This window comes from Phyllobates terribilis, unplaced genomic scaffold, assembly GCF_046119375.1.
Source record: "Phyllobates terribilis strain yellow unplaced genomic scaffold, ASM4611937v1 Scaffold_6__1_contigs__length_29720123, whole genome shotgun sequence".
Classification (NCBI taxonomy): domain Eukaryota; kingdom Metazoa; phylum Chordata; class Amphibia; order Anura; family Dendrobatidae; genus Phyllobates; species Phyllobates terribilis.
The window spans coordinates 16,817,984-16,890,072 of NW_027362766.1; the positions used below are offsets into that span (position 1 = coordinate 16,817,984).

Here is a 72,089-nt window from a genome sequence, read left to right on the forward strand (position 1 = left end):
TTACCAGTGGTGAAGATTCCCGCTATCCATGGAGGTTTCCCGCCATCCGGCGCCATCTTCTACCTTCTTCCCGCCATCCGCGAAGTTTTCCCGCCATCCGGCGCCATCTTCGACCTTCTTCCCGCCATCCGTGGAGTTTTCCCGCCATTGGACGCCATCTTGAGGACGCCGCGCGGGAAGAAGAGGGGCGTGGACTCCGAAAGCGCGCGAGAACTGAAGCCCCGCCTCACGTCCGGACGTTGCGTAAGGTCCTGGAAGGAGCCCAGCAGACGCCGACGTCACAGGAGCGCGACGGAAGGTCCTCAACCCTGACGATCCACTGCGGAGCCGCGGCCTACGGAAGAGGATCATCGCAAGGTAGGCCACGGTCCACTAGGGGGGAGGAAGATGTCGGATACGGAGGAGAGCTTCACTGCCTCAACCCCCGCCAGCGCTACCGCTGCTGCAGTTATGCCCTTCACCATGCCCTATATCCCGGGAGCAGCTTGGCTACCCCAGTACTCAGGGGAGTCACATACCCTGCATGACTTTAGAGAAAAGCTGGATAGCCTCTTCCAGGTGTACCCCCTCACAGAAGAGCAAAAAGTGAGCATCCTGGTGGCCCAACTAACCGGGGCAGCCAAAAGAGAAGTAAAATCTTGGCCACCTGGGAGGAGGACTGTCGCAGAGATACTAACCCGGCTGAGGGACACCTTCGATACCCGCACCTCAGCCGAGATCAAGCTTAGATTCTACGGGTGCAAGCAGCGAGCGCATGAGAGTATAAGGGACTATGCACTAAACCTACAAGAGGCCCTGAGGGCCATAAAGCAGACCGACCCTGATGGGGTGGGAAACGAGGACAGGCTGTTGACTGAACAATTTATAGAGGGTTTATATTGCAATGCCCACCGAACCCAGTTGCGGGCAATGGCCTTACAGGATCCCCATCTGGACTTTGCACAGTTCAAGGATAGAGCTATCCGGGTGCTCCGAGAACCAGCACCGGGTGGCGTTGTGACCCACAGGCGCCCAGCTATCACTTACCACCAGGAGGCGGCGCCCTTGTCGACAGGGCCTGTGGGAGCTCATGCGCAGGCTTTGGACAATGACCCGGCTCCAGACCTACACCATCAGGTCCAAGAGCTAGTTAAGAGCGTTGCTGCGCTAACCCGAACTGTGCAGTCTTTACAGGTTTCCACCCCAGGGAAGATCCAGCTGGCATCCGGACCGGAGGACATCCCGTGGCGTCGACCAAGGAGGACCCCACCGGCCAGAGGAAGACCCAGTGACCGATACAGCGAGGACGGACGACCCATCTGCCGCCGCTGCAATCAACCCGGACATATGGAAAGGTACTGTTCTTTAAACGGGCACAACCTGGGGTAGAGGGCCAACCCCCAGGAAAAAGATCACCAGGCCCATCGAACTGGCGCGACAGATATGTGGGAGGACGTCCAGTCTTGCCTGTGGTACTGGATGGCATTCCCATGAGTGCCCTACTGGATACCGGGTCACAGGTCACCACCATCCCGTACGTGCTCTTCAAGCAGTACTGGAATGACTCGGATATTACCCGCTACCCTGACGACGACTTGAGTATCATCGCCAGCAATGGCCAGCCCGTGCCACAGATCGGATTTAAAGAGGTGACCCTCAAAATCGGTAGAGTCGAACTGGCCGCACAGGGACTGATCATTGTAGATATTGATAAACATGAGAGTCACCCAAAAATAACTCTAGGAACTAACGTAATTGAAAATTGTCTTGCAGAGGTGATTTTCCTTTTACAGCAGGTTGCCAAGAACGCCAGCTCCGGCGAGCAGCGGGTGCTCCAGAAAGAGATCCGGGCACTGATGCAACGGCAACAAGTGGAACTCTCCGGCGGTGAGATTGGTAGCGTAAGAATGTGTGACCCTTTTCCTATTGCCATGCCCCCAAAAAGTGAAATGATGATTTGGTGCCGGGCAGCTATTGGTCTGAGAGGTAGAGATTACCAGGCAATGGTAGAACCAGTTTACTCAGACAGTAGGCCCACCATTTTGACAGCACGGGGGGTGGTCAATGTACGCCATGGGAGGGTGCCCGTTCGCATAATAAATATCGGGGAGAGGGAAGTGTACCTGCCCCGGTATGCCACGCTAGCCAAATTATATACCACTAATCAAAATTCTATACAATCTGTGGAACCCTTGCCTCCATCTCACCCGGAGGAAGGTAACGGCTCTAAGAAAGACATGGAGGACTGGTGTCAGCAACTACATCTGGGTACTGACTCCACTCCCTCACATCAGAAACAAGGAGTCTATCGGGTGGTTCAAGAGTATGAGAGAGTGTTTAGTAAACACCCGTTAGACTTCGGGCGAGTCAAGGGGGTAGAACACCGCATCCCCACGGGAGATCATCCTCCCATAAAAGAGAGGTATCGACCCGTACCCCCTGCACATTACCAACACGCCAAGGGGATGCTTAGAGACATGAAGGAGGCTGGGGTAATCCGGGATAGCTGTAGCCCCTGGGCAGCCCCACTAGTTTTAGTCAAAAAGAAAGACAACACCATGAGGATGTGTGTAGATTACCGGAAAATCAACCGTATCACACACAAGGATGCGTACCCCTTACCAAGGATAGAGGAGTCATTGGCTGCTTTAAGATCTGCTAACTTCTTCTCTACGTTGGATCTCACTAGCGGGTACTGGCAGGTTCCTGTAGCAGAGGCGGACCGGGAGAAGACCGCATTCACCACCCCGATGGGACTTAGCGAGTTCACCTGCATGCCGTTCGGACTCTGCAACGCCCCAGGAACCTTCCAACGATTAATGGAGTGCTGTCTGGGCCACAGAAACTTCGAGACGGTCCTGTTGTACCTGGACGATGTCATCGTATACTCCAAAACTTATGAGGACCACCTGAAACACCTGGCGGAGGTGTTCGAAGCTCTGGCGAGTTACGGCCTAAAGGTGAAACCCTCCAAGTGTCACCTCCTGAAACCAAAGGTGCAATACCTGGGACACGTGGTGAGCGCTGACGGAGTGGCTCCCGACCCCGATAAGATCACCGCAATTAAGGGATGGCCAAGCCCCTCCAGCGTAAAAGAAGTGCGGCAGTTCCTAGGGTTGGTAGGCTACTACCGAAGGTTTATTCCCGGTTTCACCAAAAAGGCAGCACCTATGCAGGACCTCCTGATAGGCCAGTCCCGGAAGGCCAAGAACCAGAAGCCGCCCTTCAAATGGGAAAAGCTAGAAGAAGAGTCCTTCCGCCAGCTGAAGATGGCCCTCACGGGGGATGAAATCTTGGCGTACCCGGACTATAGCCAGCCCTTCATCCTCTACACCGACGCCAGTAACATCGGGCTAGGAGCCGTACTGTCCCAGATTCAGCAGGGGAGAGAACGAGTAATCTCCTATGCCAGCCGAAAACTGCGACCCACCGAAAGGAACCCCGAAAATTACAGCTCATTTAAGCTAGAGTTCCTGGCCGTGGTATGGGCAGTCACCGAGCGCTTTAGGCATTACCTCGCTTCTTCCCGGTTCACCGTATACACGGATAACAACCCGTTGACACACCTGGACACGGCAAGACTCGGTGCCCTGGAGCAGAGGTGGATGGCCCGTCTGTCCAACTACGAGTTCACAATCAAATACCGGGCAGGACGCTCCAATACTAACGCGGACGCCCTGTCCAGGATGCCCAACCTGCCGGACGAAGGAGAAGATCCGGAGGGACTGGAAGAAGTTGAACTCCCTGCGTTCCACCGTCATGGGACTATCCAGTATTCCCACCGGGTAAGGGGTAAGCAGGCTGCTACGTTGAACCCCTTACCCCACTACAACTGGGCGGAAACGCAAGACAGCGACCCTGCCGTCCGACTGGTGAAGGAGATGCTGACTCGGCCGGAGGCTCGCCTTGAACCAGACGCTCCGGAGGAAGCCAAACAACTATGGGCGGAGAAGAGTCGACTATTCCTTTACAAGGGGAAGTTGTGCCGCAGAATGGTCAACTCCCGGACGCATGAACTACTCTGGCAAGTAGTGGTGCCCCGAAGAGACGCAGCCATGGTGATGGAGGCATACCACGACGGAGCTGGACACTTCGGGTGGAAAAAGCTGGAGTTCCTGCTGCGCGAGCGGTTCCACTGGGTAGGCATGAGGGGAACCATCGAGAAGTGGTGCAGAGACTGTGGCCCGTGCAATCTGAGAAGGAAGGACCGGGCCAGCCAGAAGACTCCCCTGCAGTCCATCGTCACCCGGCAACCGTTGGAACTGGTAGCCTTGGATCATGTAAAACTGACCCCAAGCAGAAGTGGCTACGTCTACGCGTTAACCATCGTGGATCATTACTCCCGGTTCTTGGTTGTCGTCCCCGTCAAGGACTTAACGGCTCAAACAGCAGCTAGGGCCTTCCAGCAGCACTTCTGCCGTCCACACGGGTACCCGGACCAAGTGCTGACGGACCAGGGACCTGCCTTTGAAGCGGAGGTCTTCCAGGAATTCTGCAATCTGTATGGCTGCCGGAAGATAAGGACGACACCCTACCATCCGCAAACTAATGGACTTTGTGAAAAAATGAACCAGGTGGTAATGGATCTTCTAAAAACATTGCCCCTGGAAGAACGCAGTCTGTGGCCTGAGAAGTTGCCCGATCTGGTGGACCTATACAACCACATCCCGGTAGGTTCCACCAACTGTACCCCGGCTTACCTAATGAGGGCGAGACCTGGTAAGTTACCTGTTGACCTGGAAATGGGAGTCCTGACACCTGAGGACACTTCACCAGAAACAGACTGGGACACAGAGAGGCAGCAGCAGTACCGGAGAGTACAGGAGAGCGTGGAGCGAAGTCTCTGTCAGGCTAGGGAAAGACAAGAGAAGACTTACAACCAGTATGCTCCCGCTGTTCCCCTGGTACCCGGAGAGCAGGTCTTGAAGAGGAAAAGACGGCTCCACAAGTTGGATGACCAGTGGGAGAAGGACCCGTACACCGTACTGCCCTCAAGCCACGAGAACCCGAAGGTCTGTACCATCAGTAAAGACGGAGGGGAAACCACAGCCATTGTATCCCGGGACCACCTGAAGAAGTGTCCCGAACAACTGAGGAACCCTGAAGAGGAACAAGAAGACCATCGACCCGTGGGAGAAAGGGAAGATATGGTTAGTACCGTGCTCGGGGACTTCCCTCGGTCTTGGACTCAAGTCAATGGTGCAGTTGTGGTACCCGTACTCACCTTCCTCCAACCATCATCCCAAGAACCTACGGAGCAACGGGTAGAGCTGGAAGAACAGCCGGTCCAGGAGGCAGAAGACTCCACACAAGTAGAACAGGAGAATCAACCCTCTGCTTATAGTGAGCCTGCCGTACCCCTAGTGAGACAAAGAGCCGGTAGACAGCTGCCCAGTTTACCCTTGACAGCTCCTACACCCTGTAGTTCAGGGCCAGACAGTCAGCTCCGTAGGTCCACTAGGGCCACTAGAGGCCAGTTACCCGCACGTTGGAGGATCTAATGTTTAAGCTATTTTATAATGTTTACCTGTCTATAGTTGCTTGTGTGTAATTTTGTATTTCTAGTTGTTTTTAGGAATCCTTGGTGGATTTACCGGGAATCCTTGTATATAGTTGGAGCGTAACCCAGGATGGACTAAAGACTGTCAAGGACTCGGGGTAGAACAGACCCCTACCTGGTTACGTCTCCCTGTGTTGGTGAAATGGACACCTTGCTTTCTTCAGAGACTGCACCCGGTTGCGGACACGCCGTAACCATCTTTATGTGTTTTCTTATTGTATTATTAATGTTTTGCCTTGTTATGTTTTCTAAATGTGTTTAGTCCCGGAGTACTAAATTTTACTAGGGGGGAATGTGACACCCCAGGGGTCTGGTTGCCACAGTAACGTAATGTTATGTCTGAGAGCAGGTGGGAGGTCCTTTAGTCAGGGATCCTGTGCATGCCACACCTCCTGCCCAGTCTTGGGAGGGGAAGAACTTCCCCTATATAAACCTGGGGCTGAGGCAGGGTGAGTGAGTAGAAGAAGAGAAGAAGTAGAGACAGCATAGGAAGAAACAGCAGTTACAAGGAGTCAGGGGCTGGCAGCTGCAGAGTTCGCCCTGACTAAGAAGACTTTTTACCGGACCCGGAGTCCGAGGCTGTGGGGACTAATTCCTGCCCAGCAGCAGAATCCGTCAGGCAGGGGATTTCAGGTCCTCTGGCCCAGAAGCCCGAAGGCACGGTCACACGCGTGGGACCAGCACTGCCATCGTGGAGCGGAAGCCATTAGAAGGCCCCGAGTCACCGGCCATACGGGTGAGCACCACACGGTACACTCAGGGACGTGGGCTACTTACATCAGCTCCTAGCAAGGTAGCCAGAAGAGTACAGTCAGTTTGGGAGGCCTACAACTACGCCTGGCCAGGGGAGATCCCATCTGCTCAAGGACTGACCAGGCCCCATCCGCTAGCAAGTACTCCGGGAGGGTCTTTTGTTGTTACCAGTAAAGACCCTGAACTACACCGTACCGTCTCTGAGTGGTTCCTGCTACCCCCATCATCCACGTCGGCTGCCCTGAGGCCATACCCCTCCCGTTGGGGGTTATACTATCACGCTGCACAATCCCACCATCGTCCTCAGCGGTCTGCCCTGCAGCAGCAGCCCCCTGGCTGCACTCAACGGGTGGCGTAGTCATCAACCATTTACTACTAATGGACTGCCGTCTAGTTTGACTCCCTGGGCACGGACCGGGTCACCGCCACGAGACTACAACCCTCCACAGATCCGGCTCCGGGTAAGCTCCCGCATGCGCAGCGCAGCGCGACACAGGCCCAGGGGCGCGTCACATACATATGGGAAGGAAAAATGGAAGTCACCAGTACTCACTGAATGGGAAATCATTGGGGAATTCAGAGATGGAGAAGGACTTGGGCATCTTGATTGATAGCAAACTAAATTGGAGTGCCCAAAGTCAGGCGGCTGCTGTAAGGGCAAACAGGGTAATGGGATGTATCAGAAGAGGTATAGCTGCAAAGGATGAGAACATTGTTCTTCCACTGTACAAAGCACTGGTCAGACCACACTTGGAATACTGTGCTCAGTTATGGGCCCCAATATATAGAAAGGATATAAACGAGCTTGAAAAGGTACAAAGGAGGGCAACATAATTAATAAAGGGAATGGAGGGACTGCAATACCCAGAGAGGTTGGCAAAACTAGGACTATTCAGCCTGGAAAAGAGAAGGTTGAGGGGGGATATAATAAATGTGTACAAATATGTTAGGGGACAGTATAGAGATCTTGCCCGGGATTTCTTCAAAAGGAGGGATATTACGGTAACAAGAGGGCATTCACTAAGACTGGAAGAGAAAAGGTTTCAGCACCAGCATAGGAAGGGGTTCTTTACGGTAAGAGCAGTGAGAATATGGAATTCACTGAGTGAGGAGACGGTAATGTCGGATTCACTACACCAGTTCAAGCGGGGACTGGATGCATTTCTAGATACCAGGCAGATTTCAGCATATACTTAAAAATAAAATAAAATAGTAGGTTGATACAGGGATTTATTCTGACTGCTGGTTTCAGAGTCGGGAGGGAATTTTTCCTCAGGTGAAGATTGGCTAAATCATTTGGGGTTTTTGCCTTCCTCTGGATCAACTTTAGCAATTACAGAACTAACAGGTTGAACTTGATGGATGCAAGTCTTTATTCGGCTTTACAAACTATGTTACTATATGTAAGGCATTAAAGCTATGGACTGGCCGCCCTTTCCCCAGACCTGAATCCGATTGAGCACATCTGGGACATCCCTCTATCTAGCTAATTGGACTTTGTCTGCTCCAGGCTTTTGAAGTTATACTGCTTCATTGGGGATAGTGAGGGAAAGTGAGGGATAGCCACTGTGGAGCGGGGCCGCCAAAACCTCGTTATCTAAGGTGCCAACCCCCGCTGCCAGGCAGGGCTAGTAGGTGCATCTCCTAAGGTCACTTCTAAGGTGGTGATCCTGGGTTTTCTATATATTCTACTACCTATATTTTTACTCAGTCTTTTGAACATAACATCATATACCTATAGTTATTGGTCGAGTTCATGTCAAATATCCTTTTGTATTGATATGTGTATCAGTCTGAATATAAGAGACAACATTATCTGATGGTTGGTGGTTGACTTTCATGGGCATTCCCAGTTGGCCCTAATATTACGGACTGCTTTTTGTCTGTTTACACTAGAGATTTATTGGTGTCTTTTTAATACAATTTGAATAAATTGATTGTTTTAAAGGTATTTTGTACGCACTTGACTGCCATCAGGCATACAATATACATTGCGTCTTAGGAGTTGTGCTCATGCCATCCGCAGAAGGAGCCGACTGTAATACACAGCCAGTGATCACAACAGGTGAGGAGTTAGACAGAGGGAGAGTTCCTCCTCTGTCAGCCCCTTGGCACTTTTGAAGACTAAAATAGGAAAAACACTACATTCAAAATTGTAACCACAGTGGATCCTAGCAAAAAAATCCTAATTAACCCTTAAACCATAACAAGGTGAGATTATTGGATAGGTGACCACGGGTGCAAAATATATCAAGTATAGAGCAACAGTTGAGTCAAAAGTAGGAATTCTTTATATAGCTTATATGTCTCAGCTATGCATTCATATAGGAGGAATAAAGTAACCTAATAATAAGGCACCTCTCAAGCAATCTATCGCTACAGTACTCTAAACTTTCCTTCTTGGTTACAGGGGTTGGCACCCTAAGAATTGCCAATATGACGCCTGTGCTCAATGTTGTCTGCCTATTTATCACCAATGCTGGAAATGCCAGAAACCTATGTTATCCAGTAAATATGCCACAATACCTTTCACCCATCTTATTCGCCTACCCAATAATGTCAGAGTGTTGTGACTTAAAGGGAACCTGTCCGGTGATCCATCCTGAAAAAAACGCGGGTAGCATGAGTTAGACCCTGGCCATATATATCTCCTTGAAACACTCCAGAAAAACTTTGGATAAATCCATTAGAATCTTTATGTTACCGAAATTCTTTGCTATCATATGATGAAAAAACTAATTTTTTTCCTCTTAAGATAATCATAATCTTTGACTTCTACAGGAATTGTAATGCTGTCCATAAATAACCACAATGGTTATCGACCACGTGCTCATTTGTCCAACAACAATTTCACCAGACTACATCATAAACATGCATGCTTGGCTTTGGCTAAGCTTGCATGTTTATTCCTTTGGGAAAAAGACCTCTGGTGGAAGTTTTACTTATGGAACCAAAGATTCAAATGCGTCGAAATTCTGTGTGCCCGATATTCGTACTCTCTGGCATAAGTCATCAGTATTGATCATTGACTATTCCCAACTAAATCGCTAGGCTTTTATCTAACGTCATGGCCAGCTACCATTCTTAAGACCTCCATGCCAAAGACCAATGGTAAAATATGACCCAATGGTAGTGAAGAGCACTAAATACTAGTCTACTTGCTAAAAGTAGGGCATCAATGACTTGTTTACCCAAAGTTGTCAGGATTTACTATTACTTGGCAACAGCCGATTCAGTAAAGCTTTTCTATCAAAACAGTGGCTACATAATTTATGTGAACTTCATTAACACAGTCCAAAACTGCTCCCATTACATCTCTACTATGTTATTAGACAGATTCCTGTTATTAAGCAATAATCAAGGGAGGCACATGAGAAAAGTAGAAAGCTATAGCTTCTTCAATGGACAACACCCTTGTTTCTCCCATAAAGAATGGTATAAAAGCTGCACGTTGGTTCCAATACAGCAAAGTCACAAGATGCCGTCAATGGGTTACCTGCTGCTGTTTTCCTTGGCTGTTGCACTAATATCCCCGTCATCGGGATTTTACAGATCACGTAAGACTCGAGAGAGAGCAGATATTGCTTCACAGATCTGTCTGTAAATTAATAGCAAGTATTTTATCTGCTGCTAATCTGTACAGACCCGGCAGGAATATGTATTTGTAGTGTGTAGAATTAGGTATTATATATGAAGATGCCATTTCTAGGATATATTCAGATGATGCCCTTATATTTTGCTCTACTTTATTATGTAATTTATTTATTTTTTTGTATAGTTAATTGGATCTAATAAATAGTACAGTCTGCATTATTTCAATATTCTATGAATATAATTGTATAACCTATGCTTTAAAAAACAGAAAAAAGACCTACATTTTTCTCGAAAAGCCACGTCACAATGGTCAATGTGCTGTGAGAGGGGCAGAAGCGCAACAGTAGAACGCAACTCATGAACAAGCTTGACGCTAGTTCTGATTTTCATTATTTCATAAAGATATGAACTCAAGGGTTTTTTTTATTAAATATTTTATAGCACTAAATATGTATTAGTCATATTAAATGGGTTGCACAAAATTTTTTATAAATTATCAAAGTGTTCTACACCAGATTTTTGCCAAAAACATTTTAATGAGTTTGGGTCACTTCTTTAAGTCTATAACTCATGGGCATCACCAAATACTGATGTTTTTCACTTGAGGTGATTTGTCCAATCACTTACGAGCCTGTAAAAATGTAGACGCAACTAGTGCCAGAGACCTTTATTCCATTTTTGAGTAATTTCCTTTTTTATTCCTTGCAGTACTTTTCATAAAATACTGTAAATTATCTAGCATGGCTTTTGTTGCTCTTATAGGATAGAATAAACCCATTGACAGATTCCACTTGAATATTCGCCATTTGAAGAATTATATAATTTATAATAACCTTGAAATATTGATGGAATTTATCCAAAGTGACCAGGCTTCCATCTCCATGGTTCCATCATCTGCTTCCAATGCCATGACAAATAGTGGTCAATAATGATATCATATCAGATGATCATGGGCAGTAAATTGCTTGGCATGGACAAAGAGTTTGTCAGAGTTTCACCGTTCTTTGGAACCATTGGGTTCCCAGAAACTAGGTCAAAGTTGCCCTGAAGGTGGTAAGAGATGTAAGTATTACCAAGGCAGTAGATAGTTGTAGAGGTTGACCAGAGCATGATATGTCCACCTAGAGAAATAGGTCCCAGTATGTAGGCTGTAACAAGATGCTTTTTTAAAATCTATCGAACATTCAACAATATTAATCACTATAGACTCAAATCTTGGTTCCAGGTGTCAGAATTTTGAGTGCTCACACCTAGAAAGTCCAAAATGTATTTTCAAAAAAGTCAACATAAACATCTGATTGCGTGAAAAGCATACATCATATTTGACATATTTTGGAGGCAGTCATCAGGAAGTTATGGGTTGTAGTCATGCCCCCCTTTAGCAGTCACACCCCATAATTGTCTACTCCCTCCACATCTTGATTCCATCTCAACAAGATGTTGAAGCACAAAAAGCCTTTCGAGAATTGCTGATTTTCCGAAGTTATTGGTGGGGCACAGGAGATTTAATGACTCTTTTGGGAGGTGCAGGAGATCTCGAACCTTCTGGACATTCCCAGTAGAGATGGCAAGTATGGCATGTATTGATAAAGAACAACGCTTTATACCTTTTACATCTCACCAACAAAGATGCAAACACATGCACAAATCGATGTGCAACCACAGAATATAACATTTTTCTTTCTGTTGTAGAATGCCCTAACGTTGTGAGTAGCTGTCGTAGTCTAACTCCATGCAGGGGAGATTCTGAATGCAGAAGCACCGAGAGTTGTTGTAGCAGTGGATGTGGTCTACGATGCATTAATAGTAAGTGCTCACCTTCTACTTGAATCCTTTCATACTTTGCAAATGTGATTTCTATTTTCTTATATTTTTTATAGTTCAGAGTATTAGGGTTAGATAATTGTACTCTCAATGTTGAAAAAATATATATTAAAGGGTAACTCCAACCTTTAAAAGATATCACTGATATAGCTGATATCCAACTGTGGGACTTCCAGCAATCCCAAGAACAATGCTCCTCAGATCACAGAGCTATTTCCAGAAGTCCCACAGAGAATGAAAGAAGAGGGGCACCAGCCAAAGCTCTATTAGATGAGACTCTGCTGGGATGCTCCTCTAGTGAGTCTTTTGATATGGTGGTATCAGTTGCTCTACAGCACTAAGCAAATCAGCTCTGCTGCAGAATGAAATAACCTATCTTGTAATTCCCACTTAGGAGAGGTAACTACTAGTGATAAGTGAATCTACTGATTAAAATTTAGCAGTTCGCTCAAATTTGGCCAGCAAATTTGATTTTACATCAAAGTAAATCTATGTGAATCGAATCATCCCAAGTAAGCTCTAGGGTTCCTTTAGACCCAAAAACATAGTAAATCGAGGGTGACTAAAAATGTAAAATCAATACTTATCTTGCTGATCACCAGTGCCCAATGCAGTCCTCTGTGAAGCTCACCCTGGCTCTTCTCTCCTTTGGCACAATGCATGAGATCCTCTTCCCGCATCTTCATCTTCTTTGGGCTCCTCACATTAAGAAGTTCAGATGTCATGGTGTACTTTGTCGAAAGCTTTGACTAGGCCAAAAGTGACACATGTGGTGACATCAGAGCCCTACTGTGAAGACTCCAGAATAAGCCATTGCAGGCAACGCATACTATGGAGGGTAGATAGAGCTTTGCAGAGGATTGGTCAGGGCCTATGGCAGTGAGACATGTGAGCAGGGAGGTTTTTTTTCTCACCACTTTTTCAACCCACAGCAAAACTGCAAAATGCCAGTTGCCATTTTGCTGAAATTGCAGGAAGCAGATCCCCAAAAAAATTGCATTCAGAAGAATTCAAATTGTTTGCAAAATGTTATGTCAATTCAACAGTTTCAGTAATCTCTAGTGATTACCCTTTAAGTCAATGCAAAGCCTTTAATGACCCTTGGATAAATGTTAGGCCAAAAACTCTTCCATTTTGTTTTCCTCTTATCAGCATAGAACAGAGTCTGGTTGGCAGAGTACATATATATAATTATGTTTGACATCTACCCTAATGAATTATACAGTACAGACCAAAAGTTTGGACACACTTCCTCATTTATAGATTTTTCTGTATTTTCATGACTAAAAATTGTACATTCACACTGAAGGCATCAAAACTATGAATTACCACATGTGGAATTATATACTTAACAAAAAAGTGTGAAACAACTGAAAATATGTCTTATATTCTAGGTTCTTCACAGTAGCCACCTTTTGCTTTGATGACAGCTTTGCACACTCTTGGCATTCTCTTGATGAGCTTCAAGAGGTAGTCACCGGAAACGGTCTTCCAACAATCTTGAAGGAGTTCCCAGAGATGCTTAGCACTTGGTGTGTCCAAACTTTTGGTCTGTACTGTATATTATAGACAGGTTTACTGTGAGCCTAATGAGGAGGGTTAATTGCTCTCAGGTGTTCCTAAGTGCACATATTGAGTCAGGTAAATCAGTCTGAGGCTTGCTTTATAAGTGGCTTGGAAACAAGTCGAGTAAAAAAAAAAAATCAGGAGCTTAAAAATGGAGTTCAAGGACTGTAAGTACTTCATTTTTCATGACCTTTTTATTATTTTCTGTTTGTTTGGAAAATGGATTAGAGCTGGATTGGAGGGTTTTCTCCATTTCGCAATCTGCCGCATGCATACACAAGCAGAGGACTATACTAATCTTTCATGTTAGAGTTTCTGGATTGAAATAGATAGATTCAATTTTTCTCTGCTTTAATTTTACTTTTTCTTTTTTCCACAAGAATTTTTCAATTTCTTCCGAAATGTATTTTCATGCGGAGGAAGTGCATGTGGACAATCAAACAGCGGATGTTCAAACGGCAGGTGTGGACAATCAAGTGGACAATCTAGTGGACAATATGGAGGACAATATGGAGGACAATATGGAGGACAATATGGAGTAGGAGGATTTTTGGGGAAGAAAAAGAAATAAGCTTATTTTGAACATTTTTTAAAAAAAGTTTTAAATTCATAAGAACTGAAAAATTGTATCACTAAAAATATTTTTTTATGTTCCACGAAAAAAACAGACAGCACTGTAGTTTCCTTCGTATCTAGAAAATTGCAAAAATGTTTAGAAAAGAATATACAGACCATATCGATATATGTATGAAATAAACAAATTGTAATTTTAAGAAAACATCTGGTTACTCTGCATTCATTTGTACAAATAAAGTTGTTGACATGCTCATTATAGAACATTAATTTACAATAATTGCAGTAAATTCTGGGACCGCCCGTTAAAGGTGCTTTCACACTGCATTCAGGCACCCGTTCAAATGGCTCCATCGGGGCTTACATCCGGACCCCCTGCAAAACGGGATTTGGTAGTATGCACCGACAGAACCGTAGAGTGCATAATTTGCATAATTTTTGGGTGTATACACCTACTGGAGGCGGACACCCAGACGCGGTCTACAAAGTGCTAAAATCTGAAAAAATTAAACATGAAAACCTAAGGCAAAAATCTATTGAAGAATTTATAGAAATTATTATTACTTAACGTTGTTGCCTCTAGAGATGGGTGGACAGATTCGCAGGACTCCGATCCATGGGCTAGGTCAGTAGTCCTGGCTACAAGACAGGAAGCTTGCAAATCTTTTACTTTCTGGGATCCCTGATGCAGCTTTTCATTAGCATGTCATTAGCATCTGCACTTCACGCCACAATGATGACATAGGCCATAGTCTACTGACCTGGCCAATGGCCCGGAGCCCTGCGAATTGACTCGCTCATTTCTGGTGTTCTCATCTTATTAAATGGGTAAAATTGTAAAGTGCTTGTTTAAACAAGCAATTTATTTCTGAATAAAAATTGTTTTTCCTCTCAAGAATGGTGGGATTTTTAATTCTATAGTTTACTACTCTTTGCTCAGGTTACCTGTAGTCATCTCTTCAGTCTATAAGAGATGGCCAGATTCCCAGGCAAGAAGAGTACGCTTAGGAGTTGTTAGCTATACAGCTTTTAAGCTGAAGATGGCCATAGATCTCTGGGTCTGTCCAATTTCAGGCCCCTCGCACTCCTCCGATGCTGAAGAGGCAAAACTGCCTCTGGTTACAGTATCAAAGAGCACACAATTTGAGCCATTAGCTGTTCAAAGCCACCAGTCAAAACTGTTTATAATGAGTTCACCGCCCCTGCCAGAAATGGAGCCAGGAGATTATGAGACAACCACTCTAAAGGAGTTGTCTCATCATGCCACCACCTTCTGAAATTAAAGTAGGCTGGGCCCATCACAGCAGGTGTCACTGAGATTTCGGAGCTCTCCACTAACTCTAACTCTGGGATAGGGTCACAAAGCAGGACCCCAATCGATGGTGTCCACATGCCCTGTTGGTTCTATCATTTAGCTTAGCTATACCGTTCTAGCAGGAAACTGGTGTCATAATGACCCCCGTCAGACATTTTTTTTAACCTCCCTTATAACCTGACTTATGTGAAGACCAGGCCTAAACGTTTCTCATCGCTGAACTGAATTCTGTTTGTTGGGAGGAAATAAAAGTTGAATCCTTACATGAACATGTTTATTGTGTGAAGTCAAAGTCTGGGAAAGTCATGTGGTATAAAAACATTTTCTGTCATGGTACAGAAGGAAAAAGGACCAAGCCCTCCCGGGCTTACAATTTACAAAACATAGAAAAGGAAACAGCTGGTCAGGGGGTTGAAACAGCTCAGGTGGTAATGAGGTGGCAGCAGGGTTGTTGAAGGTTGAAGGTCTTTCTGAACAGATAGGTTTTTTACGTTGCGTTTAAAAGATTCAATCGTGGTAGACAATCTGATGTACTGATGTGGAAACTTCTACAGTATGAAGGTTCTTCAGGAGAAATATTGGAGACAATTGTAAGATAGAAGACAGTAGAGAGTAAAGAAGGAGGTCTAGATATTATGTTTAGGGAAGTATCCAAAGATTAGGTCAGAGATCATAGAATCATAGAATCATAGAATCATAGAATGGTAGAGTTGGAAGGGGCCTCCTGGGTCATCTGGTCCAACCCCCTGCTCAAAGCAGGATTCACTAAACCATCTCAGACAGATATCTGTCCAGCCTCTGTTTGAAGATGTCCATTGAAGGGGAACTCACCACCTCTCGTGGCAGCCTGTTCCACTCATTGATCACCCTAACTGTCAAAAAGTATTTTTTAATATCTAATCTGTGTCTCCTCCCATTCAGTTTCATCCCAGATGTAAGTAGGAGTCAGGTAGTAGAAGGTCTTGTATACTATTGTTAATCTTTTAAGCCAAATTCTCTGGGAAATGGCGAGAAAGTGATGACTGAGGATAGACGAAGGTGGATTGATGAGTTCTGGAGTGTTAGATGGGAGACCACAGAAGAACAGAAGTGGGTGTTGCAGGTAGCCTAGAGGGGAGATATTGAGGGCATTTTTTTGTTTATTTCAGGCTGAGAAAAAGCAGATTTGAGACTACAAAAGAAGATGTATATACTTGATGCCTCTTTAGGATGCGCCATACCTTTAAATAGGTTGGGATATTTCTAAAATAGGTCACCATCATCTCTTTGCTAACATCATGGAGACTGAAGATGAAATGTTCCACCACTTAGATTCTAGGTAAGGGGAATTGAGCTATATTAAGCTACCATCAGGTCTCTATTCTTTAAACCATTTAATACCTTAGGCCACCTCTATGGTGTGTAAACCCTTGATGCATAAGAATGAGCACCGAGCCATAAAACATCTGTCTCAAAACTATATGACAAAGCATGGACGACAAATTGTTTAGCCATCTCAGATGTAGGCTATTGAAAGAAGAAGACTTAGGAGAAGAACTAAAGAGAAAACTCTTGATGACATAATGAATAGCTGGAAAACCAACAAATACACCATCGGCAAAATAAGACATAATCTTGTACTTGAAGGAAAAATGACCAAACTGAAGGTATCTCCTTTCTATAATCTAAGTACTCCAAGCAGTCTCTAATATGGCGCAGTTTTGCTAGACATCCGTGCTCACTGATTAAGGCAAGAGCCACAAGTATTTACTTAACATCACAGGCTCTTAGGGATTTTTGGGACTGCTTTGTCGCCACTCTGATTCCATTCTGGTAAAGATTAAATTGAACTTGTTCCCAAAATTCAAGCTTACAATGACACCAATGTCATGTAAGATTTGTTTTAGCGTTTTTTGGCTTGATCTCAAGATATGGTGCCTTGATCTATGAATGACTTGAAGGCATATTGATCTTATGCAAGTTTAGATAGGTCCACCATGGTCTTCTCTGCCATTATTTTGAGAAGTATCAAGCCATTCGGCAAAGACACACAACACACATAATAAATGACATGTTAACAACCACGTGTGTTCCATAACAGTGTCAGTCAACATACTATCAAACTGGTTAATAACAAACCAGTAATTTCTTAGAGTACTAGCCACAGTGCCCCATAAGACTGATATCCAAGAGATCTCAATATCAAAGCAATGCATCCTTTACATCACAAGCATAGTATAAGATAAAAGAGAAAGTAGGTAAGAAGGCTCACACAGCGGCACTATGAAGTGCCTTGCATCCATGCCATGGCAATAAGTACAACCCCGTCACCGCTGTGTACTCCCAGGTCAGATGCAATATCGGTACGAATCCCATGTAATTTCATGATTTCTTTGATGAACATTTACGCCAAGGTCTTGGCGTTGGGTAAGAATGAAATAAGACATCTTGCTGTCTCATTTGTCACCACCAAAATAACTGTATTACCTGCAGATATGGGTAGATCAGTGATAAAATAAACTGATAAATGAGTCCAAGGTCTACTGGAAATTGCCAATGGTTGGATAGACCCAGATGGACACGTATGAGGTGTCTTAGAACGCACACACACATTACAGGCAGCTACATAATCCCGAACATCCTGGTGTACCCCAGACTACCAAAAATGCAGAGTAAGGAGATCTGTGGTGGCTTTACCTCCAGAATGTCCGGCCAAGACCGAATTATGATGTTCACTTATAAATTTTAGAGGGCTATTTTAAGGTACGAACAGTAACAACTACCCCTTTCTGTAGTATAGGAACTGGTTCACAGTTATCTCCACCCCCAGGAAAACAATGAGATAAGGTATCTGCCTTAATGTTCTTACTCCCTGGACTATATGTGTCATGGGTGTGTTAGACGTGACAGTCACCCTGCAGTTGGTTGCAGGAGATCTCTTCGTTTGGCATTATAGGCAACTTCTTAGAAGCTGTATCTCTAGGACCCAGCGGCTTCCTTCCTCTGGCTAATTAACACCCTGGCCTGGGTGTATAAATACCTGCTGTGTGCCAGAGGGAGGTGCCAGTGATGAGCCCCCTGGGCCGTGAGGTACTCGGTAGCTGGTCGATGCTGGGAGATGTCACGGTGGCAGTGACCCGGTCCATGACCCAGGGCCGTCAATTAAAGGGGAAAAGTGAAAAGGGGAATAAAGTTTTTATATTTAATGTTCGTGACGCCACCTGTGGTATTTGGCTATATAGGGCCACCGCTGTGGTACAGATCCTCTGGAGCTGGTTGTGACGCAGCAGAGTTGGTTCAGCTCTCCACAGGCAGAGCTTAGCTCCAGGGCAGGATGTAGTGATACTATAGGGTAGATGTGGTTGGTGCGGTGTAATGCAGGTGATGGCGCAGATAATGACCAGTCCACAACTTAATGGCGGTTTCCTCTTATCTTTACTTGCGGTGGTTAGGCAGACCGGGGCACGGGTACTAGCTTGTAGTAGAGGTCCGGGCGACCTGGGAGCAAGCTGGGGTTCCACCTCGCCAGGTGAAGTTGTAGGCCTTCCCTCTGTGCTAATCTCTTTGGCCCACTGCTTGTAGCTATGCTGCGGCCCTCGTCCCTGAGTAAAATGTCTGTTCCTCACCCGTATGGCAGGCAGCTCGGGCCTTCTTGGAGTGCCACTCCCACTTGGCAGTACTGGGCCCTATGGTGCTGCTGAGCCTCCGGGCGTCTGATGGGGCCAGGAGACCTGCAGTCTCCTGCCCTCCGGTTTCTGCGGCTGGGCCTTCAGTGCCCCACAACCTTGGACAGTTCTTCTGCGCTTCCCTATGGGGTGAGCTGGCTTACAGCTCAACTCCCCAGGTCTTTCCTCTTCGCTGTCCTGTCTTCAACTCCTCTCGACTCACGCTAATTAACCCCGCCTCCAGATTCCAGTTGCTAAGGGGAGGATTTCCCCTTCCTGGTCTGGAGCCAGGAAAGTGTTGTTTGCTGGTAAACCTGACTAGGGGACCCCTGCTTGGTTCCAGGCATGGCATCACCCCTTGTGAGGGAGGCAATGCCACTGTGGCAACCGGACTCCTGGGGTGCTACACCAGCGATATTCATTACTTCTTGTTAAGGATTGAGCAAGAGCAGTACTTCTTCGTCTCTGGTGCTAGAGGACGTGTGCGCATTTGTCTGGAGTCGACTAAAGCTAAGCGATTTTCCCTTGTTTATCCCCCCTTGTTGTTTTTAGTGTTCAGTGGGGTTCGACTAGTGCTCACACCCTCCCTTCTCTAGCCTGAGCCTAACGCCAGGGAAAGACAGGGCGAGGTATGCGTGTGGTGATTGGTGAAGAACCAATATAGGGACTTTAGTGGAGACCGGGTGACACTAGATCAGCCTAGGAGGTCTCCACTCCCCTACTTTCCCTAGTGTCTGGGCTCCCTTTCCCTCTTCCCTTTGTGTTGCACTTAGTCTTTCCTACATCTTGCATGACAATATGTCACAAAAAGTTGAATCTGGTGAAGAGCAATGATCATCTTGCCTGTCTAGGCATCAGATGCTGAGCAGATTCTAAATATAAAAGATTTTTATGATCATTGATTGCCATGACCGGATGAACTGCCCCCTCCAGAAAATGTTGCCACTCTTCAAATGCCCACTTAATTGCCAAGAGTTCCCTATTACCAATGTCATAGTTTTTCTTAGAAAAATAAGCACATGGATGCCATTTACAAGGAGACGCACCGTGCAATAATATAGTCCCCACCCCCACTTCAGATGCACCAACTTCTATAAAAAATGGTTGTATAAGAATCGCCACAGATGCCAAATATTTCTTTAAGGTATCAAAAGCCTCACTGGCCAGATTGGACCTTTTAGATCATAGATGGTCATATCCTTTTAGATGGTCATATCCATCAGAGATTTGGCCACTACCGAATAGTTTATGATAAACTTACGGTAGTAGTTGGTGAAACCCAAAAACCTTTGTAATGCCTTTAAGTCCTCAGGACGATCCCAATCCAGTACCGGCCGGACTTTCGCCGGATCCATGCGAAAGCCAGTGGACGATAATAAATAACCCAAAAAAGGATCTCCTAAACCGAGAACATACATTTCTCTAGTTTGACATATAATTTATATATTATATATTATATATTAGGTCTGAGAATCTGTAGGACCTGCCTGACATGTAACTGATGTGATGCGAGGTCAGTCAAATAAATCAATATGTCATCAAGATCACAACAAATCTACCAGCCAGGTGACTAAAAACATCATTAGCAAATGAAAGATGGCAAGAGCATTAGTCAACCCAAATACATCAAGAGGTTTTCGTAGTGACCCTCAGATGTATTGAAGGCTGTCTTCCACTCATCTCCCTCCTTAATGGTAATGAGATTATATGCCCCCCTGAGATCCATTTTAGAAAACCATTTGGCTCAAAGGATCTGATTAAAGAGGTCCAGCAGGAGAGGGAAAGTATATGGATCTCAGACCGTGATCTGGTTGAGTTCACGAAAATTTAGGCAGGTGCGTAACCCTCACTCACACCCCCTTCATTTTTATTCTTGACAAAGAAAAACTCCGCTGCCACAGGAGAAAAAGATAGTCTGATATGGCGCTTAGCCAAATTGGAGTATCTCCTTATGTCTCTGGTGAAGGTGAAGATGATGGCCAGTGTTAATGTCACTGCTCTATTGTCAGATATCCCAGGGCCAGAGGCTCCTTCTCTATGCCTAAAGCTTGGGGTGCCCTAGCTATCCCTGCTCCCTGGATCACTACTTATGGTGAAGATGCTGGGGCCACATGTATTGCTGAGCTCATCAACTCTTATCTGTCCCCTCAGACACCCCAGGGATGTGGTGAGTAGTAGTGTATAAGAATACACAAACCAGACTAACAAGGGAAGACGTACAGGGATAAATGAACATACCAATCATACAAATATGCATTCACAAACAACAGAGTGGAACACTGGGAAGTAAAGGAAGGAAAAAACAAAACCAAATAGGAGAGGATGAGGATATGCACACAGACAAATAACCAAGCAACAGTCTTTAGAATACCACATCAAACCCCTCATAAAACAACCAGCTCCTCTGACTCCAGAGCCAGACAGTATGAGACTAACACAGGCAATCCCTGATTGCCAAAGCTGAGTATATATAGCAGAGGGGAGTGGCCAACATTGAACAGCTGAGACCATCAAAGCAGAAACGCTTCAGAAACTCTCAACTGAACAGATTAACCTCTGCAGTGCTAGAAGAAACCTGCACTATTTAATATGATGGTGAAGTGCTTCTAATCATTGCAAGAGTACGTGAAATCAGACACAGTGGTCTTCTGGCCCCTGTCTGATGCGGTAAATCCTTGGCAGCCCCCAACAAGAGTGCTGGCCACAGTGCCCACAATGAGTGTTAGCCATAGTGATCCCATAGTAGTATCAATGACATGACAAAATGCCCCTAGTGTCCACAATGACCCCATTTTTGGTAGTTTCAGTGCCCAATCAGTTCAAGTTCCAATTCTTCATTATGGTTCCAGCTTTAGTGCAGAGCAATGTGCCTTCATAAATACCAGCCAAAATGTGCTTATTCCAAACCACAGTGCCCCCGTAAGTGAAAGTTGTAGTTGTCACTTCTTGCTCCCACTTTGCTTATGGCTCCTGACATTAGAAAGTTACATGGGAGAAGCCAGAGGAAACTCTCTCCAGTGGATATAGTCTAGGCAGGATAGGGCCAGGGGCTTGTGATCTACAGTAGCTGTGCCCTAAGCAGCTGCCTATTCTGCCTAGACAAACTCCCCATTTGTGCAAGGAAGCTTCCCATCATACCCCTGATATGTGATTATGCAAATTTGTGAAATTATGTAATAATCAAGGGAGTCGTGTGAGAAAATGATGAAGCTACATCTCATGCAATAGGCAACACCCTAGTTTCTTGTAAAAATAAAAGAATAAAATCAACAGAGCGGTGCCAGCACAGCAAAGATGCAGGATGAAGTCTCTGGGGTACCTGCTGCTGTTCTGACTGCTCATTGCACCAATAACCCCAATATCGGAATATTAAATAAGAAGACCAAGTAAGAATGATGAGCCTAGACGATTTCTGTAACTAATAACAATGGACGTATCCAGCATAATATGTGTAGTGGCTATGTATGATGTAGTAATCACACTGTGTGTTTAATATGGGGGTGGCTAATCCACAAGGGATATTATTACTGATATATTAATTACTGATTGCTTTGTATATTAGATTATTTTCACTGCATACATTTGCCGTCATGCTTTATTGCACATTAAATATAAAAGAGTTTGTATGGTTTTAAAATAATAAAAATACATCAATCGCATTTGAAATGTTATATATTTTGACCAGGAAATATGTGAAGCTTAGTGATGAGCGAGCACTAAAATGCTCGGGTACTCGCTGTACGGGTCGAGCACATTGGAATACTCGAGTGCTCGACTCGAGCAACGAGCCCAATGTAAGTCTACGGGAAACTCGAGCATTTTTCCGGCGCCCCCCCCCCCCCGGCGGTCTGCAGAGGGCCTAAAAATTGCCCAAATCGATAGTAACAGTGGTCAAATGACATGGGAACAGCATGGGGAAGACCCCTGGAAGCATTTCTGACTCCCAGATCACTGCCTAAAAGTGTGCCCATCATAAGTGATCCTTGGCGCATGCGAAGATGCCTCCTACCATGCACCTGTCATTGCAGACTTGCAGCAATCACTGTTCACGTCCTTGTCCCAGCGCAGCGTTCAGTTGTACCTACCCCATTCCTTGGAATGCAAGCGCAAGTATGCAGCCAGCCACCCTCCCACCCACAGACCTCAATACTAAACTGCCAGATTTCTGGTAAGCTGCTTGCACTTGAAATGTGGCCTTTTAGGCTCGTGGAGGCGGAAGCTGTCCACAATCTTATGGCGGCGACCGGGTATCCATACTCAGTCCCCAGCCGCCACTATTTGTCACGGTTTTGTCTCCGCCTTCCATATGCACGAGTCCCACAACATTACCCGTGCCCTCCCCAGTGCACTTACTGGGATGGACCGCCTACCCACAAACATGTGGTCAAGTGAATGTGGCCAGGGACGGTACGGAGCCAGTCCACAGCTTCTTTTGCTGAGTTGTATTTCACCACAGCCATATTCTTTAGCTTGGTGAAAGGACTTGGGAAACCATATCTACCCAGCTGTCATTTCTCCGAGGAAGTCCTCTAAAGCTGCTTTCACTTGAAATGTGGCCTTTTAGGCTCGTGGAAGCGGAAGCTTTTCACAACCTCATGACTCATGCCTCGTGTCCATACTCGGTCTGCAGCCACCACTATTTCTCCCAGTGTTGTCTCCTCCTTCTACAAGCGCGGGTCCCTGAACATTACTGCTGGTACTTTTCTGTGGGAATCTGTTTGCCTCCTACCAGCCAGGAATATTTCCAGTAAACTATGGCACAACACCATGGTATTAGCACTGCCCCCAGTACCAGTAGCGAAGCCATCCCCAATTTCCTTCCCAGGAATTTTATTTGGTAGGCTGAGTGGCGGCTCAAATACATTAGTTTCTCACAAAGGAGCTGAAGATAGAGTGGCAGTAGGTGCAAGTTTCTCCAGCCTGTTAGATATTAGAAGGTGGACGGCAGCACATTGGATCAGTGGTTAGCACTGAAGACTTGCAGTGGTGGGATCCTGGGTTCAAATCCCAGCAAGGACAAAATCTGCAAGGATTTTGTATGTTCTCCCTGTGTTTGTGTGGGTTTCCACCTCAGTAAAAAATCAGCCATAGAGTGTCCGGGAACCTTCCCACACACTTTTCTTGGACGGTCCCACCAGAGAATCCTCTGGTGTGTCCTGGCTTCTACATCAGTAGAGTTCATGATAGCACTAACTTTGTGTTATGCTGGCGTGTCCTTTAATAAAATAAAACTTAAAGGACACGTCGGGGTCCACCGGACTACAGAGGAGCTGCAGCAGCTGAGTCCCAGAGGAATGTTCAGCTAAGCACAGAGAAAGAAATGAACTAGTGTGTTAAGTGCACACACAAGTAGTAACTAACAAGGTACAATGCTGGGAGTTAACAACACTCCAGAAATAAACTTCTGCACTGCAAGACACCGCTGTGCAGGGCAGGAAGGATTTGGCAGCATGAAACGCCCGAGCACTAGATGGCGGCGTATAGAGCTGCAGATAGCTGCGGCCAGAAAAGGCCTGGAACCTAAGTTCCTAAAGAGGAGGAGGATCTCTGCAGCACCCAACACATGGGTGTAAAAGCGGCAGTGTGACCACACATACAATGGTGGCCCTGGAATGCTGGATCGGTAGCGAGGACGCCTCCGTGGCATAGACACCAACCGGTGAACCGACACGGTAGAGCATGCTGCTCACAGCATTCTCCTAGCCCTAATTGATGGCTAGGATGACTAGGGAGCACACAGCAGGAACCCTTGACAGCGACTCTCACACACTGTATTTACTGCCAGAGACTTCACCCCAGGTTGGAAAGAGATAGACTGGGCACCGGGGCGGAGCTCACGGAGCCCTTAAATACACTAGAGACAGCCCCAGCCCCCCAGGACAACCACGCTGTACCAGACAGCAGGGGGCATGGCTTAGTGACACATGACCACAAGGGCGTGGCTTAGCTGCACATGACCGCAAGGGGCGTGGCTTAGTGGCACATGAGCAGAAACCACACTTATAATCCCTAGAGCGGAACCTAAATGTTGACAATTACTGACCAGCAGGAAAAGGCCTGGCCGAACGCCACGAGAAAGCCCTTCTCCTGCGTACCGGCCTAACATTACCCCCCTCTCTAGGGCCCCCCCCCGGAATTATGGATATGCTCAAAAGCAGCAATAAGATCCGAGCGTTGATATTGTATACCAGCTCCCAAGTCCTATCCTCCGGACCATAATCCCACCAGTCCACCAAAAAACTTCTTGCCCCTAACCACCTTAGAAGCAATGATTTCATTTACCTCAAAGTCATCCTGTGCAGATTCCGATTCAGCCGAAAAGGAACCAGAGAATTCATTGAGAGTAATCGGCTTCAGTAAAGAAACATGGAAGGTGTTAGAAATTCGCCAAGTGGCCGGCAATTTCAGCCGATAGGCCGCATCATTCACTCTGGCCAAGATTTTAAATGGCCCCAAATACCGATGAGGAAATTTAGTAGAAACCACCCGGAGGTGAATGTTGCGTGCAGAAAGCCAAACCAAGTCCCCAGGAGCATAACTTGGAGCAGGACGCTGATGCCAATCGGCCGTGACCGCTCCTTAGAAGCACGCAAAGACTCCTAAGTCTGATCCCAGATATCCCTGGCATTCGTTGCTCAATCCTCCACAGTGGAAAGAGGCATAAAAAGCCCCGCCGACGGTTCCCTAGACGGCTTATTTCGCGCACAAGAGACGCAGGCGGCAAAATGGAAGATATCAGTAGACATCTTGGGCCACCAATAGAACCGAGAAATTAGCTCTTTGGTCCGTTTTTCCCCAAAGTGCCCTCCAATCTTGGAGGAGTGACCCCAATGGAGAACCTCTTGCCTACGAGACTCTGGCACAAAGGTCCTCCCAGGCGGAAGTCCCTGCAAGGTGACAGGGTTTATAGAGAGTAAACTCTCGGATGGGACAATAAGCTGCCGATCTGACTCTTCACCCAGGGGGTCAAAAGAGCGAGACAGAGCATCTGCCCTTGGATTAGATTTACGGATAAACCCCCTTGCCAGATTATCTGCAATGTATTCTTATATTGCCTTCGTCTCAGGGGCAGACAAAGGATATACCCTGCCTCTTGGGGGTTCCGAACCCGGTGGTGAATTTATGGCGCAATCATACGCCCGGTGAGGTGGTAGAGTCTCTGTAGCTTTTTTGGAGAAAACGTCTGCATACTCCATGTATTGAATGGGTAATGCTGACAGCTCCGGAGGTAACTTAGAACGAGAAACCGGAAGCACCGGATGAATACAATTCCCCGGGCAGGAAGAGCTCCACTGGATAACCTGACCAGTCGACCAGTCCAGATGGGGGGAATGCCTCCGGAGCCAGGGCAGGCCCAAAAGTACTAAATCCACGCCCTCCTCCATCACTAGGAAAGAAATAGATTCGTATTGGCTAGCTCCTATCTGGAGCTGTATAGCCTCAGTACGATGGGTAACCTTATTAGGCAAAACAAACACGTTAACTACTCGGATTTTAACAGGATTAGGAAGTAAAATTAATGGAACTGAGTGGCTCTGAGGGAAAGATGCGGACATAAAGTTTGCCTCTGCTCCCGAGTCCAGACAAACTCCTATCTCCACAGTCTTCTGATCAAGAATGACTAAGGAAGGACACAGAATTTTGGAGGAAACAAATTCATTTTTTTGCCTCCTACAGACACTACAACTCCCCGTTAAACATGCGGAGAGCGATTGGCGCATCGCACAGACCCCCAAGGGGTGTGGGACAATAGACTGGATTTTATTGACTGTTTGGAAAGACAGAGACCCTCCGTGCATGACACCTCCATGGGCACAGAGGAATTGAAATTGCCCGAACCCTCATTCAGAGGCACTGAGAAGGTTGGAGCAGAACGCTCCCGTAGCTTCTCAGCAGTCACCTCCAGTCGTCTCTCGGCAAACCGAAGGTCAATTCTGATAGTGAGATTAATCAATGCCTCAATCGTTACTGGCACCTCTCGGGTAGCCAACGCATCTTTTACATGGGAGGCCAGACTACTCCAGAAAATGGGAATCAGAGCTTTGTCTGGCCAATCCAACTCAGCTGCTAGGGTGCGGAAACGCACCGCATAGTCGCTTACGGACGACGTAGCCTGACTAATAGCAAGAAGACGCATGGCAGTGTCATTGGTGACCTCAGGACCCAAAAAGACCTGTTTGAGGGCTGTTGTGAAACTGGCTACAGTCTGCACAAGTGGATAGGACCGTTCCCAGAATGGAGTAGCCCACTCCAGCGCCCTTCTTGGAGAGCAAGGAAAATATAAATCCCACCCTAGACCAAACCAGTTGGACACAGAAAGGGTCAGAAACAAATGCCCTCCCCCCCTGCCAAAGCAAAGGGAGACCCAATTATCCTCCCAGCATCCACCCAGGCTATCACCCAAGAAGAACTTGAAGCCATCTAGGTCAAGAGATGAATGCCAAGGATTTTCAAGGGGACGCAGATCTTGCTTGATGGCTACACAATCTCCTCCCTCCAGACTGATCAGGAGGGGACCCATAAAGGAATTATGCCTTGAAAAGTCCTAGTGACAAAGACACACAAGTGAAAACAATTAAGTAGTGAAGTTTTTTTAGTGTAATACTAGCCACACCTACGACCTCATCAAAGGGATTAGAAAAGAGTTTGTGCTGAAAAAAAATCAAAAGGTAACGTGCTGTGCAAATGTGTCATAAACTTAAGTGGGTTTCCCTTGCCCAGTGAGTTAAGGCACCCCAGGTTCACTACTCCTGGGCACTTCTCGCCTCGTGTTCTTCAACTTACCTGACCTAATAACCTTTATCCTATAGGACCAGGATCTCCACTGGATAACTATGTAAGTGACCCGATGTACTGCCCAGTGCAACGTACCCAGTGTGCATAATGTACCAATCTACTAGGGTGGCTCAAGGCCAAAGCCACTTTGTCTACAAAAGCAAGAAGGGAGTTCCCAAGCTGTTACCATTTGCAATTCTAATGACTTGTAATGTGGAAACAATAGAATCTTAACTAATCCATCTCAACCTTCTTGTTTCTCCTCGTTATGGCTGTTTGTTTTAGCGTTTTATCCAATTAAACAGTAGCCTAAGAAAGGTAAAGGGAGTATTATGTGAAAAGAACAAAGATAAGCTTCATCTGCAGGCAACTCCTAAACTATAAGCAGGTACAAGTGTATAAATGGTGGTGCGGCGCAGGAGAAAAACATCTCAGTGGCAAAATGAAGTCTCCTGTGTTATGCCTTCTCCTCTTCTTTCTTATCACCGGTTTCACATCAGGATTTGTAATGAGAAGATCAGGTAAGAACACTGATGGATGGACTGATGGATGCATGGATAAATGAATTGATGGATGGATAAATAGACTCATGACTCAGGACCTCTAGGTGGAAACTTTAGCAGTGAGCTACAAATATAAGCAGACGAGGATTTTCTCGGCCTAAAGATCTAAATGGTGTTTTTCCTTACAGGCACTCTGGTAAAATAAAAGTATTTCTTTTCCTAGAAAAATTCTAAGAAATATGGAAAAACACTAATAATAACACTTTCATTACAAATCAGTAAGGACCCCCATACACATTAGACTCTTCCCCTACAGATAATGTAACGGGAGAGAAGGATCGGCACATTGGAATTTCAATTGCCAATAGTTTTTTACTGCGTGGAAATGGCTGATAGCAGCTTTCTTATAGAGAACATAGGAGCGACCCGCCGGATCACAGAATGCCTGTTTATAGGGGAGTCAGGCGAGACAGCTGACAGCCGAACTATCATTTGGCCGACAGCTTTCTACTATGTGTGGGGGCCCTTGATAATATGGACATATTTGGTGTCCCTATAACTGTATCAACTCATACAATACAGTACAGTGAACAGATTATTTATGATGACAACTAAATCATTTTTCTTTATTAAACCCATAACAAAAGTTGATACAAATGTAATTCTTATACTCATTTTTGGAAAAATGTCTCCTAAAAATCCTACACATCGCCTCTCTCTGGATAGTGAATAACATGTCTCCTATCCACTGGATGAGGAATAACTTCCTGATCGGTGGGGGACTGACTGCTGTGACCCTCGCAGAACCCTAGAACTGGAGCTCCGAAGTGCCACGTGTGAATGTAGCAGTGGTCGATCATGTGCACTAATGTTCCATTCATTCTTAAAGGAGCGCCGAAGACCAGCCGAGCGCAGCAGTCTCACTCAGCAGTGCGTATGATCAACTACCGCTCCATTCACATGGGGCTCTTCTGAGTCCTGATTCTTAGTATTTGTGGCCAGCTGCAGACCCCCAGCAATTGGGAAATTATTCCCTAGCCCATAGATAGGCAATAACTTTTACGTTTGAGAATAACTTTAAGAAAAAATCATAAAGTTATGGCTGCTATAACTGAATCTTAAAAGGACGAAATAAAAATAATCTGGTTGCCTGAACCAGTGCATCACAAAAATTTAATTGGGTAAATTTGCATGCTTAATGTGTATATATATATCTTAATTATCCTTTCCTGTATGTGTGTATAATACATACAGTACAGAACAAAAGTTTGTACACACCTTCTCATTTAAAGATTTTTCTGTATTTTCATGACAATGAAAATTGTGCAGAAGTCTGGTGGATACACAGCTGATAGTCCTACTGAATAGACTGTTAGAATTTGTATTATGGCAAGAAAAAAGAAGCTAAGTAAAGAAAAATGAGTGGCCATCATTACTTTAAGAAATGAAGGTCAGTCAGTCTGAAAAATTGGGAAAACTTTGAAAGTGTCCCCAAGTGCAGTTGCAAAAACCATCAAGCGATACAAAGAAACTGGCTCACATGAGGACCGCCCCAGGAAAGGAAGACCAAGAGTCACCTCTGCTTCTGAGGATAAGTTTATCCGAGTCACCAGCCTCAGAAAAAGCAGGTTAACAGCAGCTCAGATTAGAGACCAGGTCAATGCCACACAGAGACCAGTGGAAATCTGTGCTTAGGTCTGATGAGTCCAAATTTGAGATCTTTAGTTCCAACCACCATGTCTTTGTGCAACGCAGAAAAGGTGAACGGATGGACTCTACATGCCTGGTTCCCACCGTGAAGCATGGAGGAGGAGGTTTGATGGTGTGGGGGTGATTTGCTGGTAACACTGTTGGGGATTTATTCAAAATTGAAGGCATACTGAACCAGCATGGCTACCACAGCGTCTTGCAGCGGCATGATATTCCATCCGGTTTGCGTTTACTTGGACCATCATTTATTTTTCAACAGGACAATGACCCCAAACACACCTCCAGGCTGTGTAAGGGCTATTTGACCAAGAAGGAGAGTGATGGGGTGCTCCGCCAGATGACCTGGCCTCCACAGTCACCAGACCTGAACCCAATCGAGATGGTGTGGGGTGAGCTGGACCGCAGAGTGAAGGCAAAAGGGCCAACAAGTGCTAAGCATCTCTGGGAACTCCTTCAAGATTGTTGGAAGACCATTTCCGGTGACTACCTCTTGAAGCTCATCATGAGAATGCCAAGAGTGTGCAAAGCAGTCATCAAAGCAAAAGGTGGCTACTTTGAAGAACCTAGAATATAAGACATATTTTCAGTTGTTTCACACTTTTTTGTTAAGTATATAATTCCACATGTGGTAATTCATAGTTTTGATGCCTTCAGTGTGAATGTCCAATTTTCAAAGTCATGAAAATACAGAAAAATCTTTAAATGAGAAGGTGTGTCCAAACTTTTGGTCTGTACTGTATGTGTATGTAATGTGTATATATGTATCTCATTTATCCTTTTCTGTATGTGTGTACAATGTGTGTGTAATGTATATGTATCTTATTTATCCTTTCCTGTATGTGTGTACAATACATATGTGTGTGTAATGTGTATATATATATATATATATATGTATTTATCTTTTCCTGTATGTGTGTACAATGTGTGTGTAATGTATATGTATCTTATTTATTCTTTCCTGTATGTGTGTACAATACATAAGTGTGCGTAATGTGTATATATGTATCTTAGTTATTTTTTCCTGTATATGTATGTGTGCACAACACATATCTGTGTGTAATGTGTAGACAGGCATGTAATGTATTAGAATGTGTGTATATATTTGCTTAAAGAGAATATGCATTTAAATGTGCATGCACTGTATATATGCAGATGGGACATGGCGAGACTGATCCAGACACGCATCCTGTGTAGGGCGAGCGCTCTCAGTTCCTGCCCTTGCTCCATATTAGGTTCTATATACTATGTAACGTTTCAGCTTCTTAACTTTTCTTTACAGAGTCCTCAGTAAGGTAAGACGGGGTGAAGGTAGAAGCTGATTATTTTGTTTTACTTTTCGCACAGGGTGCCCTGAAGTTCCCTTGAATAATCGATGCCCACTGGACCCTCAAAACACATGTTCTGTGGATGCAAATTGTGGTGAAAATATGAAATGCTGTAACGATGGGTGCAATTTAGTGTGTGTCAATGATCTGTCCGGTAAGTTGTTACTGACACATTGTTAATTCAAATTAATGGGTTGTGTGTGTTATCCAGGACAGGAGGGGTCCTCGAGAATGGGATATATGTATATTTGTAACCATGGTTTAGAAGATGAGGATTCAGAAGAGGGGAAAATATATAAAAATAAGGTTTCTAAACTGGACAATCTCTTGAATCTACCTGAAAAATCAAAACAATAAATCTTTACATGTATAGATGGGGATCACCAAAGTCCAGTGATTCTCACTTCCCGTCTTCTAACCCTCCCCCAACATGTCATATTTTCCAAATTTCCTAGGATTTTAAGGGGATAGAGGTATTGACAGAAATTGACATTTACCTGTCAGGAGCACTTGAGGACTTGAGTTGAGAAACACTGGTAAAGTCTCATAAGCCCACCATAAACTCCACCCGGCATTGAACTCTCTGGTCTGCAGGCCAATATTCATGGAAGTTTCACGGTATCGCAGATGTATTTTCATATTACAGATGTAATTCCCCACCCAATGCCAGGTCTTATTACTTCTTTTAATAACTTCAGAGGCATGAAGTTTTTTCTTTGTATTTTATTTATAATATACAGTATATACTAACCAGAATCCTACAATGTCTGTCCGCTTTTTCATCTTTCTTCTCTGCTAGATTCCTAAAACTTAATATGAATAAAACTGAATTCATCATCTTTCCACCATCTCATTCATCCCCCCCACCTGACCTATCCATCATAGTCAATGGCGGCTCACTCTCCCCAGTCCCTCAAGCTCGCTGCCTTGGGGTAACCCTGAACTCTAGCATCTCCTTCAAACCACATATCCAAGCCCTTTCCACTTCCTGCCGACTCCAACTCAGAAATATCTCCTGGATCCGCACATTCCTAAACCCTGAATCTGCAAAAACACTAGTGCACGCCCTCATCATCTCCCGCCTTGACTACTGCAACCTCCTGCTCTGTGGCCTCCCTTCTACCACTGTGGCACCCCTCCAAAATATCCTAAACTCTGCTGCCTGACTAATCCATGTGTCCCCTCGTTATTCCCCGGCCTCTGCACTCTGTCAATCTCTTCACTGGCTCCCCATTGCCCAGAGTCTCCAGTTCAAAACCCTAACCATGGCATATAAAGCCATCCACAACCTGTCTCCTGCATACATATGTGACCTAGTCTCCTAGTACATACCTACACGCAACCTCCGATCCTCACAAGATTTCCTGCTCTACTCCTCTCCTATCTCATCTTCCCACAATCTCATACAAGATTTCTCCCGTGCACCCCCCTACTCTGGAACTCTCTACCCCAAAGTATCAGACCCTTGAAACCTTCAAAAGGAACCTGAAGACCCACCTCTTCCGACAAGCCTACAACCTGCAGTAACCACCGCTCCACCATACCGCTGCACGACCAGCTCTACCCTCACCTACTGTATCCTCACCCATTCCTTGTACTGTAAATTGTGAACCCTCGCGGGCAGGGTCCTCTCTCCTCCTGTACCAGTCGCTAACTCGTTTTTGTTCAAATTATTGTACTTGTTCCTTGCTATGTATACCCCTTTTAAACATGTAAAGCATAATGGAATTAATGGCGCTATAATAATAAATAATAATTTTAATATTTATAATATAAATATATTAAAACATTTTCTTTCTTTCTCTAGGACTTGCATCGATGTTCTCATTATTCTATGACCCATTTACTTATGCAGCTTTTGGTCCATTTAAAAATCCTTTTTGGCGCTGACATCTGACCTTTCATTAATGCACGTGGCGATTCTACCAAAGACTCTTCATCAGAATGAATAACTCCAAATATTGGGCTAAGCTAACAATATGGTCACAAGAAGAATCCCTTTGTACGTGTGTGTTCTATTTGTCTCCGAATATAAAAAAATGTATGTGTTTGATATAGAAATAGTCCTGATTACTGTGTGACTAATAAAATTGTATGTGGATTGTAAGAAGTGGTTCTTCTTAGGCTGTGTCCCCACGTAGCGTTTTACAAGCGTTTATGCTGCGGAATTTCCGCAGCATAAACGCTTGGGCAATGCTTGGTAATCCGCCCCCCATGGTCCCCAATGACAAGCCGCACTTTCAATGCCCATGTTGCGGATTTTTCCACAGCGTTTATGCTGCGCTCAAAAATCCGCAGCATGTCCATTAATTGTGCGGACACGCAGCATAATCGTCGCCATTGACTTGCATTGAGACGCATATAATCCGTGTCAGTACGTTTCAATGTGCGGATGGTACCCAAGTCTGGAGAAGAGGAGACTCTCATCCAGACCTGGGTACCATAGAAAACTGTAAAAAAAAAAGTATTTAAAATAAAAAAAAAAGTTTATACTCACCTTCCGATGTCTTCCCGGTGTTTTGTCTGCTTCGTCCAGTGTCTTGCAATGTTCGCGTTGATGTGAAGGACCTGCCATGATGTCACTGAGTCATGTGACCCATCACATGGCTCAATGACGTCACCACAGGTCCTTCACACGACCACAAGCAGTGCAAGACACCGGACGGAGCAGACAAAACACCGGGAAGACATCGGAAGGTGAGTATAAACTTTTTTTTTTTAATTTTTCACCATTCTTATTCTTTTTTTTAACTAACTTGGTCACACTACTATAAATCCATGCCGGTTGCATGGATTTATATAGTGTGAACAAGTTGTCAAGCACTTTTCTAAGTGATGCTAAAATCGCTTGGAAAAGCGCTTGATAACCCGCATGCAGAAATGCATGTGTAGCGCCCCGAGGGCTCGGCTGCTACAGGGGTATTGCACCTCTGCCAGAGGTGTGATATTCCACTCCCAGGTAAGGATGGAGTGTGGACCAGGACTCGGTAGGCTGCATGCATCACACACACTCCATTTCCGGGGGACAGCTCAACGGTGCTCCCATTAGACAGTAATGCAGGCACGACAGAATCTGTCCCTGGCCGGAGACGACGCCGCGGAGGGAGCCACAAGGACTGAGGCAAGTAAAGGGGACGTTACCACCCCAGGCCCAGCAGCTGCAAGCCTGCCCCAGCCTCCCGTCGCAGAGCCCAAAGCCCCACTCACCGTACCTGTTGCCGCGCCGTTACTACTCCCGGCTAGGCCTCAAGCGGCAGGAGCCGCGGCCACGCCCCGCCCTGCGCCACGCCCCCCGACCTCGGGCGCGGTGAAGAAGGAGGCGTCACCGGCCAGGTCTCAAGGCCTAGTGAACCCGGGCGCCGTTACCCCACCAGCGCCCCCCTTCTGGACTGGGCCGCCACCGGGCACAACCGGAAGACCCCCGGCCTGGTCGCAAGGCTAAGTGCCCCCGGGCGCTGCTCACAAACCAGGGCCCTCTGCCATACCACTGCTGGGCGCGGACCAGTTTGCCCAGCACACCGGTCCGGATGGACTGCCGTTGGTGTGGCCGGCCGAGCTGGCCAGCGGTCGACCATGGAAGACCCAGCCCCCGCGCGAGCCCCTGATACTGACTCGCCCCCTGAGCCGTGGGGCACTCGGATCCGGGCAATAGGGAACGATGGGAATAGTAGTGGCAACCCGACCCGGTTCCGTGGCTCAGGGTGGTCAGACCAGTGGTAGTCCGTTATGTGCTATTGATAATGTCTGACTACGCCACCCGTGGATTTGCGGTCATTAGGTACTGCCGCTGCAAGGCAGACCACTGGGGCTGATGAGGTGTGCAGCTGGGATGGTGTGACTCCCCACGGGAAGAGTGCGGCCCCAGGGCAGTGTAGTGGATGGTGGGAGTGATGGTGGTGAGAGTCCCAGTACCGGTAGTGCTGGAGGTGCGAAGGAGCACACAGACAATAGGTTGCAGTCCAGGGTATTTACTAAAACAGGTAAACTGACCCATAAACAGTCCCGGCTAGGAGGGGACCTGGATGTCTGAGAGCAACGGGGAAATTGTCCCTGGTCAGGGTGAGGGTGTAGGCCTACCGTGCTTTCTGCGCTCCTTCTGGCTATCTCCTCGTTATAGGGTAACAGCCCACGTTTCCGAGCTTTCCGTGTATTCTCGCCTGTATGGCCTGCGACGTGGGTTCCTTTCTGCTCCCAGCCTTGTACGGCTTTACTGGTCCCTTCGGTTGTGGCAGGGCCTCCAGGCTTCTTAGGCCAAGGAATATACAGTCCCTTGCGGACTGGTTATCTGCTGGAGGATGTAGAATCCTCTCAGCCTCAGACACCAAAGTCTGGTAAAGTCAGTCTCTTATCTGCCAAGACAGGCTTGCTTCGCCTCTTGTCTCTGGCTTGTGGCTCTCCTCCTGCCACACTTCCTCTTAGGTGCAATACAAAACTGTCTGTCCCTGCTCTGCTCTGGGACAAGTCTCAGTCCTGAGACAGGCCATCAAGTTCTCCCTAACCCTGCCCCCAGCACCAGCTTTTATAGGGGCAGCCTGCTCCCCCTACTGGCCTGAGACAGGAGGCATTGCATGTTAATGTTCCCCTGACCAGAGAACCTCCCCCTTGCTCTCAGACACAGCTTTAATACATTTTGTGTCATCCAGGCCAGGGTGACACATTCCCCCCTAGTAAAATTTAGTACTCCGGGACTAAACAGTAAACAAAGATAATATGCATACCATAAAACATTAATAGACAAACGACGCACAGATTGAGTTCTTAAGGTCGCAGTGTGGTCTGTGACCGGGTGTCCATATCACCAAAACAACGGGGAGCCTTAACCAGGTGGGGGTCTGTCCTACCCCAAGTCCTTTACAGTCTTAGTTCATTCCTTGGTTAGGCTCCGAACGCAGTCCATACAAGGTCCCGGTTATACAAAGTCCATAACCTTTGAGTCCTTACGGTAGCTGCAAGAAACTGAAACACAGAATTACCAAACATGCATGTAACTTTGCAAACAATTCAACATTTGGCAACAGGGTTATTTACAATTTTAGTACACTCTATATTCTCCAGCGAGCGGGTATCTGTCCCTTTGTGCTCCTGGTTGACCTACGTAGCCCACTGTCTGGTGGTGGACCAACCTGGCTTTCCCCACTAGCGTTAGGGTTACAGCTACCAGCTGGGTGTACAGGTAGGGCAGGCAGCTGTCTGCGGGTCCTTTGGCTTACCGCAGGCATGGCAGGCTCACTGTCAGCAGAGGGTTGACTCTCCTGGGCTGCTGGTACAGGCTCTTCTGCCTCTGGAACCGCTTGCTCCTCTTCACCTTCCGGCTCTGGTGTTGGTTGTTGCTGTGCCGGTTGCAGGAAATGCAGGACGGGTACCAGTATGGCATCATTTATGCGAGTCCAGGACTGAGGGAACACTCAGAGAACGGTGCTGATCATTTCTTCCTTGTCCTCTGCGGGTTCAAGGTCACTCTGATCCTCTTCTGCACTACGGAGTTGCTCGGGGCACCTTTTGAGGTGGTCTCTGGAGACGACACTAGTGGTTTGTTCTCCGTCCTTGGTGATTACGCACACCTTTGGGTTGTCGTGGTCAGACTGCAGTACGGTGTAGGGTTCCCTTTCCCACTGGTCGTCCAACTTATGTAGCCTTCTTTTTCGCTTTAGGACTTGCTCACAAGGTTCTAGGGGACCAGCAGGGGCGTGTTGATTGAAGAGTTTTTCTTGCCTTTCTCTCACCTGGGCCAGGCTCTTCTCCACACTCTCCTGTACCTTCTTGTACTGCAGTTGCCTTTCCGTATCCCAGTCCGCATCCGGGGAGGTGTCCTCAGGTATTAGGACTCCCATCTCCAGGTCTACGGGCAGCTTACCTGGTCTAGCTCGCATCAGGTAAGCCGGGGTGCAGTTTGTAGCATTCACCGGGATATTGTTGTATAGGTCTATCAGGTCTGGCAGTTTTTCTGGCCACAGGCTGCGTTCCTCCAGGGGCAACGTCTTCAGGAGATCAATGACTATATTGTTCATCTTCTCACACATCCCGTTGGTTTGGGGGTGGTAAGGCGTTGTACGAATCTTCTTACAGCCATAGAGGTTGCAGAACTCCTGGAAGATTTCAGCCTCGAACGCTGGACCCTGGTCTGTCAGGACCTGTTCTGGATACCCATGTGGACGGCAGAAGTATTGCTGGAAGGCTATGGCCGCTGATTGGGCTGTCAAGTCCTTTACCGGGACCACCACTAGAAAACGGGAATAGTGGTCCACGATTGTCAGGGCATAGATGTATCCTGACCGGCTGGGAGCCAATTTGACATGGTCCAGAGCAACCAGCTCAAGAGGCTGCGTGGTGACGATGGGCCTCAAGGGTGTCTTCTGGCTGGTGCGGTGCTTCCTCCTTAGGTGACAAGGGCCACAGTCTCTGCACCATTTTTCTACAGCTCCTCTCATGCCGACCCAAAAGAACCTTCCTCTTAGCAGGAACTCCAGTTTCTTCCAACCGAAGTGTCCCGCTCTGTCATGGTAAGCTCCCAGGACCATAGCTGCATCCCGCCTTGGGACCACGACTTGCCAGGTCAGCTCGTGCGTCCGGTGGTTGACAATCCTTCTGCACAACTTGCCTTCGAAGAGGAACAGCTTGCTCTTCTCTTTCCATAGCTGCTTGGCTTCCTCTGGAGCATCCGGATCTATGCGGGCATCTTCCTGGGTCAGCAGATCTTTCACCAGGCGGACAGCAGGGTCACTATCTTGGGTCTCGGCCCAGCTGTGGTGAGGTAGGGGGTTGATTATCACAGTTGTTAGATCCTCCTCCTTCACGCGGTGAGAGTATTGAGCGGCTCCATACCGGTGAAACGCGGGGAGTCCTACCTCCTCCAGCTCTTCTGGGTCTTCGTCACCTTCAGGTAAGTGAGGCATCCTTGATAGGGCGTCCGCGTTGGCATTGTTTTTGCCTGCCCGGTACTTGATCACGAAGTCATAGTTGGAGAGACGGGCCATCCACCGCTGTTCCAAGGCACCCAGTCTTGCATTGTCCAGGTGTGTCAACGGGTTGCTGTCCGTGTACACGGTGAACTTCGCGGAGGCCAGGTAATGCTTGAAGCGTTCCGTCACGGCCCACACCACCGCCAAGAATTCTAGCTTGAAGGAGCTGTAATTCTCCGGGTTACTCTCGCAGGGCCTCAGCTTCCGGCTGGCGTACGCGATCACCCGTTCTCTGCCCTGTTGGTTTTGGGACAGTACGGCTCCCAGTCCCACATTACTGGTGTCTGTGTGAAGGATAAAAGGCTGGCCATAATCAGGGTAGGCCAGGATCTCATCCCCCGTGAGGGCCATCTTCAACTGGCGGAAGGACTCCTCTTCCGGTTTATCCCACTTGAAGGGTGGCTTTTGACTCCTGGACTTAGATTGTCCGATCAGGAGGTCCTGCATAGGAGCTGCCATCTTAGTGAACCCGGGGATGAACCTTCGGTAGTAGCCTACCAACCCGAGAAACTGTCTCACCTCTTTGATGTTCGAGGGGCTTGGCCAGCTCTTGATTGCCGTGACCTTGTCAGGGTCGGGGGCCACTCCTTCCGCGCTTACCACGTGCCCTAGGTACTGGACCTTTGGTTTCAGCAGGTGACACTTCGATGGTTTTACCTTCAGGCCATAGCCTGCCAGGGCTTCGAACGCCTCGGCCAGGTGCTTTAGATGGTCCTCATAGGTTTTTGAATAGACGATCACGTCGTCCAGGTAAAGGAGGACCGTCTCGAAGTTTCGGTGCCCTAGACAGCATTCCATCAGCCGCTGGAAGGTCCCTGGTGCGTTGCAGAGCCCGAAAGGCATACAGTTGAACTCACTCAGTCCCATCGGGGTGGTGAAGGCGGTCTTCTCCTTGTCAGCCTCTGCCACAGGAACCTGCCAGTACCCGCTAGAAAGGTCCAAAGTAGAAAAGAAGTTAGCAGATTTTAGTGCGGCTAAAGACTCCTCTATTCTAGGCAGCGGATATGCGTCTTTGTGGGTGATACGGTTGATTTGTCTATAGTCCACGCACATTCTCATGGTGCCGTCCTTCTTTTTCACCAGAACCAAGGGGGCTGCCCAGGGGCTACAGCTGTCTCTAATGACCCCAGCTTCTTTCATTTCTCTTAGCATGCCCTTGGCGTTCTGATAATGTGCAGGGGGTACAGGCCTGTGTCTCTCTTTTATTGGTGGGTGGCTCCCTGTGGGGATGTGGTGTTCTATCCCCTTTACTCTGCCGAAGTCTAGTGGGTGCTTACTAAAGACTCTCTCGTACTCCTGTACCACCCGGTAGACTCCTTGTTTTTGGTGCAGGGGAGTGGAGTCAGCACCCACATGGAGTTTCTGGCACCAGTCCTCCTTTTGTTTCTGGGAGCCATTACCCTCCGCCTGTGGAGATGGAGGCAAGGGTTCCACGGCCCTGATAGCTTTGTGTTCGACAACAAACAGTTTGGCGAGTGTAGCGTACCTGGGTAAGTGTACTTCCCTCTCCCCAATGTTGAGGATGCGGACGGGCACCCTCCCATGACGGACATCAACCACCCCCCGGGCTGTCAAAATGGTGGGCCTGCTGTCTGAGTACACGGGTTCTACCATGGCTTGATAGTCTCTACCTCTCAACCCGATTGCAGTCCGACACCAGATCATCATTTCACTTTTGGGAGGCATGGAAATGGGGAATGGGTCACTCATTCTTACGCTACCAATCTCACCACCAGACAGTTCTACCTGCTGCCGTCTCATCAGGGCTTTTATCTCCTTGTTGAGGACTCTCTGTTGGCTGGAACTAGCATTCACAGCCACCTGTTGTGAGATTACAATTACCTCTGAAAGACAATTTTCAATCACGTTAGTACCCACAGTTATTTTAGGGTGACTTTCACGACGGTCAATGTCCACAATAATCACTCCCTGTGCCGGCAGTTCAACTTTACCAGTCTTAATGGTCATCTCCTTGAACCCCATCTGCGGCACGGGTAAGCCATTACTGGCGATGATGCTCAAGTTACTGTCTGGATACCGTGTGATATCAGCATCAGTCCAATACTGCTTAAAAAGTACATAAGGGATAGTGGTTACTTGTGACCCAGTATCCAGCAAGGCGCTCATGGGGATACCGTCCAGCACCACGGGTAAAACCGGGCGCCCCCCAACGTACTTATTACGCCAATTGTAAGGGCCTGGTGATCTTATGCCTGGGGGTCGGCCCTCTGCCCCAGGTTGGACCCGTTTAAATTACAGTACCTGGAAATGTGTCCGGGCTGGTTGCATCGACGGCAAATGGGCTGTCCATCCTCTGCGTAGCGGTCTGTGGGCCTCCCTCGGAACGACGGGATTCTCCTCTGTCGACGCCACGGGACATCCTCCGGACTTGAAGCCAGCTCGATGGGTCTTGACGGGTCCACTTGCATCGCCTGGACGGTCCTGGTCAACGCCGCGATGCTCCTGGTCAGCTCCTGGACTTGGTGGTGCAGGTCTTTCGACGGGGCTTGGTTCAGGGCCTGTGCATCAGCCCCCACGGGATCCATAGAGGAGGGCGCCGCCTCCTGGTGGTAGGTGAGAGCAGGGCGCCGGGGGTTTATAGCGCCACTGGTTGCAGATTCATGGAGCACCCTGATGGCCCTGTCCTTAAATTGGGCAAAGGTCAGGTCGGGGTTCTGAAAGAACATGAGGCGCAGTTGGGTCCTGTGGGCGCTAGACAGCAGACCTTCTATAAACTGTTCTGTTAGTAGCTTATCCGTATCCTGCACGCTGCCAGGGTCAGCTTGTTTGATAGCTCTCAAGGCTTACTGCAGATTTAGGGCATAGTCTCTAATGCTGTCCTGTGCCCGCTGCTTACATAGTAACATAGTAACATAGTTTGTAAAGCCGAATAAAGACTTGGGTCCATCAAGTTCGACCTGTTAGTTCTGTAATTGCTAAAGTTGATCCAGAGGAGGGCAAAAACCCCAAATGATTTGGCCAATCTTCACCTGAGGAAAAATTCCCTCCCGACTCTGAAACCAGCAGTCAGAATAAATCCCTGTATCAACCTACTATTTTATTTTATTTTTAAGTATATGCTGAAATCTGCCTGGTATCTAGAAAAGCATCCAGTCCCCGCTTGAACTGGTGTAGTGAATCTGACATTACCGTCTCCTCACTCAGTGAATTCCATATTCTCATTGCTCTTACCGTAGAGAACCCCTTCCTATGCTGGTGCTGAAACCTTTTCTCTTCCAGTCTTAGTGAGTGCCCTCTTGTTACCGTAATATCCCTCCTTTTGAACAAATCCCGGGCAATATCTCTATACTGTCCCCTAACATATTTGTACACATTTATTATGTCCCCCCTCAACCTTCTCTTTTCCAGGCTGAATAGTCCTAGTTTTGCCAACCTCTCTGGGTATTGCAGTCCCTCCATTCCCCTTATTAATTTTGTTGCCCTCCTTTGTACCTTTTCAAGCTCATTTATATCCTTTCTATATATTGGGGCCCATAACTGAGCACAGTATTCCAAGTGTGGTCTGACCAGTGCTTTGTACAGTGGAAGAACAATGTTCTCCTCCTTTGCAGCTATACCTCTTCTGATACATCCCATTACCCTGTTTGCCCTTACAGCAGCCGCCTGACTTTGGGCACTCCAATTTAGTTTGCTATCAATCAAGATGCCCAAGTCCTTCTCCATCTCTGAATTCCCCAATGATTTCCCATTCAGTGAGTACTGGTGACTTCCATTTTTCCTTCCCATATGTATGACCTTACATTTCTCCTCGTTAAACCTCATTTGCCATTTAATGCTCCACCTACCCAGCTTATCCAAATCCCTCTGTAGGTCTGCACTGTCCTCTTTTGTATTAATTGTTTTACATAACTTTGTGTCATCTGCAAATATTGATATTTTACTATTTATCCCGTTGACTATGTCGTTAATAAAGATATTAAATAACATTGGGCCTAGTACAGACCCCTGTGGTACCCCACTAGTGACGCTTACCCAATCTGAGTATATTCCATTTATAACCACCCTCCGCCTTCTATCCTTTAGCCAGTTAGCTACCCACTTGCAGACATTTTCCCCCAGCCCCATCATTCTCATTTTGTATACCAACCTATTATGTGGCACGCTATCGAACGCTTTTGAGAAGTCGAGATACACGACATCCACTGGTTCCCCCTGATCTACTCGAGAGCTAACCTCCTCGTAGAAGTCAATCAGGTTTGTTTGGCAGGAGCGATTCCTCATGAATCCATGTTGGTGCGGGGTTAATAGATTATTAGCATCAAGATGCTCCGTAATTGCCTCTTTAATGAAGCTTTCAAAAATTTTGCCCACAACGGACGTCAGACTCACCGGCCGATAGTTTCCGGTGTTACTTTTTGCTCCCTTTTTGAATATTGGCACTACATTCGCCTGTCGCCAATCAAGTAGTACAGACCCAGTCTCAACAGAGTCCTTAAATATAAGATATAACGGTCTGTCTATCACATTACTTAGTTCCCTTAGTACCCGTGGGTGTATGCCATCAGGTCCTGGTGATTTGTTTATTTTAATGTTACTGAGGCGTTTCTGTACCCCAGCTTGGGTTAGATTTGTCATACTTAGTGGAGGATTAAGTTTGTCACTTCTCATTTCTCCTGTTAGTTCTATTTCCTTTGTGAAAATTGTCGAAAAAAAATTATTTAATAGATTAGCTTTATCCTCATCTTTCTCTATGATTTTGCCTTCTTCACTTTTTATCGGTCCAATATTATCCGATTTAATCCTTTTACTATTTATATACGTAAAGAACAGTTTGGGATTTGATCTACTTTCCCTAGCAATACGTCTCTCTGTTTCCTCCTTCGCTATTTTTATTTGTTTTTTGCAGGTTCTCGTTTTTTCCTTGTAACACATTAGTGCCTCCTTACTCTTTTCCTGTTTTAATCTCTTGAATGCCTCTTTTTTGCTATTTAACGCCCCTTTTACATTCTTGTTCAACCATATTGGTTTCCTCTTATTTCGGGCCCTTTTATTCCCATACGGTATATACCTCTCGCACTGAGTATTCAGAATTCTTTTGAAGGTTTCCCATTTACTATTCGTATTCCTTTGATTAAGAACTTTGTCCCAGTCAATAAGTTGAAGGCTTTCTTTCAGCTGATCAAACTTCGCCCTCCTAAAGTTTAATGTTTTTGTGGTTCCCTTATTGATAACCCTACTGAAGGGCATTTTGAAGTCGATAATATTATGGTCGCTATTACCTAGGTGCCCCCCTATCTGTACCTCAGTTATTCTATCAGGCCTATTAGTCAATATTAAGTCCAACACGGCCTTCCCTCTCGTTGGTTCCTGCACTAGTTGGGAGAGATAATTATCCTTAATATTTGTCAAGAACCTTACATCCATAGAACCTCATTTTAATCTCAGCAGAGGTACGTGTGTCAAAGGTACCCCGCAGCGGGGCCAGAATACCCTTCACAGTCCTTTTCTCCTCAGTGGGCCATGATTTTACCTCCCTTTGGGCTACGCCAGTTAACTGCCCTGCTAGCATGCTGACCTTCTGTTCCTCTGTCAGGGGGTAGACTTGGAACAAACTGTACAGCCTTTCCTTAAAGTCAGTTAGGGCATGGGGCTCCCCTGAGTACTTGGGCAGCCAGGCCGCTCCAGGGATGTAGGGCAGGGAAAAGGGCATCACCGCTGCTGCAGCTGCGTTGGTGGTAGTGGGCGCCTCTGTGTCCGACATCTTCCTCCCCCCTAGTTAAGCGTGGCCTACCTTCCGACGATCCTCTTCTGTAGGCCGCGGCTCCGCTGCTGCTGCTCTGGACGAGTACCTTGCGTCACGTCCTGATGACGTCAGCGTCGCTCTCTCTCCCTTCCAGGACCTTGCGCAGCGTCGGTGCGTGGGGCGGAGCTTCGGGTCTCGCGCGCTTTCGGCGTCCACGTCCCTCTTCTTCCCGCGCGGCGTCCTGAAAATGGCGTCCGTTGGCGGGAAACAGCTGCGGATGGCGGGAAGACGGCAGAAGACGGCGGGAAACGGTCCAAGATGGCGTCTGATGGCGGGAATCGGCTCCGGATGGCGGGAAACGACTCCGGACGGCGGGAAACTTCGCCACAGGTAAGTTACAAAAGTCTTTTTCAGGCACGCAGTACCCGGTGGTTGCGGGCACGAAATCCTGCCGACTACGCCAAAGCTGACTCGCCCCCTGGGCCGTGGGGCACTCGGATCCGGGCAATAGGGGGAACGATGGGAGTAGTAGTGGCAACCCGGTTCCGTGGCTCAGGGTGGTCAGGCCAGTGGTAGTCCGTTATGTGCTATTGATAATGTCTGACTACGCCACCCGTGGATTTGCGGTCATTAGGTACCGCCGCTGCAAGGCAGACCGCTGGGGCTGATGAGGTGTGCAGCTGGGATGGTGTGACTCCCCACGGGAAGTGTGCGGCCCCAGGGCAGTGTAGTGGATGGTGAGAGTGATGGTGGTGAGAGTCCCAGTACCGGTAGTGCTGGAGGCGCGAAGGAGCACACAGACAATAGGTTGCAGTCCAGGGTCTTTACTAAAACAGGTAAACTGACCCATAAACAGTCCCGGCTAGGAGGGGACCTGGATGTCTGAGAGCAACGGGGAAATTGTCCCTGGTCAGGGTGAGGGTGTAGGCCTACCGTGCTTTCTGCGCTCCTTCTGGCTATCTCCTCGTTATAGGGTAACAGCCCACGTTTCCGAGCTTTCTGTGTATTCTCGCCTGTATGGCCTGCGACGTGGGTTCCTTTCTGCTCCCAGCCTTGTACGGCTTTACTGGTCCCTTCGGTTGTGGCAGGGCCTCCAGGCTTCTTAGGCCAAGGAATATACAGTCCCTTGCGGACTGGTTATCTGCTGGAGGATGTAGAATCCTCTCAGCCTCAGACACCAAAGTCTGGTAAAGTCAGTCTCTTATCTGCCAAGACAGGCTTGCTTCGCCTCTTGTCTCTGGCTTGTGGCTCTCCTCCTGCCACACTTCCTCTTAGGTGCAATACAAAACTGTCTGTCCCTGCTCTGCTCTGGGAAAAGTCTCAGTCCTGAGACAGGCCATCAAGTTCTCCCTAACCCTGCCCCCAGCACCAGCTTTTATAGGGGCAGCCTGCTCCCCCTACTGGCCTGAGACAGGAGGCATTGCATGCTAATGTTCCCCTGACCAGAGAACCTCCCCCTTGCTCTCAGACACAGCTTTAATACATTTTGTGTCATCCAGGCCAGGGTGACACAATACCTGCTCTGGAGCCCGTAGAAGTCACCCTGCCCCCACTAGAGGATGCCCAATTTGAGTGGGACCCCACTGGCGAAAACCTAATGGGGTTCACTCAGGAGACCCGGGCAGACGCAACCCGTCGTCTGGAGACCTGTCGTCAGCAGCTGGTGACTTTTGAGCGGGAACGGTGAGAGAGACGCGTTAGGGAGGAGCGGCTTCAGGCCCGGAGTGCCGAGCAGAAACGCAGGGCCCGTCAAGACCCCCGAGCCGCTCGCGGTCCCCGCGCCACCGGGACCGTGATAAAGTTCCAGATGGAGAATGGCTGGGGCTTTATAAGGGACCCGGAAACTGCCGGTGACGTCTTTGTGACCCGCAGGGACGTCGAAAGCCATCTGCCAGAGGTACACCGTGGACGTGACCTATACCCTGGTGATGTGGTCACCTATACCCGGCACAAGGGTGCCAAAGGACCGTACTCCCTCCATGTTCACCGGCTTACCGAGGAGGAACTACGGCACTACGGCTACAAGGAAAGCTAAGAGGACCCGGATGGGTCTGAAGACTATCCCGAAGAAGGTGCGCAAGGAGGACACCGCTACTGAAGAGTGGCAGCACACAAGTGTAAATAGTTACCTGTCAGGGTAAAGGAACTGTTATGAGACTGTTACCTGTTTGAAAGTTGCCCCTTATCCCTTGTCTGGCTGGGGACTGAGAACAGCCATCCCCCTTCCCTACCTGGCTGAGGACTGAGAGCAGCCATTTCCCCTTTCCAACTGGGCGAGGACTGGGAACGGCCAATCCCCTATAAATAGTTGCGCTTTCTAAAGCGCCCCCTACTGGTTTTATAACAAGACTGTAACGTCTACCTCGGGACAGAGAGTCCCTCACGTTTAACAGTTTACTGAAGTTTTTGCACTTAAAAGATGATTGAACACCTGGTCACAAGTTGCCCAGCGGCCAGAGTTCAAGAATGCGTTTTGAAAATGTTTTTCTTGCAAATGTTTTATGGAGAAAAAGTTTCATATGCTGCTAAATAATAATGTGAAAGTTTTCTATAATGTTTATATGACAAAAGAGTTCCGGAGGCATTAGCAAAGTGTTTTACAATAGTGTAACAAGTGAGGAAAGTGTTTCCCATGAAGGGAATTGAACTGTGTCGTCCGTTTTCTAATGTGAAAAGTTTTGAAAAAGTTTTGCATGTCCTGTACTTAATTGTTTTTGCTCTGTTCCAGCCCGAGGACGTACTGTGCTTTACCGGGGGGGAATGTAGCGCCTCGAGGGCTCGGTCGCTACAGAGCTATTGCACCTCAGCCAGAGGTGTGATATTCCACTCCCGGGTAAGGATGGAGTATGGACCAGGGCTCGGTAGGCTGCATGCATCACACACACCCCATTTCCGGGGGACAGCTCAATGGTGCTCCCACTAGACAGAAGTGCAGGCACGACAGACCATGTCCCTGGCTGGAGTGGGGAGGGGGGAGGAAAATCCAGTGATGTGGGAGCAGGAGGGGACGGTTCCTGAGCGTAGGTAGGAGCCCATTGGTTGCTGGTCACCTGTGCTCAAGTTCTAGAGGGAAGTATAAAAGGTGGGCACCATCTTAGTTCTGGGTGAAGTACAGAGAGAGGAGAAGACAGGGAGCAGAGGCTCTGTAGGAGCTCTGCTCAGAGGAAGGCCTAGAGAAAAGGCCGGGGCCAGAGAAGAGAAGGAACAGGAGAAGGGAAAGAAGTGGCCAAGAAACAGAAGGGCTCAGGAACAAGAAGGTGGAAGGGACCCTAAGGACCAACGTGAATTGGGTGACGGGTCAGGCAAGAAGAGGGTACCGGATCCCAATTTGGTGGAAGCTAATAATCTTCAGCCAAGAACCGGAGGTCGCGACCATCACTTGATGCGACCCCTTGCTAAACCTTGCTAGGAAGGCATACCATATAGGGTAGCGGGAAACGGGGCCCACGTTTGCCCGCATAGACCCGCGGGAGCTGGACAAAAGCTTGGTCACTGACGGGGTATGAGCCGAAGGAAGGATAGGAAGGAGCTCTGAGCCATACTCCTGAAGTGCCTGGGGGTTGGCCGAGTCCCTCACCTGGTGGACACTGCACGGCTTGGGTAGTCACTGCTTGCGCTGGAGTGACCCGGAGCATATGAACTGTGAGTAAAAGCTATTGGACTGCAGTACGTTGTCTGTTTACTCCTTGCTCCTCCAGCACTAACGGCACTGGGACTCTCTGCACCATCACCCCCACCATCCTCTACACTGCCCTGGGGCTGCACTCTTCCCGTGGGGAGTAACACTAACTCAGCTGCAAACACCATCAGCCTCAGCGGTCTGCCTTGCAGTGACGGTTCATAATAGCCGCAATCCACGGGTGGCATAGTCGGACATTACCTACAGCACATCATAGACTACCACTGGTCTGACCACCCTGAGCCACGGGATCGGGTCACCACTACTACTCCCAGCATTGCCCTGAAGTCCCGGTCTCGAGTGCCCCACGGCCCAGGGGGCGAGTCACATGCAAAGACGCTTTACAAACGCTTCTACCTGGCGGGAAAACCGCATGTAAAATCCGCATGCGTTTTTCCTGCCAGGGAGAAGCGTAAAAAATATGCTTCATTTCCGCAACGTGGGCACTTAGCCTTATAGTGTAAAACATTCTACATTAATATCGTCACTCATGTCTAGAAGTGTAAAGGGAAAAAAAGGAAGGGGTTTTAAACAGGATGATGCCAAATAAATCTAGGACACCAGGTTTCATAGAATCATAGAATATTACAGTTGGAGGGGACCTTCAGGGTCATCGTGACCAACCCCCTGCTCAATGCAGGATTCACTAAACCATCTCAGACACATGTCTGTCCAGCCTCTGAAAACTTCCATTGAAGGAAAACTCACAACCTCTCATGACAGCCTTTATCACTCACTGTCACCGGGGTGTCAGGTGTAATAGACAGGCGCTCTGGATCTAGCTGTAGAAGGTCACTGCGCTTGGCATTACAGATGCCTTCTTAATCCGTCTTCCTTTAGGACCCAGAGGCAACCTCCCTCCTCCTGCTGATTGACACACCTTAACCTGGGAGTTAAAAAACACTCAGTTTGCTCCTGGGAATTGCCGGTGATACTTCTATATACCTTTGTGTAAGCTTAGAGCACTAGCAGTCAGCTAGCTTCTTCTCTGGTGCCCTTGGAGGACAGTTGGCGTTACTCCTCTGGTCTCTGCTCAAGCTAAGTTTATCCCCTTTGTTTGTCTACCTTGTTATCTTTAGTTTGTAGTGGACCCTGACCAGTGCTCACCCCTCCCCCTCCCTATCTACGGCCAAGCTCAAGGGACATCCAGGGCTTAGGGTCCTGCTCGGCGATAGGTGTGGAATCTATATAAGGATGGTAGGGTAGGCAGGGTGATATTAGATCTGTCTAGGGGTCTCCACTACCCCTTTCCCTGGTCTTTGGGCTTCCTCTCCCTTTTCCCTTCGTGTTGCACTTAGTCTTTCCCACACCTTGCATGACATCACCCTCATTGTAAACAAGTTTTTTCTAATATCTAAGTATATCTTCTCCCTTTCAGTTTCATTCCATTGCTTCTCATGTTTCCATGTGCAAATGAGAATAAGGATGATCCCTCTGCACTGTGACAATCCTTCAGATATTTGTAAACACCTATTAAGTCTCCTCTTAGTCTTCTTTTTTGGAAGCTAAACATTTAACCTTGTAGAACATAGTTTGCAGTCCACTTATCATCCTGGTAGATCTTCTCTGAACTTGCTCCAGTTTTTCAATGTATTTTTTAAAATGTGGTTCCCAGAACTGGACATAGTATTTCAGATGAGTTCTGACAAAGGAGGAGTAGAGGGTGATAATTACTTCATGTGATCTAGACTCTATGCTTCTCTTAATACATCCCAGAACTGTGTTTGCATTTTTTTCTGCTGCATCACACTGTTGACTCATGTGCAGTCTGTGATCTATTAGTATACCCAAATCATTTTCACACATGCTGTTGCTTAGTTCCATTCCTCCCATTCTGTAGATGTAATTTTTGTTTTTCTTGCCTAGATGTGGATCTTGCATTTCTCTCTGTTAGATACCATTCTATTAGTTGCTGCCCATTGTTCAAGCTTCTTCAGATCCTTCTGAATCCTTTCTTTGTCTTCTCTAGTGTTAGCTATCCTTCCTAGCTTTGCATAGTCTGCAAATTTAATTAGTTTACCTTAAGTTTCCTTATCTAGATCATTCATAAAAATGTTGAACAACATTGGGGCCAGGGCAGAGCCTTGTGGTACCCCACTTGAAACACTCTTCCAATTAGATGTGCAACTATTCATTATCACTCTTTGAGTACGATCGCTGAGCCAGTTATAAATCCACCTAATCTTAGCCTTGTCAATCCCATACTTGGTCATTTTTTCAATAAGGATGGCATGAGATACTTTATCAAATGCATTGCTGAAGTCGAGATATACTATATCTGCCGCATTTCCCTGATCCACCCAGTCAGTGATTCTATCTAATTAAATTCTAAGTAAATTAAATTAGTCTGGCATGACTTGTTTGCTACAAATCCATGCTGGCTCTGGTTAATTACTGTATTCTTATCCAAGTAATTACATACTGTTTAATAATTTGCTCAAAGATCTTTCCTAGTATAGAAGTAAGGTTCACTGGCCTGTAATTTCCTCGCTCCTTCTTCTTTCCTTTTTTGAATATAGGGACAACATTTGCTCTTCTCCAATCTTCTGAGACTTCTCCTGTTCTCCAGGATTTTTCAAAGATTCTGGCTAGTGGTTCTGCAATTTCCTCTGCTATCTTTCAGTACCCTGGGATGTAATTCTTCTGGACTGGAAGATTTAAATTTATTTAAATTAGCTAAGTGTTCCCTCACCATCTCTCTCTTTATGGATAGTGTGGATTCTTTTATTCCTGTGATACCACAGTGAAGATCAGTTGATGTTACATTTGTTTTCTTAGAGAACACAGATGTAAAATAGAAATATAAATGTCTGGACTTCTCAATATCATTTTTGACCACTTCACCCAAGTGTTTGGGGACCCTTTGATGAAAATTCAAAGGATGTTTCTATCTTCTGTCGATCTCTGACAGATGCAGGTCCTACTTCAAATTTTGAGGTCACTAACAATAGAGAGGATGGGGCGCATGCGCTGCTTTTTCTTTTTACTTCTTTGAAAGGTCCAAAAACTGCCTAGTGAATTGCTCTGTAATTTAAAGAATTTAAAAAAAATTGGATGGAAACATCCACCGTTCAATTCCTTGCTGAGCAAGAAGAGGTACCATGAGAACCACATTTCTCAGACATTTACAGTTTGGCATATTCCATTTAATTTGGCAATTACAGGCTCATAATTATCATGGCAGACACAGTTCAATTTATTTTTTTCCTTACAACAATGTTATTATCAGCAAAGAAGAAGAAAACACTTATGCAATAAGTTCTATATGCAGAATTGACTTATCAATGAAGAATTAGCATCTATTACCAAGCTAGTTGATCTGGATATTGTACCTTATATTGGTTTTACAAGTTAGGTAAGTAATTGCTTTGTCAAGAATATACAAGCCTTTACTGAATCTGGACAACTCCCGGGTATATGTATCATGGGATGTTTTTTTTTAACAATAGGTTTTAAGCCAACCAGATACAGTTGCGTCCAAAAGTTTTGCATTTGATTCCTTCTGTCTCGTTGCTGTGATGCCATTTTCCTGGTGATTTTGGTAAACCGGAAGCAAATAGTTGTCAGCTATAAGGACAAAAATTGTGTTTGACATTGTTTTATCCCTTTATGTGTTAGTGACGCGCCCCCTGGGCCGTGGGGTACTCGGTGCCGGGCCGGTCGTCGCTTGGGGAGATGTCACAGTGGCGGTGACCCGGTCCGTGACACAGGGCGGTCATTCAATAGGGGAATATTTACAGGGCATTTATGTACAAAGTTTGTGACGCCACCTGTGGTATACGGCTAAATGGAGCCGCCGCTGCGGAGCAGGTCCTCTGGAGCTGATGTTACTGCAGCAGGGATGGTGTGGCTCTCCACAGGCAGAGCTTAGCTCCAGGGCAGTGTAGATGTTATAGGTTGTGCTGGGCGTTGGAGTGCAGGGTTTGATGGCGCAGCAATAATCGCAGAGACAGTGGGGTGCAGTCCTCAGGGTCTTTACTTACGGTTATTGCAGTCCAAGTTACAGGTACCGAAGTAACGTCCCTTGCCGTGCTGCGCTTAATCAGTGAGGGGCTCGGTCCACCCTCAGGTATCTCCGGAGTAGTTAGCGGGACCCCCTTCTGTGTCCTCTCTCTGGCCGTCTCCCTGCACCTCATACCTAGTGTCCCAATCCGGTACCTGCGGGCCTTGTCGGGCGACGTCTGTTCCGTCCCCTGGGTCCTCTATAGCTACCTGCTTGGTGAGACTGATATGGACTGTTGGCTGCAGGACTTTAAATACTGCAGCCTCTGGTTTCTAGTTGAGTTCTAAAGTCCTCTGCTAGTTGAGGGACCGGTCCCCTTTGTGTGGCCTGACCCCTCCACCTCCTGGTAGATTCGGGCATACGGGTGGCCTCCAGCACTACCCGTACCCCTGGGGTCCCTTCCTTGTTCCTGGAGCCCTTCCTGCTCCCTCTCTCCTCTTCTTCAGTCCTGGGCCTCTCCTCAGGCGCTCCTCCTGAGCAGAGCTCCTGCAGAGCCATGCTCCACTCCTCTCACTGTAGACTGTTCTCTCTCACTGCTCACTGTTCTGATCTCCACTAAACAAGATGGCTTCTCTATTTATACCTTCCTCTCATGTGCTCCCCTAAGCTACTTCCTCCACCCACACCCACTACATAGCTCCTCCCAACAGCTAGGGACCCGGGACTGTGCTCTCCCTTAGGAGCAATCTCGACCTACCCCCAATGCGGGTATGTGTTGGATGCAGGAGTTAGGGTCCCGAGCTGTACTCCTTCCTTACCTCAGAGTGAGATACCACACCTCTGGGTGAGATGCAGTATCTCTGTGGCGACCAAACCCTCAGGGGCGCCACATTAGTTTAACATTTTCTGGGCCAAATGTTTTGCATATTTTGTCATGGGTAGTCGAATTTTGTCTAAAATTGTATTTTTTTTTTATGTGTGTGTTTTAAGGTTAAAACATGGTATAGTCAAAGCCAAATTGATCCCCAGATGTCAAGAAGATTATTATTCTGAAAGTGACATCATAAAGCCATAAAGAGGAGCTGTGGAATTCACCTGTTCTCAGTCAAGTGTCATGTATATTACAGAAAGAAAAAGAAGGTTCTGGAACAGCTGATAAACCTAGAAGTGGATGACCATGAAAACGTCCTCCAGAGATGATCACATTATTAAGAAAAAGTCAGTATCTGATGTCCATAAAAGTGCTGTACAGATTTCACATGACATGAACGAAGAATATGGGGTCAAATTGAGTCGTCAAACTGTGATGCGACGGCTAAGAGCATGGGGCTGAATGCACGAGGTCCAGTCAAGAAGCCTTTCATCTCTGCAAAGAACCAGAAGATCTGACTTGAGTTTGCCAAAGAACACAGCCAATGGAAGAGACAGATTGGTCTAAGGTGTTGTGGTCGGATGAATCTAAGTTCAATCTGTTTGGTAATGATGGCAGCACTATATACACCACCCAATTGGAAAACATGATGATGTAAGGTACCAAACACCTACAGTGAAACATGGTGGAGGCAATGTCATGGTTTAGGGCTGCTTTTAAGCATCTGCCATTGGCCTCTGCATAGAATTTATGGAAATATGAATGCTACCATGTACAAAGATATACTGGAGAATGTAATTCTGCCACATGGTAAAACCAAAGTAGGCAGGGGATGGAGATTCCAGCAAGACAATGATCCTAAGCGCTCATCCAATTTAGTCAATGTAAACCATTGACTAAATTGGTTTACACCATTCAAGCACCCTGGCGGCGTGCTTGCATGGTGCACCACCTCCCACCATGCAAGACCGCAATCTTACCTGTCAGTCCATGCTGCACTCTTTGCTCCAGTACCTGCTCTGTCCATGTTTCTTGTCTGATTGCTTAGGGCATCGGCGCGGCTTTCTGCTTGTTTCTTATAGCCACTGTGTGCACAGTCCTAATTCATCCCCAGCCTATTGCTGTGAGTCACTGGATACTTAAACCCCCTCCACCCAGTAGGAGGTGCCTGAGCAACACTTTCACTCAGTTTGTCCTTTGCAACTGAGGTGCCAGGTCCTGTCCTGACTCTAGTCTGTCCGCCACCCTGGGGGCTGAGTACCCAGGGCCTTTTCCTGTACCTGTGACTTCTAGTCTGTTTCCGCCACCCTGGGGGCCGAATACCCAGAGCCGCCAACTGTATCTCTGACTTCTAGTCTGTTTCCGCCATCCTGGGGGCTGAGTTCCCAGGCTCGTTCCTGTATCTTGTTCCCAGTTCAGTTCCTGTCTGAACAGTGTCCTAGTCCGTTACTTGTTTCTCTCTATGTCCATACCTTCCCTTTGCCTGCAGTGTCTGAACCCGCACCTAACTCCAATTCGTTGTCTCTGTACTTCTGTTTGTGAGTTTTGTGTCCACTCGCTACTTCATTGTAAGTACCTTGTGTGTATCTGGTTCTGCTTGTCCCCTTTCCCTGCCTCCGTATCTACCTCCTGTGTTCTAACCATCTTCCTGTATTTTCCAGTCTGTTCCATGTGAACAGAGCCCTGTCCTGTCTGCCTTCACCTTCTGCTCTGTTCTACTCTGCTTGTTCACCGCTCCGGCGGTTCCGCTCTGCTCCACTTATTTACTGCACCTGCAGTTCTGTTCTGCTCTGCTTGTTCACCGCTACGGCGGTTCCGCTCTGTTCCGCTTGTTTACCGCACCTGCGGTTCTGTTCTGCTCTGCTTGTTCACCGCTCCGGCGGTTCCGCTCTGCTTCGCTAGTTTACCGCACCTGCAGTTCTGCTCCGCTCTGCTTGTTCTCCGCACCTGCAGTTTTGCTCCGCTCTGCTTGTTCACCGCACCTGCGGTTTTGCTCCGCTCTGCTTGCTCACTGCACCTGCAGTTTTGCTCTGCTCTGCTTGCTCACTGCACCTGCAGTTTTGCTCCACTCTGCTTGTTCACCGCACCTGCGGTTTTGCTCCGCTCTGCTTGTTCACCGCACCTGTGGTTTTGCTCTGCTCTGCTTGCTCACCACACCTGCGGTTTTGCTCCGCTCTGCTTGTTCACTGCACCTGCAGTTTTTCTCCGCTCTGCTTGTTCACTGCACCTGTGGTTTTGCTCCACTCTGCTTGTTCTCCGCACCTGCGGTTTTGCTCTGCTCTGCTTGTTCACCACACCTGCAGTTTTGCTCCGCTCTGCTTGCTCACCGCACTTGTGGTTTTGCTCCGCTCTGCTTGTTCACCGCTCCTGCGGTTTTGCTCCGCTCTGCTTGTTCACCGCACCTGTGGTTTTGCTCCACTCTGCTTGTTCACCGCACCTGCGTTTTTGCTCTGCTAGTCCACCGCACCTGCGGCTCTGTTCCTGTATCCCAGTCTGTACTGGTCCCTATCCAGCCTGCGTTCATACCTGCCAGTATCTGCCTGGCTTCAATGCCCCGTTAGTGCGGTGCAGGAATTAAAGCAAGAGGTTATGCTACAAAATACTAAGTTATGGATTGTAAGCAATGGATTACGCTCTATGTTGTGATCAATAAATAGTAGATCTAAAACTTTTGGCAGTAAGTTTTCTTTCATGAAATGACCAGACTTATATTCAAAAGCATTGTGGGTAAAATGAAGGTGTTGCATGATGACAGCTTCAAGCACTTTCAATTTATTACTAGGGAAATGGCATCACAACAACCAGACAGAAGGAATCACACTTAGTAATCCCTTTGTGGTGGAGCAAATTTTTACCTTAATGACTGGACCAAATTTTTGAAATCTGACCAGTATCACTTTAAGAGCTAATGACTCTAGAACACTTCAACGGATCCCACTGATTCTGAGAATGTTTTTTCTTGACATATTGTACATTATGTTAATGCTAAATTTAAGCCAATATTTTTTTGCAATTATTTGTGAAAATATTGGAATTTTGGCAAAAATTTTGAAAATGTCACAATTTTTAAAACTTTTAATTTTTATATCCTTAAACCAGTTAATTACGCTGCACAAAATAATTAACAAATAACATTTATCATATGTCTACTTCACATCTGCATCATTTTTCAAATGTTATTTTATTTTGTTAGGATGTTAGAAGGATTAAAAGTTTAGCAGTAATTTCTCATTTTATCAACAAATTTACAAAACCTGTTTCTTTAGGGACCTATTCAGATTTAAAGGGAATCTGTCACCGCCTGGCACTTATCTGACCTGTAATATGGGCATACAGGTGATAGAAATATAAATCTATACCTACCTGTATGCCTCATATTAGAGGTCTTGTTGCTGTGAGATGTCTTTTTATTCCTACAAGTTTCTAATGTGTTCCAGTCCCGGGGCCTGCAAGAAATCCCCGCCTCCTGTGTGAATTATAATGTTTCTCCCCTCCCCTGCATGTCACAGTGCCTGGATTTGGCTGCTGCAACTGCACATCACAGGGCACTGTGACATGCAGGTGAGGGGGAAACATTGTAATTTCCACAGGACGCAGGGATTTCTTACAGGCCCCGGGACTGGAACACATTAGAAACTTGTAGGAATAAAAAGACATTTCACAGCAGCAAGACCTCTAATATGAGGCAGGTAGGTATAGATTTACATTTCTATCACCTGTATGACCATATTACAGGTCAGATAAGTGCCAGGGGGTGAACGATTCCCTTTAAATGGAATTTGAGGGGCCTATATATTGGGAACTCCCCAAATGTGATACCTTTTTAAAAACTGCACCCCTCAAATACTTTAACACTGCTGTCAGGAATTTTTTTTAATCCTTTATGTGATACCCAGCAATTTATGCAAAGTCGAATGAAAAAAAATATACAGTACAGACCAAAAGTTTGGACACACCTTCTCATTTAAAGATTTTTCTGTATTTTCATAACTATGAAAATTGTACATTCACACTGAAGGCATCAAAACTATGAATTAACACATGTGGAATTATATACTTAACAAAAAAGTGTGAAACAACTGAAAATATGTCTTATATTCTAGGTTCTTCAAAGAAGCCACCTTTTGCTTTGATGACTGCTTTGCACACTCTTGGCATTCTCTTGATGAGCTTCAAGAGGTAGTCACCGGAAATGGTCTTCCAACAATCTTGAAGGAGTTCCCAGAGATGCTTAGCACTTGTTAACCCTTTTGCCTTCACTCTGCGGTCCAGCTCACCCCAAACCATCTCGATTGGGTTCAGGTCTGGTGACTGTGGAGGCCAGGTCATCTGGCGTAGCACCCCATCACTCTCCTTCTTTGTCAAACAGCCCTTACACAGCCTGGAGCTGTGTTTGGGGTCATTGTACTGTTGAAAAATAAATGATGGTCCAACTAAACGCAAACCGGATGGAATAGCATGCCGCTGCAAGATGCTGTGGTAGCCATGCTGGTTCAGTATGCCTTCAATTTTGAATAAATCTCCAACAGTGTCACCAGTAAAGCCCCCCCACACCATCACACCTCCTCCTCCATGCTTCACGGTGGGAACCAGGCATGTAGAGTGCATCTATTCACCTTTTCTGCGTCGCACAAAGACACGGTGGTTGGAACCAAAGATCTCAAATTTGGACTCATCAGACCAAAGCACAGATTTCCACTGGTCTAATGTCCATTCCTTGTGTTCTTTAGCCCAAACAAGTCTCTTCTGCTTGTTGCCTGTCCTTAGCAGTGGTTTCCTAGCAGCTATTTTACCATGAAGGCCTGCTGCACAAAGTCTCCTCTTAACAGCTGTTGAAGAGATGTGTCTGCTGCTAGAACTCTGTGTGGCATTAACCTGGTCTCTAATCTGAGCTGCTGGTAACCTGTGATTTATGAGGCTGGTGACTCGGATAAACTTATCTTCAGAAGCAGAGGTGACTCTTGGTCTTCATTTCCTAGGATGGTCCTCATGTGAGCCAGTTTCTTTGTAGCGCTTGATGGTTTTTCAACTGCACTTGGGGACACTTTCAAAGTTTTCCCAATTTTTCGCACTGACTGACCTTCATTTCTTAAAGTAATGATGGCCACTCGTTTTTCTTTACTTAGCAGCTTTTTTCTTGCCATAATACAAATTCTAACAGTCTATTTAGTAGGACTATCAGCTGTGTATCCACCAGACTTCTGCACAACACAACTGATGGTCCCAACCCCATTTATAAGGCAAGAAATCCTACTTATTAAACCTGACAGGGCACACCTGTGAAGTGAAAACCATTTCCGGTGACTACCTCTTGAAGCTCATCAAGAAAATGGCAATAGTGTGCAAAGAAGTCATCAAAGCAAAAGGTGGCTACTTTGAAGAACCTAGAATATAAGACATAATTTCAGTTGTTTCACACTTTTTTGTTAAGTATATAATTCCAAATGTGTTAATTCATAGTTTTGATGCCTTCAGCGTGAATGTACAATTTTCATAGTCATGAAAATACAGAAAAATCTTTAAATGAGAAGGTGTGTCCAAACTTTTGGTCTGTACTGTATATATATTTTTTCCTCTAAAATGTTGCTTTAACCCCAATTTTTTCACTTTTACAAGGTATACCATGACAAAATGGACACCTCAATTTGTTGCCCAGTTTCTTCTGAGCACGCTGATACCCCACATGTGGTCAGAAACCTCAGTTTGGACAAATGGAAGGAGTACTATTTGAATTTTGGAACACAAATTTGTCTGAAATAGATTTAGGGCACCATGTCACATTTGTGGGGCCTCAAAAGTGCCTCCCGCATATTAAATAAGAACACGCGCCTGGGTATAAAATGATGAGCAAACAAGTAGTAGACCCTGCTGCACCATGTCCTGTACAGGTTTTTGGGAGATCTGTTGCTGACACCATAATAATAATAATAATTTTTATTTTTATAGCACCAACATATTCCGCAGCACTTTACAATTTTAAACAGACAAAAAGTTTGAACAGACAAAAAGATGTTGCAAAATAAGCATAACTCAGATATTAAAAGGAGTGAGGACCCTGCTCGGAAGCTTACAGTCTATGAGGAAATGGGGGAGACACAAAAGGTAAAACGTACAAATATTGTACAATGCAGCCTTGATATACTAAATAGGGTAAATACATAGCACTACATGACCTGGTCGCCAGCCACTATGTGTAGAGTACAGACAGAGGCTATTCAGTGCATGGAAGGTATGAACAAGGTCGATCAAATTGGAATACTCGAGTGCTCAGTTCGAGTAACGAGCCCAATGTAAGTCTATGGGAAACTCGAGCATTTTTCCAGCGGCTCCTCCGGCGGTCTGCAGAAGGCGTAAAAATTGCCCAAATCGATGGGAACAGTGCTCAAATGACATGGGAACAGCATGGGGAAGACCCCTGGGAGCATTTCTGACTCCCAGGTCAATGCTGTCAACAATGTTGTCAGAGTATTACGCCACTTTTACCGACTCACAATAAAACATACAAAAACGAAACCAGAATGGATTTTCCTGGGAAATATGTTAAGGAACATCCTTTCCAGGGTAATGACTTGTATATAAGGCAAAATAAATAACCACAAACAAAAAATGGCCTGCTACACCTTGGGCTATGTTCACAAGTAGCGTTTTTGATGCGTTTTTGCACTTTTGCATTGCTTTCAAAGGTGACAAATGCATTCACGGGGAAATGTCATTTTAACATTTTACAACCTTATCTGGCCATGTGGTGTGTGTGTTTAATCATCAGACACATCCTGTTTCATTTATGAAGGAGGGACTCTGAAAGTCACAAAACCTATTTTTATAGGGCCAACAGTCGGCCCTCGCTATTGTTAGAGAGCCATCAGCCGGCTATGCTTTGTTGTTCCCATTATTAACAAGTGGGTCTCCTATACTGTTATTGCGTGCACTGACTGCAAGGGTTGCCAAATATTTGGACGCAACCCAATACCCCTTTGAAGAGACATAGAGGAGGGTCACAATAAAAAAAAAATTCCCATTATAAAGGAGTGAGTCTCCTATAGTGGTAATGCCCATGCTGTGACTGCAAGGGCTGCCAAAATTTGGGAAAAACCCCACTAACAATTTAAAGACACAGAGGTGGGCCACAGTAACGATATGTTCCCATTAGAAAGGAGAGAGTCTGCTATACAGTTATAGGGTATACAGTGAGTCCAACGACTGCCAAAATTTAGGAAAAACCCCACTAACAATTTAAAAACACATACAGCAGGGCCACAGCAACGAGTACAACATGTTCCCATTAGAAAGGAGAGGGTCTGCTATATAGTTATAGTGTATGCAATGAGTCCAACGGCTGACCAAATTTAGGAAAAACCCCACTAACAATTTAAAGACACATAGAGGTGGGCCACAGTAACGACATGTTCCCATTAGAAAGGAAAGGGTCAGCTTTTCAGTTATAGGATATGCAGTGAGTCCAACGGCTGCCAAAATTTAGGAAAAACCCCACTAACAATTTAAAGACACATAGAGGTGGGCCACAGTAACGACATATTCCCATTAGAAAGGAGAGGGTCCCCCATACTGTTTGCCTATGCAGTGACTGCAATGGCTGTCAAAAATTTAGAGGCACTCCAACGCCCCTTACAAGAGACGTAGAGGTCGGAGGGCCTCCTGAAAACATTGTTCCCATTATTAGAAAGTGGGTCTCCCATACTGTTTGCCTATGCAGTGAAGCAACGGCTGCCAAAAATTTGGAGGAACTCCAATGCCCTTGCAAGAGACTTAGAGTTTAAGGGCCTCCTGAAAGCAATGTTCCCATTATTAGAAAGTGGGTCTCCCATACTATTTGCCTATGCAGTGAAGCAACGGCTGCCAAAAATTTGGAGGAACTCCAATGTCCCTTGCAAGAGACATAGATATGTTGATATGGCACATATGGTGGTGATATGGTGGTGGAGGATGAGAATGTGGATAAGGAGGAGGACAAGAGCAAATAGATAAAATCAGGAAGCATATATCCATGTCTGGGTGTGAAGACAGAAGTGCATGGGAATAGAGTTAGACCTCCCAAAAAAAGCCACTGGATTTGAGTTTATGTTACGCTGCTATCATTCGGTGGTATTGAGAAGTCTGGCCCAATCCAGCCCTTGTTCATCTTTATAAGAGTCAGCCTGTCAGCATTTTCAGTTGACAGGCGGATGCGCCTCTCGATTATAATTCCACCGGCGGCACTAAAAACCCGATCTGACAAAACGCTGGCGGCAGGGCAGGCCAGGACCTCCAAGGCATAGAGAGCCAATTCATTCCACGTATCCAGCTTGGATACCCAATAATTATAAGGCACAGCGGAATCACGGAGGACGTTGGTACGGTCTGCAAGGTACTCCCTCAGCATCTTCCGCAACTTTTCCCTCCTTGGGAGAGTACCCTATGTCTCAGGGCTTGTGCGATGGGAGGGTCTGAGAAAACTCTCCCAGAACTTTGACAGTGTTTTTCTGCCTCTGCTGGATTGCATTTATGTCTCTCTTACCTGTACTCCTTGGTTGTCCAACGAAGTGTGACCTCTGCCGCTAGCGTTTTCAGATGGGAATTTTTTTAATAATTCTGCAACAAGAGCATTATGGTACTTCTTCATTTTATTAGGCCTGTCCTGCGTGGGAATAAGAGACAGAAAGTTTTCTTTGTAGCGTGGGTCTAGAGGTGTCACCAAACAATAATGACTGTCACCCAAAATTTGGACAACGCATGGGTCACGGGAAAGGCAGCATAACATAAACTCAGCCATGTGTGCCAGACTGCAAAGAGGCAAGACTTCCGTGTCCTCACCAAGAGGATGACTGACCATGCTCTCCTCCTCTTCCTCCTCCTCCCTGTCCTCAGTCCATCCACGCTGAACAGACGGCATGACAGTTGTGCAGGTAGTACCATCTATAGCACAGGAAATTAGCTCCTCTTCTTCCTCCTCCTCCTCTTCTTCCTCATTGTCACTCAATCCACGTTGGGATGAGATGAGGCTGGGCTGTGTGGAATCACCCTGTATAGTTCCTTGCTCCTTCTCATCGTGCTCTGCCTGCAATGCATCCTCTTTAATTGTGAGCAGAGAGCGTTTCAGAAGACAGAGAAATAGAATGGTGATGCTAATTATTGCTGCTCACCATCTTGGTGGAGTCCTCAAAGTTTTGGAGGAAGGTACAGATGTCTGACATCCATGTCCTCTCCTGAGGTTTTATGTGTGGAGTCTGACCTTCCTTGTTGATGCTGATAGTCAACAACTGCACTCTTCTGCTCACAAGAGTTCCAACGCTTGGGGACATCGCAGATCAGTCGGTGAGGTGGAAACTGTAGCTGACTTTCAAAAATGGGCACACTTTGACAAGCAGATCTGGCAGATCCGGGTAGGTTTTGAGAAATTGATGAACAACTAGGTTAAGCACATGGGCCAGGCATGGTACGTGTGTGAACTCACCTCACCTCAGAGGCGCCACCAGGTTCCGGCCAATGTCACACACAACCATGCCTGACTGTAGGTTCAGCGGTGTGAGCCACAGATCTGCCTGCTTTTTCAGAGCTGTCCACAACTCTTCAGCGTTGTGCGGTTTGTCATCTAAGCATATTACCTTAAGCACGGCCTGTTTCTGCTTGGCCGAGGCATTGTTGCAGTGCTTCCAGCTTACGACTGATGTGGTCATTTTGGATATGGAAGCTGAAGAGGAGGAAGAGGAGGTGCAGGATCTGTAGAATATGGGGGCCACCCTGATTGACCCAGCGCTGCAATCCTCGGCATCGGGAGGACTTGTTCCGTCCCAAGGTCGACTGGGTCACAGCTTCCACTATATTAACCCAGTGTGCCATCAGCGAGATGTACCATCCCTGCCAACAAGCACTTATCCACGTGTCCGTAGTTAGATGGACTTTCCCTGTAACTGCGTTACACGTCTAATGATGTGGGACACGTGGTCGTGTAATGAGGGGATGGCACACTGGGAGAAATAGTGGCGGCCGGGGACCGAGTACCGAGGGACGGCCGCCACCATCAGGTTGCAGAAAGCTTCCGTCTCCATGAGCCTAAAAGGCAACATTTCGAGCACAAGCATTCAAGAAATGTGTGAATTTGTACTAGCATTCCAAGGACTGGGTTATGAACAACTGAATACTGCACTGGGACAAGGACATGGACGTGCTTGCTGATGGTGCTAGTTGAGAGTGTTCAACTACAGGTGCAGGGCGGGAGGCATCTTCGCATGGGCCATGGACAGGGGATTGGCGTGCACGCACAACAGCGGAACATACAGTGGTGTCACCTGCAGACACTGCTGCTGGACCCTGGGGTTCGACCCAGTTAGTTGGGTGCTTTGCTGCCATGTGCCTGATCATGCTGGTGGTGGTCAGGCTGCTAGTTTTGCTACCCCTGCTGATGCTGGCCTGGCAGGTGGTGCAAATGGCCTTTTTGGGGTTATCTGCAGAGTCTTTCAAAAATAACCAGACTCGGGAAGACCTAACAGTTGTACTGGCAACTTCCGTCATGTTGGCATTACGAGGAACGCTTTCCCGCCTTCTGTCTGCAGCCACCACACTGCTTCTTCCTGCCTGTTGTGGTGCTACACCTCCCTCCCTCTGTGTGCTTCTGTCCTAGCTCTGTATGTCTCCCTGCCAGGTTGGGTCAGTTATTATATCATCCATCATCTCGTCTTCCACTACCGCACTCCTCCTCCTGACTTTCTGGCAATTGTGTCTCATCATCATCATCATCCACCTCTTGGGACAGTAATTTCACTTTCCCACCATCACCTTCATGTGACCGTGGCTGCTCCAATATTTGGGCATCGCTACACGAGTTTTCTTCTTGACTCACTTGAAGCTGGCAGGGCTACAGGCCAGAATCTACAAATGGAAAAGTGAGCACCTCTTCAGAGTGTCCAAGTGTGGGATCAGTTGTATCTGGGCACTCGGCATGGTGGGAGGAAGGAGGATCAGGGTGAGGAATATGCGATCCAGACTCACGGCTACTTAGACTTGACCGTGTGGAAGACAGGGTGGTGGTGGTAGCAAAGTGACAGGAAGCATTTTCTGCTGTCCAACCAACAACCTTTTGACACTGCTCTGGGTTCAATAGTGGTGTACTGCGGTCCCCTAGTAATTGGGACAGGAAGGTCAAGCAACAAGATGTGGGTGTTTGTTGTGGCACAATTTCAGCTTGCCCATGGCCACGTCCTCGGCATCTGCATGCACCATCACCACTTCCCCGTCCCTTGCCACGCACCTTGCCCATTTTGTAATGGAGGACAATATTTTCCACGTTGATGAGAAATGGCTAATTTTCGAACGCAGCTATATGTGATATGTCTGACAGAGAACCAAAATTTTAAATAGCAGGACTGTAATTTACTAATGTTATTCCACACAGGCACCTAGTGTGAATAGCTTGACCGATACACTGTAACAGAATGGAAATGGAAGAAATGGCTGATTTTGGAATAGTCTTATAGGTGATATGTCTGACAGAGAACCACGGTTTTAAATAGCAGGCCTGTAGTTTGCTAATACTATTCTTCACAGACACCTAGTGTGAATAGCTTGACCGACACACTGCAACAGAATGGAAAAGGAGGCCAATGTTTTCCATGTTCAGTTTAAATTTCTGGATTTTTATCGCTGAAATATGGAACAGATCTGGCTTTATTCTGCAGTGAGAACAAGCAAATGGAGCAGAAAAATGGTATACTCTGGATTGCTTTTTAAGCAAATAACCAGGATTAAGAAAAAAAAAAAATTGCCCTGGCCCCTGATATCTGGGGCTATGTCTAGAAATATCTGTAATTATTACAGCAACAGCAGACAGAACGTGCAATGGACCCTCTTGTGCTGTATCATGCACTGCAGTCTGCCACATACATTGCCTGCGTGCCTAACTCCTGCTATCACAACTAAATGTATGCAGCTGGATTAGTCCTCAGAAGGACTGTTAGTTCAGTTGGATATATGTATATGTTGTGGAATATCTATACTAACTATAAAGAAGCAAATCTCTCCCTTGCTCAGCAGCAGCTCTCCCTTCCAATATTTAAAAAAAATGTCCGGGTGCACCCCCAATAAATTAGACCTGATTACAGAGTAGGGAGCAGATTTTGAAGGGGTACCCATTAGAGATAGCAAAATTACATCCAACTCGTTCTGGGAAACCTCAAAAAGTAACGTCCCTTAAATTAGCCATAATGGAGAGTTTGATTTGTTCATATTGAAAGTAATGTTGGAGAGGTACACTACCATTCAAAAGTTTGGGGTCATTTAGAAATGTCAATATTTTTGAAAGAAAAGCACTTTTTTTTTTCAATGAAGCTAACATTAAATGAATCAGAAATGCACTCTATACATTGTTAATGTGGTAAATGACTATTCTAGCTGCAAACATCTTGTTTTTATTGCAATATCTACATAGGTGTATATGTAGCACCCCGAGGACTCGGCTGCTACAGGAGTATTGCACCTCGAACCAGAGGTGTGGTATTCCACTCCCGGGTAAGGATGGAGTGTGGAACAGGGCTCAGTTAGCTGCATACACCACACACACCCCATTTCCGGGGGACAGATCAACGGTACTCCCACCAGATAGATGTGCAGGTACGACAGCGTCTGTCCCTGGCTGGAGTGGGGGGGGGGGGAATATCCCAGTGGTGTAGGAGCAGAGAGGGGAGGGACTCTGGGCATAGGTAGGAGCCCATTGGTTGCTGGTCACCTGGGCTCAGGTGTCAGGAGGGAGGTATATAAGGTGGGCACCATCTTAGAGCAGGGGGCAGTCCGGTTAGTTCAGTTCAGAGAGAGTTCAACCAGAGAGGGCTGACAGGGAGCTGTGGCTCAGTCCGGGCCCAGCTCCAGAGGCAAGCCTGAAGTGGAGACCTGAGACAGAGAGAGAGAAGGAACAGAAACACAAGGAAAGGCCCAGAGACGCAAGCACAGAGGGAACCCTGAGATCCCACAAGATACCGGGTGAAGGGTTGGCAGAGCAGGGTACCGGATCCCAAACTGGTGGAGGCCAATTATCCTCAGCCAGGAACCGGAGGTCGTGGTCAAGTCTTGGCGCGACCCCTCACCATATCCACCAGGAAGGCACGCCATATAGGGTCAGGGAAACCGGAGAGAGGTTTGACCAACAAAAGGCCCGAGGAAGCTGGACAAAGGTGGGTCCCTGGTGGGGACGGCCAGTAGAGAGGAAGAGAAGGGAGCTCTGAACCACGCTCTGAAATTGCCTGGGAGTTGGCCGAGTCCCGCACCTGGTGGACGCAGCACGGCTCGGGTGGTCACTGCTGGCCGAAGTGACCGGAGCAACAACTGTGAGTAAAGCTTTGGAAACTGCACCACCCGTCTCTGTGGTTCCTTGCCGCACCAGCACCATCAGTACTGGGACACTCGCACCATCACTCCCATCAGAATCCACACTAGCTACCCTGAGGCAATACTCCTCCCGTGGGGAGTCATCCCATACTAAGCTGCACAAACAACATCAGCCTCAGCGGTCTGCAGTGCAGCGGCGGTCCCCACTGACCGCAATCCACGGGTGGCGTAGTCGAACAATATAACATCTGCCACTAAAAACATCGCCACTTAGTTTGACACCCTGGGCACGGACCGGGTCACCGCCACGAGGACTACCACCCCCAACGGATCCGGCTCCGGGTATTCCCCAAACATGGCCCAGGGGGCGCGTCAACTTTGGCGTAGTCGGCAGGATCTCGTGCCCGCAACCACCGGGTACTGCGTGCCTGAAGGAAAGTTCACAGGTACCTTAAAAAGAAGTCTCCCGCCGCTTCCAGAGGACTCCCGCCATCGGACGCCATCTCGGGTCGTTTCCCGCCGTTTGCCCGCCATCTGCAGCCTTTGCCCGCCATCCGCGGAGTTTCCCGCCATCAAGGGACGATTCCCGCCATCTTGGATGGTTCCCCGCCTTGGAAGAGTGGACGCCATTGTGGGCGTGCCAGAGGGTGGCGAGAGGCATGGTCCCAGAGTGGCGCCAAAAGAGGAGACCGCCCCCACCAGCCGAGACTACAACAATGGAGATGTCCATCAGAGTGGGGGGGCTGCCCCTGAAGCTGACTGTCACCAAGTTGCCCCGGGGCCACTCCCAATGGGGGCGGATGGGGAACAAAACTGAGGGGCTGGGCACGGCCTGGATCAATCTGGACAGACCGCACCCGGAGATGGAGGAAGCAACGAGCAGTGCCGACACCGTGGTCCGGAGCCTGCTGCAGGCCGCCACCCCAGACAGCCTGGTGGAGATCCTGGCACAGCTCCCCAGAGATCGGGAGCGTGCACAGGCTGCGCTGGAGGACTTAGCCCGGAAGATGGCCCGAGCGCAGCAGGAAGCGTTGGCCGAATGGAGAAGGGAGATGGCCCGGCAGGCTGGAGCCCGCCAGCAGGAGGCGCCACCCGCAACGTGGAGCATGTCTGCCCCTGAGGATGGTGCAGGAGGGACGAAGGCCGGAGACGACGCCGCGGAGGGAGCCGCAAGGATGGAAGCAGGTAATGGGGACGTCATTACCCCGAGCCCAGTAGCCGCAAGCCTGCCCCAGCTCCCCGTCGCAGAGCCCGAAGTCCTACTCACCTCGCCCGTTGCCGCACCGCCACTGCTCCCAACTAGGCCTCAAGCGGCAGGAGCCGCGGTCACGCCCCCTTTCGCGCCACGCCCCTTGACCCTGAGCGCGGCAAAACAGGAAGTGCCACCGGCCTGGTCGCAAGGCCTGGTGAACCCGAGCGCCGCTGCCCCTCCAGCGCCCTCTTCTTCAACGGTGCCAGCTCTAGACCCAAATAGAATTCCCCCGGCCTGGTCGCAAGGCCTGGTGAACCCGGGCGCCGCTGCCCCCACAGCGCCCTCTACCTCCACAGTGCCACCCCTGGGCGCGGATCTCTTCGCGCAACACACCAGCCCGGACGGGCTGCCCTTCGTGTGGCCACCGGAGTACGTCAACCCCCGACTCCGGAGGGAATGGCCCCTGTGTGAGCCTCTGATCCCGGCTCCGGCGCCCGCCAAAATTGTTCCGCTCCCGTTAGAGGACGCCCAATTTGAATGGGAGCCGACCGGTGAGAACCTCATGGGGTTCACCCAGGAGACCCGGGCGGACGCAGCCCGGCGAGAGGAATGCTGCCGTCAACAGCTGGAGCTCTTTGGAAGAGAACGGCGAGAGAGGCGAATCCGAGAAGAACAGCTGCAGGTCCGGAGCGCGGAGCAGAAGCGCAGGATCCGACAAGATCCCCGAGCCGCCCGCGGTCCCCGAGTCCACGGGACCGTAATAAAGTTCCAGCTGGAGCATGGCTGGGGCTTTATCCGAGACCATCGAACCCCCGGTGATGTCTTTGTCACCCGCAGGGATGTCGAGAGCCACCTGCCGGAGGGACACCGCGGACGTGATCTCTACCCGGGTGATGTGGTCACCTTCACCCGGCACAAGGGTGCCAAGGGACCTTACGCCCTCCACGTACACCGGCTAACTGAGGAGGAGCTGCAGTACGGGGAAAGCCAAGAGGACCCGGACGGGTCTGAAGACTACCCGGAAGAGCAAGGAGGACACCATTATTAGAGAATGGTAAAGTGGAACTGTATATAGTTACCCGTCGGGGTACAAGAACTGTTGTGAAATTGCTGATTGTGTGAACTGTTACCTGTGTGCCCCTAATCCCTAACCAGGCTGAGGACTGTGAGCAGCCATTCCCCTATTCCCACTGGCCGAGGACTGAGAGTGGCCATACCCTTGTACATAGTTGCGCTTCTTAAAGCGCCCCCTACTGGTTTTATACAAGAACTGCTTTTCTATCTTGGAATTATTGACTGTTGCACTTTTACCTGGTCACAAGTTGCACCGTGGCCAGAAGATCAAAAATATGTTTTGAAAATGTTTATTTGAAAATGTCTGATAATGGAAAGTTTAATGTGCTGCTAAAATAGTAATGCCAAAAGTTTTATATAGTGTTTTACAAAAGAGTTCCGGTGGCATTAGTAGAGTGTTTTATAAAAATGTTTTATACCAGTAACGTTAAGAAGGAAAGAGTACCTCCCATAAAGGGATGAGTGAAAGGTTGATGTCTTATATGTGAGTGCACTTTGAAAATTTGTATGTTTAAATTGTTTTATTCTTTTCCAGGCCCGAGGACGTGCTGTGGTTTACCAGGGGGGAATGTAGCACCCCGAGGACTCGGCTGCTACAGGAGTATTGCACCTCGAACCAGAGGTGTGGTATTCCACTCCCGGGTAAGGATGGAGTGTGGAACAGGGCTCAGTTAGCTGCATACACCACACACACCCCATTTCCGGGGGACAGATCAACGGTACTCCCAACAGATAGATGTGCAGGTACGACAGCGTCTGTCCCTGGCTGGAGTGGGGGGGGGGAATATCCCAGTGGTGTAGGAGCAGAGAGGGGAGGGACTCTGGGCATAGGTAGGAGCCCATTGGTTGCTGGTCACCTGGGCTCGGGTGTCAGAAGGGAGGTATATAAGGTGGGCACCATCTTAGAGCAGGGGGCAGTCCGGATAGTTCAGTTCAGAGAGAGTTCAGCCAGTGAGGGCTGACAGGGAGCTGTGGCTCAGTCCGGGCCCAGCTCCAGAGGCAAGCCTGAAGTGGAGACCTGAGACAGAGAGAGAGAAGGAACAGAAACACAAGGAAAGGCCCAGAGACGCAAGTACAGAGGGAACCCTGAGATCCCACAAGATACCGGGTGAAGGGTTGGCAGAGCAGGGTACCGGATCCCAAACTGGTGGAGGCCAATTATCCTCAGCCAGGAACCGGAGGTCGTGGTCAAGTCTTGGCGCGACCCCTCACCATATCCACCAGGAAGGCACGCCATATAGGGTCAGGGAAACCGGAGAGAGGTTTGACCAACAAAAGGCCCGAGGAAGCTGGACAAAGGTGGGTCCCTGGTGGGGACGGCCAGTAGAGAGGAAGAGAAGGGAGCTCTGAACCACGCTCTGAAATTGCCTGGGAGTTGGCCAAGTCCCGCACCTGGTGGACGCAGCACGGCTCGGGTGGTCACTGCTGGCCGAAGTGACCGGAGCAACAACTGTGAGTAAAGCTTTGGAAACTGCACCACCCGTCTCTGTGGTTCCTTGCCGCACCAGCACCATCAGTACTGGGACACTCGCACCATCACTCCCATCAGAATCCACACTAGCTACCCTGAGGCAATACTCCTCCCGTGGGGAGTCATCCCATACTAAGCTGCACAAACAACATCAGCCTCAGCGGTCTGCAGTGCAGCGGCGGTCCCCACTGACCGCAATCCACGGGTGGCGTAGTCGAACAAAATAACATCTGCCACTAAAAACATCGCCACTTAGTTTGACACCCTGGGCACGGACCGGGTCACCGCCACGAGGACTACCACCCCCAACGGATCCGGCTCCGGGTATTCCCCAAACATGGCCCAGGGGGCGCGTCATATAGAGGCCCATTTCCAACAACCACCACTCCAGTGTTTTAATGGTACATTGTGTTTGCTAACTGTGTAAGAAGGCTAATGAATGTTTAGAAAACCCTTGCACAAGTATGTTAGCCCAGCTGAAAACGGTTTGGCTGATTTGAGAAGCTATAAAATTGACCTTCCTTTGAGCTAGTTGAGAATCTGGAGCATTACATTTGTTTGTTCTATGAAACTCTCAAAATGGACAGAAAAAGAGAACTTTCATGTGAAACTCGACAGTCTATTCTTGTTCTTAGAAATGAAGGCTATTCCATGCGAGAAATGCCAAGAAACTGAAGATTTCCTCCAACGGTGTTTACTACTCCCTTCAGAGGAGAGCACAAACAGGCTCTAACCAGAGTAGAAAGAGAAGTGGGAGGCCGCGCTGCACAACTGAGCAACAAGACAAGTACATTAGAGTCTCTAGTGTGAGAAATCGACGCCTCACAGCTCCTCAACAGGCAGCTTCATTAAATAGTACACGCAAAACGCCAATGTCAACGTCTACAGTGAAGAGGCGACTCCGGGATACTGGCCTTCAGGGCAAAGTGGCAAAGAAAAAGCCATATCTGAGAATGGCTAATAAAAGGAAAAGATTAATATGGGCAAAAGAACACAGACATTGGACAAAGGAAGATTGGAAAAAAGTTTTATGGACAGACGAATCAAAGTTTGAGGTGTTTGGATCACACAGAAGAACATTTGTGAGACATAGAACAACTGAAAAGATGCTGGAAGAGTGCCTGATGCCATCTGTCAAGCATGGTGGAGGTAATGTGATGGTCTGGGGTTGCTTTGGTGCTGGTAAAGTGGGAGATTTGTACTAGGTAAATGGGATTTTGAATAAGGAAGGCTATTGACGCGCCCCCTGGGCCTGTGTTGTGCAGGGAATACCCGGAGCCGGATCGCTGGGGGTTGTAGTCTCTGTGGCGTGGACCCGGTCCGTGCCCAGGGTGGTCAATTCAGTGGCAGTGTTATTGGTATGATGATAGTCCGACTACGCCACCCGTGGATTGCGGTCAGTGGGGACCGCCGCTGCAAGGCAGACCGCTGAGGCCGGTGTTATGTGTGCAGCTAAGAATGGGATGACTCCCCACGGGAGGAGTACAGCCTCAGGGCAGTTAGTGTGAACGATGAGAGTGATGGTGTGAGCGTCCCAGTACTGATGGTGCTGGTGCGGCAATGAAACACAGAGACGTGTGGTTGCAGTTTCCAATGCTTTACTCACAGTTCTTTACTGGTCCTAGTCACCTCGGTACCGACGGTGACTGCCCAAGCCGTGCTGCGTCCACCAGGCAAGGGGCTCGACCAACTCCCAGGCAATTCCAGAGCGTGGCACAGGGCTCCCTTCCCTTCCTTTCTCTGGCCGTCCCCACCAGTGACCCACCTTTGTCCAGCTTCCTCGGGCCTTCTCTTGGCGAAACCTATCTCCGGTTTCCCTGACCCTATGTGGTATGCTTTCCTGGTGGATGTAGTGAGGGGTCGCACCAAGTTGTGGTCACAACCTCCGGTCTTTGGCTGAGGAATTTATTGCCTCCACCAATTTGGGTTCCGGTACCCTGTTCTGCCAACCCGTCACCCGCAATCTCCTGGGCCTATGGGGTTCCTTCTGTCTTCGTGTCTCTGGGCCTTTCTCTGTGTTCCTGTTCCTTTCTTACTTTCCTTTCTGTTCCTTTCTGTTTTCGTTCTCTCTGGCTCCGGCCTTCACCCTAGGCCTGCCTCGTGGAGCTGGGCCCAGACTGAGCCACAGCTCTCCGTCAGCCCTCTCTGGCTGAACTCCTTCTCTCACTCCTCTCCTCTGACTGTCGTGTCTGTCTCTCCTCTCAGAACTAAGATGGTGCCCACCTTATATACCTCCCTCTCTGTGTGAGCCTAGGTGACTAGCAACCAATGGGCTCCTACCTATGCCCAGAGACCCACCCCTATCTGCTCCTACACCACTGGGTGTACTTTCCCCTCCCCACTCCAGCCAGGGACAGATTCTGTCATGCCTGCACTCCTGTCTGGTGGGAGCACCGTTGAGCTGTTCCTCGGAAATGGGGTGTGTGTGGTGCATGCAGCCTAACGAGTCCTGGTCCACACTCCATCCTTACCCGGGAGTGGAATATCACACCTCTGGCAGAGGTGCAATACCCCTGTAGCAGCCGAGCCCTCGGGGTGCTACACTATCACTCCATTTTGCAAAGCCATGCCATTGTTAGAACTCTCCTGCTAGGTTTTTTCTATTTTGCTGGTCACATGACCTTTTTGCCTATTTAATCCTGCTCCGCCCTTCTGGCCATGCTGGACTTCATTGTAATTTCTATTCTTAAGATAGCCTGGTGCTTTGTAACCTTTCTCAGTCAGTTTAGCTAGGTCTTTTGACCTCTATGTTCTATGTTGT

At 47.6% G+C, this 72,089-nt stretch overlaps 2 long non-coding RNA genes across 2 annotated transcripts; both read left to right on the forward strand.

Annotated features, from left to right (window-relative positions):
- Positions 1 to 9,692: 9,692 nt before the first annotated feature.
- LOC141152750 (uncharacterized) lies at positions 9,693 to 14,747 on the forward strand. Its single transcript, XR_012247143.1, has 3 exons — positions 9,693 to 9,849; positions 11,579 to 11,692; positions 13,657 to 14,747. It is a non-coding gene; the product is annotated as an uncharacterized lncRNA (long non-coding RNA).
- A 13,054-nt stretch (positions 14,748 to 27,801) lies between these two features.
- On the forward strand, positions 27,802 to 33,231 carry LOC141152641 (uncharacterized). Its single transcript, XR_012247135.1, has 3 exons — positions 27,802 to 28,104; positions 31,141 to 31,275; positions 32,929 to 33,231. It is a non-coding gene; the product is annotated as an uncharacterized lncRNA (long non-coding RNA).
- Positions 33,232 to 72,089: the final 38,858 nt, after the last annotated feature.